A 72,089-nucleotide genomic window follows, 5' to 3' on the forward strand; every position below is an offset into this window, starting at 1 on the left:
TCGGAATAAAACTGGAGTCTGTTTTCCTTTAGCTTGTTTTTGTTGCCTAGTATGTCTTATTTTTGGTTTAGTTGGAAGAACAACTAGTGCTTGATTAGCAATGATTGTGACTACACATAGATATTATTTTTCATCTTCTTGTTTTTTTAGGTTTATTGGTATTAAATTCTAAAAATATTTGGAGGATGATGGTTTGTAGTATTTAATCTTTACGATTTGTTATATTGCAATTTGTTATGGGATATTGGTGTTTACGTCCGTGAACTATGTTGTCCCATATTTTTTTCAAAAGTAAAGTCGTTCATGATCGGTATTCATGTATTGATTTAAGGATGAATAGACTTTTGACATATACAAAAGTTAAGCCTAAATTGTCAATTCTTTGATGGAAGATAGGTTAAAATCTTTTGTGTACAAGGATTATGTCTATTAAATATCGTTATGCAAATAGTGATGGAAGATATAATGAATCCTTGTGTATTCCAAAGTATTGATCTTCACTGATCCATATTTTATGTAATACTGTGAGGTTCCGTAATGTGTCTTATGTTGAGCACGATACAACCAATTTGATTAATTTTTGATTACCTTTTTTGGTTGTTCCGTAAGGTACTTTATGTTGAGCATTCTTGAACTAAATTAATCATCTTGTTTGGTTATTTAGTTATTACTCAATAAGTCTTTTTATGTTGAGCAAACAATTGACAATTAAATTGATTAATTTTGCAATTAGTTTGGTTGTGTTCTCCAATTAGATTAATTATGGGTTCTCTTGTAATTAATCTAGTTGAGTATTTTCTTACTCCATAAGAATCCTCTTATGTTGAGTATATAAATGACTATCCTATTCATTTTCTAATGGGTATGTTAGTCGTATGTTCCGTAAGTTCTATTATGTCGAGCATAATCAATTAATTTGATCACTTTTGTGTTTAATTTGATTGCGTATTCCGATTAAATTAATCATGGGTTTACTTGTGATTAATTTGATTGAGTTTTTGGATATAGAAAATCATTCTCATGGTTTTTGGTGTCCAATAAAAATCCTTCTTTTCTTTTCGAAATTAAGGTCGCTCTTGTTATTCCCTTGGGAATGACATCAAATAGGGGAGGGTTCTTTTGAACTTGTGCTTAATTGTCATATCTTGAGGGGTGTGCGGCTGTGGAATTTTAAAGGGGTTATCTTGTATCTTTAAACTCCTTGATGAATTCTATTAGCTTCGGCTATATGATTGCATCTAAATTAGATGGTATGTATTTTTTCTTTTAGTCATGAAATGTCTCTTACGGAAATTTCATTATGATCTCGTTCTTGGGCCTTTACCAATTTTATTGACAAAAAGGGGAAGAATTAATATGTAGTTCACACTACAAATACATATGGTTTTCGGATCATTGTGTAAGGGGGAGTGTTTTCCATGTGAGATGGAGTATTGACTAAGGGGGAGTGATAATATCACCATAGTATTATTATTGAAGTTGTGATACAATTGGACTTTGACACTGTGTAATAATACTATGACAATGTACAACAATGATCGAGACCGATGCTTTCTCATTGTTATAGTTACGGATCTTCAATAACGGTGATGCTAAACTTACAACCTTTGGGATCATTGGAGTACTTGGAAGTGACGAATATTTCGAGGAATGTTGAAGATTAGACATGTGGAATAGGAGCTACTAAAGTTTCTTTATCTTTTTTGTATTCCATATGTATTGATAGTTTTGTCACTAAAATTGACAAAGGGGGAGACTGTTAGAGCATTGCTAGGTCTAACTCGCATGCGTTGCTATCTCAAGCATGTTTGTCAATGTTAGTGATCAAAACTATAAGTCTTAATTTCTTGTCTACTATAGATAAGTCTCGGACTAGGATAAAAAGTATAGTTGAGCTGAAGGACTTCATGGCGATTCATCATACAAGAAGAAGAACTACTCAAGGAACCGGTGGAACTTATCGACAAAAAGTTATGTGAAGACTTGAACTTATCTGTCACTCAAAAATCTATCTACTCTATCTCCTACTTCTTGAGACAAAAAGTCGTATGCTATATATAGAATTAGATTATACACATTTGGTATTTCGAGCCGAGTATACCTCGCCTATCTATATCTCGAAATATGTGTTGGTAAGTGTTTCGCTTCGACCATGTTTATCTTTACCTAGTGACGAAAGTCATGATATGTTTCAACCACTTTGAGAATTGCTTTGACGAGAAATGGTGTAACAACTATATAACGTCCTCTAAGAATGTTTCAATGGTTGGAATGAGAATTTAGATTACATAACCAATATGGACATAAGTATTGTTATGGAAACACATATGTGCATAAGTATTATCCCTTGAACCAAAGTTTGCGAACTTTGTTGATCAAGAGAAACCAGAAGAATGGCTTGTTGCCAAGTCCGCAAACTCATTCCGCGAACTGCCGAACTTCTCATCCCGAGAAATTCTGCTGGAGTTGACAAACTAGTTACGTGAGTACCAGTCTACGAACCCAATCCGCGAACCGGCGGAAAGTCTTTGACGAGATTTTCTGCTGGAGTTTGTAAACTCTGCCCGGTTGTTTAAGTACGCGAACCTAGTGTGCGAACTTAAGAAGGTTATATATCTGAAGATGATTTCTGAACTTAAACTTATAAAGACTAATGAATGCAAATTGAAAACCGTGGCTATAAAGTTCATGAACCGATTCAAATGAATCAAATCATCTTTGCTTCAATTGTGTCTTGTGTAGTACATAAGATTTCCTTGCAATTGAACAACTCTCTAACTAGTTCACTTGAGTCATTTGAACTAGTTATGGTGAAGAATAATATGGTTGGTATGAAATGCTCTTATGGCTAACCTTTTGGTTAACTATTGTTGAACCAATAATGTACACGTTTGGGTACGGTTAACAAACCTAGAAGCGTGCATTTCATTTGTGTATAACAAGCTAAGTTTTCGATCTAACGGTTGAGAAATATTAGATTGAATCTAAATCAGGTTTTTATCTAACGGTGGATATTGTTTGCTTTGTGACCAAGGCGAAACCCTGATTTGAAAGGATATATAAGGGGACATCTAGCAACTCTGCAAAACTAATCCCCACACCTCATGTGTAATACTAGTTTGCGTGCTAGAGTCGTTTCTCCTTTAACCTTTGGTTTTCTTCTTCTAAAACCAAGTTAACGACTTAAAGACTTCATTGGGATTGTGAAGCCAGACTGATACTACTTTTATCGTAGTTGTGTGATCTGATCTTGCATCTTCTATCGTACGAGTACAATCAGATTGATTGGCTAGAGATTAATATCCCCGATAGGTAAGAACTTGATTACTATCAAAAGACGGAACAAAAACTTTAGGGTTTTTTTGTGGGAGACAGATTGATCCTTTGATAGATTTGTCTGTGTGAGACATATTTGTTTATTGTCAAAGCCTGCGATTTTGGGTCGTAGAAACTCTTAGTTGTGGGTGAGATCAGCTAAGGGAATTAAGTGCGCAGTATCCTGCTGGGATCAGAGGCGTGGGGAGTACAATTGTACCTTGGATCAGTGGGAGACTGATTGGGGTTCAACTACAGTCCAGTCAGAAGTTAGCTTGGAGTAGGATAGTGTCTGTAGCGTCTTAATATAGTATGTGTTCAATCTGGACTAGGTCCCATGGTTTTTCTGCATTTGCGGTTTCCTCGTTAACAAAACTTCTGGTGTCTGTGTTATTTCAATTTCCCCATTGTATTGTTTTATCTTTATAATTGAAATAATACAGGTTGTGCGTTAGATCATCAATTAGAGTAATCCAACTTTTGGTTGTTGATTGTCATTCATTGATCCTTGGATATTGGTCTTTGGTACCATCCAATTTATTCCTTGTATTTGATTAGTACTCGCAATTTCTGTTTGAGGAAATCAAATCAAGAGAGAGAGATATAAACTCGTTGATATACTTTTAATTGATTGAGTCTTGTTGATTCTCTTAAAAGTATATTCGAGTTTGTCCATACAGATTGCTAAGAAAAATATTGGGTGGTGTTGTTAGACCCCCGCTTTTTCAGGAATGAATATTAGTTGCATCGCATGTAACTCCGGTCTTTTAGAGCCGTCAAAGCAGAAAATTATGCAGCAGGATAACAAGATTTGACTGAGAAAATTCTTAACATAGAACGTGCAACATGCAAATTGAAGGATCTTTACCTTCCTATTTTACCAAATTATTTACGATATACACTTAAATATTTTTCCAAATTATTTATTAGTAAAAATATTTCCAAATTTCCATTTCCCTTCTGTGTTCATCTCTCTCGTCTTAAATCATTTCATGTTTCTACTCTTAAGTATTCTAACCTCTCCCTAGAAAACAAAACAAGTGGTTTACTTTGATCATCTGATTCATCTCCTGGATAAACCATATATTCCCCTGTCAGTTTTGCTTTGCGGAATAATCGGATCGACCGTGTAAGTAATTCTTTTAAGTAGTGCTTTGGTAACTGAGATTGTAACTCTAATGGTCATAGTAGGGTAAATATTGTCTTCACATGCAACTGTATGTAGGTAGCTAACCTCTGATTTTTTGTATGATTCATATATGATAACTGAACTCACATTGTGATTTGTGATTACTCTTTGTGTATGTATTACTCTTTGCAATGATAATTCGTAGTTTTATTCGGACCACAATAACATTTTCACAAGATGTTTACAAGTTTTTTCTCCGTCCAGGTACCTGAGAATTCATAATGGATCCTAGAGTAATGGATTAATATTGGATGTATACAGATGGAACCCAATGGCGTTATCAAGACGGAGTCGATTCATTTATAAAGTTTGCTACGCATACATACCAACAGGATATTACGAATGGGAAACAGAAACCATACGACAAGGGCAAAGTTAAGTTTCTATGTCCATGTGTGAAATGTCTCAACTTCTACGTGCACAAGGAAACTAAAGTTAAGTTTCATTTATATTCTAATGGATTCATTCAAAATTATGCCGTATGGACAAAGCACGGAGAAGGAGATGAGTCATCAAGGTGGACACTTCTGGATGGTAATGGCAGCGACTGTCCCCACTATGATGAACCAGCACATGCTGCAGAGACTATAGAAATGGTTAGTGCTTTATTAGGAGATAACTTTTCAAAGGATTCTGAAACGATGCAACGGATACTCGAAGATGATGGAAAACCCCTATACGAAGGATGTGCGGATTTTACAAAGATATCTGCAATGTGTGAACTGTTTAACTTGAAGAGCAAGCACGGATCTTCCGACAAGTTCTTTAATGAACTTATACCACTGTTAAAATCCATGCTCCCTCCAGGAAATGAGACGATGAAAAGTACATATGAAGCTAAGAAGGTGATGAGAGATTTGGGTTCAGGTTACGAAAAGATACATGTATGCATCAATGACTGCATTCTCTATAGGAAGAATTACAAGGACGACATCAAGTGTCCCACCTGTGGGTAATCAAGATGGAAAGTTGAAGACACCACCCAAGAGGTGCATGAAAAAATTCCGACAAAGGTCTTGTGGTATTTCCCAATTATCCCAAGACTGAAACGACTGTTTCAATCAAAGAGAATTGTCGAATATTTATTGTGGCATGACACCAGAAAGAAAGAAGAGGGTGTTTTAAAGCATCCGTCGGACTCGCCAGCATGGAAAAATATATATGAAAGATATCCCGTAATTCGTGATGATCCTCAAAATCTGCGGCTAGGCATTTTGGCAGACGGGGTTGACGTAAACAAAGGCATGCAAAAACAGCACAGTGTGTGGCCAATTCTGACAGTGATTTACAACCTTCCTCCAAAGTTGTGTATGAAGAGAAAGTTCACCATGATGTCATTAATTATCGATGGGGGGCCTTGTAAGGACATTGATGTTATGTTACAACCGTTTGTCGAGGATCTCAAGGAATTGTTTGAGGGAGTCCAATGTTTTTATGCGCTGAAACAGGAGATGTTTACTCTACATGTGGTTGTTTTATGGACAATAAATGATTACCCGGCTCTCGGTACATTGTGTGGTTGCCTCTACCAGGGACGAGACGCCTGTAAGGTGTGTGGGATAAATACTTACTATGTCATGCTAAAATATTGTAAAAAGGAGGTTTATACCGAGCATAGAAGATACCTACCATACGATCATCCATTCAGACGTCAGAAGGGGTTCAACGGAAAAGAAGAAAATGAAAAGGCTCCGGAACTTATGACCCCGTTAGAAATATACAATGAGGTAAAGTCTATAAAGAATAAATGGGGAAAGGGACGGAAGAACATTGTGGTGGAATTCTGATGCGTGTCGTAAACGCAACAAATTAATTAAGATAATTCCCACTAATTAACTGGTAATATAGCTGTAGTAAAAGATCGTTCCCACAGGGAGCTGTGTAATTGAAAGGTTATTTGATCAGCAAAATAAAGTAAAACACAAGGGGGTTGGTTTGATTAAAGTAAAATAAAAAGATAATAAGAAAGCAAGGATGATTAATGAATCATTCGCCGCCACTGAAAAGAAACTTAATAAAATTACTTGTTTATTTCTTGTAGAATTTCCTTTGTCACCAACCGTAGAATAACAATAAGCTCGCCTATCCCCGGAATTCCTGTTGTCACTGGATACGGAAGCGCTCGACTACCAGATTCTATCCATCTGAGCCACCATGAATAAGCTATCAAGGTGTAACCCATCGAATGCATTACGTTTTGTGAATTAGGTTGATCCTAGCATCAGACGCATAAGCTCGGTCTGCTTACTAGTGTCATCTCTATACACAATTGTTTAACAGAATCCCTCTGTCAGCTTTTGCGATGTACTACTTGTGTATGAAATTGAGTGACTGTTACACGTATCACCAATCCCAATACTAGTAGAAGAATTATCATCGGGTATATTCAAATGGCCAATTGAATAACCCAATAATAATCTTAGACACTAAAAATAATAGAGACAATCGACAAGTAAATTAAACTCAAAATAAAATTGTGAAAAGAATTAAAGTTCCATAAATCAAGACTTTGAAATCATCCATATTCAATAAAAATTAGGTACACATGGATTTACTAAAACCCATAAAAATATATATAGAAGAAGAAAACTTGGTTTCCCCCTAAAGGGGTAAACCCTAGATATGGAATAAAACCTTTCCACTCTATTCTTTTATGTATAAATTTACATTTAATCCAATTTTATTTGGGCTTTGGATGCTCTAGTCCACCCCTCTCAAGCCTGATACTCGGAGGTCCTAATTTACCAAATATTGAACGGGTTAGTCCTTTCTTTAACGATTCAATCCAAATTAAATTATTTTGATGACCGAAATGACCCTTTTACGAAAACAGGAGTACTATTTCATTTCTTTGTTCGTCTTTGGCGGCACATCGTCGGTGAAACTTATGGAGAAAAAACAGAGGCATCTTTCGTTTCTTTTCGATCGGGAATCAAGATGATTGATACATAGTGAATTTTTCATCAGTTTTCTATAACGATTTATACCGTTACCTTTTGTTTTCTTCTCTTCTAATTCATCTCCATCTCGATCTGAGCTCAAAATAATTTCAAAACTTCAATCTAGGATTTTATTTTCATTTTGTTTTTGATTTGTAGCCATCGAAATGGAGAAGATGATGATGATGTTGTCCATTTGAAGAACTTCCACAAGCGTATCAAACGACAAAAGGAACTTATTTAAGACATTAAGGTAAGGAAATTAAGCAATTGATTAATTTAGATTTTTGTCAGTTTGAGTTGATGATTTTTGTACTGAAATTGGTATATTTTTAAAAATGCTCACTTGATGAGAATGTTAATTTGTTTTAGAACACAGTGGAGAATTTTTAATTTGAGATCAACAAATTAAGCATTACAAAATTAGTAAATTAAAGAAATATATAATGTTAATAACCATATGAATATAGGAGAATGTTGAGATACAGAGAGTGACCCACTTTATATGAGATTTTTACGTAGTCATATGACAAAAAAAAAGGAACCAAAAATGTAGCAATCCATGAATTTTGGTCTCAAATAATGGAAGTAAGTTCTATTCTTATGTTTTTATTAGTACCAAAGTGGAAGGAATTTAGTGCCATCGGTCATTAGCTTGTGAGCTTGCCTGTAGGCTACCCCGAGAGGTGACCGTTTCTATCAAGATGATGTTCTATTAGGATCTCCTTTTGTCTTCCTTGTTTCTTGTTACATTTCCAGTTTAGCTCGTTGATAAGCTGACTAATAGTGTCATTTCTAGTAACTCTTGCACACAATTTTATTTCCTATATTCTACTTTCAGATACAGTGTATGATTTGTATCCGCTCAATCAATGAATTTTGGTAGCTGGAGATTGACTAATATGCTGACCTTGTAAAGAATGAAAGAAGAGAAATAAATATCATATTTAGATTATATTTTTGCTTGAGATGTCAGAAGGTTGGTTTGTTTGTGCTAGGTTTAGGATTTTGATTCTTCAAGATACTGTTTAATACATTCTAAAACAATAGGATCCACTTGCTACTTACAGGTGCAAACATAGAAAATCACAAGTGGGTTTTTGGTAGCTACTAAAACCTAGGTACAAAACTATATTATACCCTGATGCACTTTGACATTAATCTTTCTTGGTTTTATGGATTTCGTAGCTATTTTATGGATTTTTAAGTGAATCAATTCTAGCTATTTTCTGTATTTTGTAGATGTGAAAATAGTTGTACACCGTTGTCGTGCCTCATTTTTTAGGTATTAACATTTTACAATTGCAAGGATTCAGGCACTGTTAACGTCTTAGCTGCTCAAATTTGTTGACATGTTAGACAAGAAAATTAATAAAAATGGATGAGTCAGTTCTAGCTATTTTCAATATTTTGTAGATGTGTACGTAGTTGTACACCATTGTCCTGTATCACTTATTCACACTTTTTACATCGAGTCCATGTCTTATGTAGCTTATAGACAAAGCTATGTTTTACAGGTGATGAAGTTGCAACAAAGAAATGTGGCATAATATTTGATCTAAACTCTGGAATTGTATACCCAATTAGTGTCTTCACTCCTGGGAAGAAAAAGTTAATGATTTCGTACCAGGTTATGGAATAGACTTCTCATCCACTATGCTCCCTCATTTGCGAATGTAGTAAATTTCTTATGGTTCTATGAGTTTCTCGGTGATTGCAAAGGGATCTGATACGTTTTCAAAAGGATGGATAGTATCTATGATGAATGTGGTCGGTGCACACATAGGTTATACGTTTATCGGATGGATAGAATCTATGATGAATGTGGTCGGTGCATATGAAGGGTGTAGGTTTTGTTTTTCCTTGTTGATAATCATGACTTAAATATACAACAATTTTGTAGTTTGGTTAATGTGCATTCTAATTATTTTTTTGTTGTGTTTGTTTTGTGCAATGTCGGCTTGGCATATCAAGGCTGTACATACTGGATGTGTTCATTATGAAAGATAATATATTTTGTACAAATGTCAAAGATACTTTCGGCGTGTCATATACGAGCAAAGTTTGATTGTCATTGATATCCAGAAATGCTCAACTACTGAGGTACATACTCTCTTTTTGATTTTTTTTATAGACTTCCCTCACATAATTTTTGTATACTTGGAATAAGTAAGTGCCGGCAGCAAAAGTAGTAACAATATAGATGCTATGAAGTTTTCTTTTGGATTTTGGTAAGCCAGCGTGGACATAATGACTTTGGATTTTGGTAAGCCTGATAAGAACCAAAAGTCATGGAATATTAGGAGTTAATGTTAATTTGTTAATGTGTACACAACTGTACACATGATTCTTAATGTGTACATAAATGTACACATGTTGATTTTCAATATGCACGTAATTGTACACCTGCTGATCAGTTTGACAAATAATTCCTTGGATGAGTATTTGCTAATATATAGTTTTGTTTCTACAGAAGCTATTATTGTAGTCTTCCTTTGTAAGGTGGACATTTTAACCGTTTAAGAATTCAAAGAGAAAACACAGTTGTACTTTCCTAATAGAGCCTTGAATAATTTTACATTGCGTATAGTTTAAGCTATATGTACCTTTGTTCTTTTATTTCCTAGCTGCGGATTTTGCATCTTTTCAAAATGAGCTTATTCACCTCTATCCTTTGACATACGACTGAATCAGGGTTTCTTTATGTATTAGCTATTTCTTCAAGTTCTACTTAAGTCTGAAAACCCTTCTTCTTTATAGTCTTCCCAAACGTGCTATTTTGTTTTAGTGGTTGTTTGTTTTATTGATGTATACATAATTCTACACCTTTGCTTTCTAGTCATTTATTTTTGTTATTTGTTTATTTTGTAACCTCATACGCTTCCTTGGCACTTGATGCTTATTTAAATTACATCATTGTTCCAATAAGAAATTGATGCTTCATCTGAGTATTTAATGTTTAAGATTCATTGTATGTTAATGTGTACATAGTTGTAAACATGTTGATTCTTGATGTGTATGTAATTGTACACCTGTTGATTAATGTGCACACAGTTGTACACATGCACGTTGATTTTTGATGTGTACATAATTGTACACATGTTGATTTTCAATGTGCACCTAGTTGTACACTTATTGATTGTTACTGAGTGCACATGTTGATTCTCAGTTTGGATACCAGTCAAAGGTCATGTATCATTTTCATTAGGTTTCGACTTTATTGATAAATTCTTCAAATGATCAGTTTAGCTCTTGAGATTCATTTTGGTTTCACCTTTATCGATAACTGGGATGTATGTTCCCTACTTTCATGTCACTGAGATTGTGCAGTTTGCAACTTTTTTGTAGGTGCGTACATAGTTGTATACCATTGTGCTATTTCAATAATATATGGTCAGTTTTGTGGGGATGGATGTTGGATTTTTGTTATTGTGTGCATAATTTTACAACATTTTGCTCTCTCAATAATAAGGAACCTTAATTGTTGATGAATCCTTAAGTTGTTTCTTGATATTTTGAGGTGATTTTAATAGCATTCTTGAAATGTTTTTAGGTACTTTTCAAGTAAGCTTAAGAAACTGAAAAAAGAGCAATGGATAGGTTTTGGATATTAATGAGGTATCAAATTCTCTTTTTACTTGATGATTTAGTTGATTTGTATCTGTCTCTGACTTCATTTTTTGCGATGACTAATAATATGGTTCAAAAATAAACGAAACCAATTTTTGAGTTGGAACCTTATCTTACTTATGTTTCATGTGATATCTAGCAAGATTATATGTATTGTCCGCCATAGTTTTTCTTGGTGATTGTTAATGTACCTAGTTATACATAACTGTCCCGTTTCATGAATATATTGCATGTTTTATGAGTGTAGATGTTGTATCTTTTGGATTTTGGTAGATGTGTACATAATTTACACATTATTATCCCGTCTCATGAATATATTGCATGTTTTGTGTGTATGTATGTTAGTTTTTTTGGATTTTTGTAGAGGTGTACATAGTTGTACACCATTGTGCTATCTCAATAATATAAGGTATGTTTTGTGGGTATGGATATTAGACTTTTGTAGGTGTATACATAGTTGTACAGGATTGTGCTCTCTCAAAAATATGAAAAAACTAATTCTTGATGAAACCCTAAGTTGTTTTTTGATATCATGAGATGATCTTAATAGCATGCTTACTATGTGTTTAGGTACTTTTCGAGAGAGCTTAACAAAGTGGGGGAGAACAAAGGACGGGTTTCGTAGATGGACGATTTTTTGGATTTTCGGATTTTAATACCATGCTTGCTATTTGTATAGGTACTTGCTATGTGTTAGATTTTAATAGCATTAGTGGTGCTTAGGTGGACGTTTCAAGTTGTACGTGATGTACAAACTGGTGCATCTTTTCTTGTTTCTGGATTTTTGTAGATGTTGAATGGTTGAGGTGTTGTAGTTGTTTGCATCAGCAGGGTTAAGAGTGCTTGGGCGTTGGAGCTGGTGTAGCTAATGAGTTTGGGTTGTAAACAGGTTGTATTTTTATAGATGTGTACATGTTTTTACACCAATGTAAACAAAGCTTTTTAAAAATGAGAATTATATAGTCATATGGGTACTCTTTTTGTAGTTCTTGGAACGAGCTTTCCGAATATATAAAGTTTGCGAATTTTGGACAAACGGTTCGAAAGATAAATTGATTTTTTTTATATATTATTTAAAATTACTGGCATCATCATAAATCACTTTGGACTAAACTACATATATTTGGACTACATTGTAAATAAGGAAGGTTATTTATGTACTTTCTATAAAAAGGACTAATTTATACCTAATTGAATGGGTTAAAACTAACTAATATATTTGGATGGGATCCTGGACGAAACCTTATTTTTCCCGTTTCTCTCTGCCAAAAGTTGTCTCTCTTCTGCTCGTGCTGTTGGCCTTATATAGGTTCCAAGGGAAGCCTATGGTTGCGACAAATCCTCATTTGATAAGGATGTAAAGAAGGTCTACAGTCTTTTGGATTGTTTGGAAGACATGTGCTGCTGATTTGGTGTAACATGGATCATTGTAATATGATAAACACGACTTTTGATTGGTTTGAACTTCAGTGGGGACTTGTTTGAGCCAATGACCTGCTCTAACCTCAGCTATACATGCAGCTTCGATGCTTCTCGTTTTACCAAATTCCTACTTCCCCTGCTCAGAAATCTTCTTTGTAAAGTTTGTATCTATCCTCAACTAAATTCTCCTCCAAGTCTTAGAGTCCAAAATCGACAACATACCTCCCTGACTTCTCGTTCACACAACAGAAACCTAAACCGCGTACAAATCTTTTCACTGCTCGGAAATCTTTTCTGTTCATTATCTCTGCGCCAAGCTAGGTTCTCCCATGGTTTCTCGGACGAAACTGGTTCCTTGTTCCTCTAAAACTCCTCACTAAAACTTCAGTCGACGGAAGCAATCCCATGTTCTCCATACCGTCCATGTTCACTGCCAGCATCACCACCAGTAGTCACCATCGTCAATGGCAGCAGCGGCCTATTTTGCTTCTCGAGTTTTACAGCCATGACATACTCAAGCTCCATCAATATCGGCAGCATCATTATTTCCAACTTCATCATTTCCTGTTCTCATCTCGAGCATCTCTTCGACCTTCACCATTAGCAGCAAAGAATGTTCACTGTCTAACTAAAGCTCTTCTTTCTTCATCACACACGGACTAACTCGTCATCTTCCATTCTCGAGCTTCTCTGCCAACTGCATTTCAAACACCAGCACCAACCTCTATTACCGTCGAGTCATCTTCATTCCCTGTTAGGTTAATATCTCTCCACCAGTCATAGCCTAACCCGAGCTCCAACTATTCTCTATCCAACTCCATTGACCGCAAACCACTAGCATGTCTTCATCACTGATGATGATTACCAGCAGCATCAACTACTGCTCCACTTTCCCTTCCTGCTCGCGTCCTTCTCACCATTCGTGATCATCATGATCAACATCATCGATCATCACCAACGACAGCAACCACTTTCTCCCTTGCTATTGTCGTGCTCAAACATCCTCCAAAACCTTGTCAATTTCGTACACGAAAGTCGTGTTCTTCCTTGCATTTAAATTAGTTGTAATGCAGCACCACGAGAATGGCCGGAACTGGTCGTGAAACTTGACCAAGTTCTATTCTGTTGAGTATAAATGGTACTTTGTTTTTTTTCAACTCAAAATTTATTAAAAATGAAGCCAAAAGAATTACACAAGAGTTATAATGAAAAATTTCAAAGGAAAAACAAAGGTTAAAGTAGACCACATGTCTCAAGCCTATAACTCAAACAACATAATCAAAATCTGTAGTAGGGTATATCAGGGAATTCCATTCTGTGCATAGATGGTAGTCTATCATTGAACTTTACTATTTGGCCCTTCCTCAAGTAGACTCCTTTTTTGGCAAAGAAGTCAGCAGAGAAGTTCACTTCTCTGTAGACATGATTGAAGTGGATTGCTTTTATCTTCCTGCAAATATGTTCCCATCTGGTCCAAACATACCATGGTAGTTCCTGCTTTGTAAAAGCTATGATTGAAGCTGTGGATCAGAGTTTATAATTACTTTATCCTTAGTCTTGAGAACAGCCCATTCCAAAGATGTAATAACACTCATAATTTCTGCAACAACGTTTGTAGCAATGCCCAGGCCACCACTCTCAGCTGTAACAGAGTTGCCTTCACTGTCCCTGGCAATAAAACCCACCAGCATAACCAGGTTTCCTCTTGAAGCCCCATCACATCACAATAGTATTGTATCTGAATCAGGTAAAGTGAATTCACATTCAATGACTCTAAAAGATTTCACCTTTCTGCATCTTATATTGAAATATTTTAGGATTTGAAGATCATAAGCAGAATTGTGCATATAACCTGTGAGTCTTGCTTGACATTCACAGATCTTTCTAATTATTATTTTAATAGCTTTGACACTGTCAGGCTTGATATTCTCAAAATTAGAGTAATTCCTAGAGAACCAGATATCAACCATAATATTGAAAGCAGCAGTGATCCATAATTCTTGAATGACAGGACTTTTACCTTTGCAAGCTTGAATAACTTCTTCAAATGATTTTGGGTTTTTAAATGCAAAAACTCCACCTATCCAGCTCCATAGAATTTGACCATAGTTACAGTCCCACAATATATGGTAAGTAGAGTCTTGATTTTTATAACAAAGAAAGCATCTTGAGGCTAGTTTCATACCTCTTTTCTACGCATTTTCATCCGTGTTACAAGCCCCTCTAGTAATTTTCCATATGTTGCCAGCTGTATATGGATGCACACATGCTTTCCATATCTTCTTGTACCAATTTAATTTGGGTTGCTTCTTCCTGACTAGATTAACAGCACTGTGTGCTGAGAAGTCACCATTTTGAGTTGCAGTCCATATGAGTTTATCTGGACCAGAGGAAAGTAGAGGCAATTCTTCAACAGAAAAATATTTTAAGAATTCTTCTGAAATGACCCATTTATTCTCTTGGATTAAAGCTTCCACTTTCATATGAGGGTGTTGATGAATAAAATGATCTTCACGAAAATATTTGATGATACTATTGTCTAGGATCCATGCATCATGCCACAACAGAGTGTCTCTTCCATTTCCAATAATCCATCTGGTATTCTCTTCAAATTCAGGAATAATCCACTTAATACCAGGCCAGATAGTTGATTTTTTGTAATAAGTGATCCATCTACCATGTTTGTCTTTAAACTTGGATAGAATTTTTTTTGCCCAATCTTCATTAGAAGTAAGTATTCTCCACAGAAGTTTCATCAGTAGAGATTTGCTGATGTCTTCAAGTCTTCTAATTCCCAGGCCACCTTCTTCAGTTGGGTGCAGACTTTATCCCATGAAATGGTTATATATTTTTGCTCCTCTCCCTGACCACTCCATAGAAAATTTCTTAAAATTCTTTCACAAGTATCAATAACTTTCCTTGGCCATTTGTATATTGACATATTATACAAAGGAATACTACTCAAGACAAATTTTATGAGAGTTACCCTAGCTTGGAAATTTAGAAATTTGCTTATCCATGTAGCTAATCTCTTATACAGCATTTCAAAAAAAGACCATAGGTGCTCAGATTTAATTTTTCCTTGAATTAAAGTTATCCCCAAGTATTTATCAGGGAAGACAGATAAAGGCATACCCATGAATTCTGGAATCTGTATTTGTCTATTAGAAGGAGTACCATCCACAAAGCATTTGCTCTTAGCAGCGCTAACAAATTGACCAGAAGCAGCTTGGTATTCCTGCAGTAATAGTTTGAGCTGTCTTAGTGTTGATTTACATATATTACTGAATATAAATATATCATCTGCAAAGAATAAGTGAGAAGGATAAATCCCATTTCTGATAACCATTGGCTGTATCTTCTTTTGTTGAATGAATTGTAAGATTTTTCTACTTAGTACATCAGCAACAAGTATATATAGAATAGGAGATAGGGGATCTCCTTGCTTGACACCTCTGCTAACACCAAAATAGCCAATTGGTCCAACATTAAGAAGTGTTGATATTTTAGTTGTTTTTAGAAGTATCCAAATACAATTACAAAATCTTCCAGAAAAACCATACTTCTTCAGGACAACTAACAAGAAATCCCAGCTGAGAGTGTCATAAGCTTGAGATATATCCAATTTTAAACCAACATTACCCCCCCTTCTTGTGATATTCATCTCATTAACTAGTTCAGATGCCAACAGTATTTGTTCATGTATATTTCTACCTTTAATAAAAGCACATTGTTGTGGAGATATTATCTTATGCATTAAATTATGCATTCTAGTAGTAATAATCTTGGTAATTATCTTGAAACAGAAATTGCTCAGCCCTATAGGTCTGAATTGATTTACTTTTAGGGGGAAGAACTAAAAAATTAGAATTTAAACCAGATGGGATTTCTTGGTTAAACCAACAAAACTGAATAGCAGCTATGAGGTCTACACAGATAATATCCCAAGCCATTCTATAAAAAAATACCTGTAAATCCAACAGGGCCAGGTGCTCCATCTTGATTTAATTCAAAAACAACCATTTTTATTTCATCTGCTGTAGGAATCAATTCCAGATTTTTATTATCTTCATTTGATAGTAGATGAAGAGTGTCTTCCAGAATGGAATTAGAAATATGAACTGGTTGATCTGAAAATTTACACTGGAAGTAATTGATGAGTAATGAAGCTATATCAGACTGTTTAGTGATAATATTCCCATAGTCATCTTCAAGTTCCACAATAGAATTTCTTGTTTGCCTGAGCTTGATAGTAGTATGAAAGAATTTGGTATTAGCATCCCCAAATTTGATCCAATTAGTTCTTGCTTTTTGACTTAGAAGAGTGTGATAATTTTGAGCTGCAACATCTCTAGCACCCCTGGCAGTTACATAATCATTTAATAGCTCTAGATTAGCTGGATCAGCATCTGAAAGAATGTTGGTTTCAGTTACTCTTTTTCAGCTAATTTTAAAGTTGTTTGCACATCACCAAAAACCTCCCAGTTCCATTTCTTCAATATAATTTTTAACCTCTTCAGTTTATTCATAAAGATGTAAATGGCATTTCCTTCCAGATTTTCATTCCAAGATTCCTTAATCACATCCATAAAGTTGGGATGAGTAACCACATTTGTTGAAATCTGAATGGAGAGTTATTTGGTTTAGGGATATCTGCATCAGAACCAAACAGAAAACTATGATATGAAATTCCTCTTGAGGAAACATGATATTTCCATCCATTATATATATTAATCCATTGAGGATTAAAGAAAGTGATATCAAGGTTACAAAGAATCCTTTTCCTACCACATCTGCCATTTGACCAAGAAAATTGCAATCCACTTTTTGGAGCTTGGAGAATACCACATTGATCAATCCAATCATTAAAATCAGTTAAAGCTGTTGAAAGAGGACTATTACCACCCTTCTTCTCATGAACTGGAGTAATAGTGTTGAAATCACCAATAATCATCCATGGTTTATTCAATTTACTTATAGTAATAAGGTCATCCCATAATTCTCTTCTTTTAACAGTTAAGACATCTGCATGAACACCAGTTACTAAAACTCCACCTATTTCCACAGTAATACATTGTCTTGATGAAAAAATGACTAACGGAGGAGAAAGAGAAGAATGCCAATACAACCAAATATTTGCTTTTCTAGCATCACATGTATTATGAATGATTTGCTGATTCATACCAGGGAGTTTTAATCTACTTTTGGAATTGGTATGAGTTTTAGGTTCAACTATCCATACTAAGGAGGGGTTAAAATGGTTAACTAAAGATTTGAGTTTATTTTGAGCTGTGGGTCTTTTAATACCCCTAATATTCCAATATTCAACTCTCATTGGGAGGATGGTTGGGGAGTAGTGGAATTCCCCTTTTGAGACACTGATTTCTGAAATTCCTTACTAGTTTTCCTAGTTAAAGGAGGTTTCTTAGGAGGAAGAGTTTTCTTTTCAACAGCAACAAGCTTATCCTTACTAGGGTTATCACTTCTTGTCTCTCTTCTAAGAATAAAAATAGTTTGTGGAATATTACTACAATGAAGTAGGGAAGATGTACTGACCTCTTTAATTTCACCATCTTCTGAGATGGAAGGAGTACTATGAACTTCACCCACTGAGTCATGGATACTTGAAGTAATTATAGGTACTGAGCCTTATGGAGAATTTACTGTGGAACTAACAGGATGAGCATCATAAAATGGTAATGGAGTTGAAGGAACTGAAACTACTGGTGGCACAATAGTTTTATCCACATATAATGGTGGAAAGTCTTCAGGAGGAAATAGAGCATTGTTTTCTTCCTCATTATTAACTTGAAAAGCATGAAATATCCCTGAAGAAGTTTCACCTAGAATATTACTTAATGTATTAGTATTTTGTTGCTCTAGGATTTTCTCTGCTATTTTTCTCACTCTATGGAAAGAAAATATCAAAACCCCTATTCTGTTGAACAGCTTTAGGCTTCCATTGTCTCTTGGTTTTGATTTGAATAAAATCTTGATCTGAATTTGTGGAGGCCATCTCTTTCTTCTTTGTTCTACATTCTGCAACATAGTGGCCCACTGATTTACAATGATTACAGTATTTTGGTAAATTTGGAATTTGGATAGCCTGATCAAATTTGCCATACTTTGATTCCACCAGTATTTTGCTTGGAATTGATTTGGCTAAGTCAATTTCTACTAAAACACTTGCATAAAAACCATTCTCCTTTTTTTAAGTATTAGAATCAACTTTAATTGTTGTTCCAATCTTATTACCCATTTGAAGAATGATATCTTCTTTCCAGTACTCAATTGACAACCCAGGAAAAAGAACCCAAGAAGAAACTAAAGAGGATTTTTGTTTTTCAGGATTGAAGTTAGGTTCCCATGGTCTTAGTTTAAGATGTTGATTTTCGGCTTCCCAGTGTGTTTTCAAAATAAGGTTTCTATCTTCTTCAATTTCCAATTTAATGATAAAATAATCTTTACCTAAAGGAATTAGTTGAACAGTACCTTTGGTGTTCCATAACTTTCTCAAGGCAGCTGCAGCAATATCAAATTTCAACGTAACCAGATTCAATCTGCCAATCAAGTTAAATCTCCATTCGTTTAAACAATCATCAATAATCTCATCTGGAATGAACAAAGATGGGGAATCCTGATTAACTGGTGATGGAATCTCCATATTACTCAAAGAATTTGACTCAGAAGTTTGGAGTTTAGGTAAACCCAAAAAATATAAAAAGAAATGATTTTGTTTATTTTCATCCATGAATTAGGTAAATTGATTATAGGAAATTCCATAGTGATTACCGCAAATCATCGATCTGAAGAAAAACACCTGAATTAATGAGAAGATGAAGTTCAGAAAATAAAAAAATAAAAAAAATGAGTTGGTCGTCGATCCACTCGCTGTGTTGCAGAGCCTCCTTTGTCAATGTTAGTGATCAATGAGTATAAATGGTAGAAGACGGTAGCCCTGAGTAAATAGGCTAGGTGCCTTAACAACTTTTGAATTCTGGATTCCCCCAAGTAAAAGACCTGACTGCCTTTAGCAGTTCCCTTGTAACAGTCCAGCCCTTAACAGAATGAATGTCACTTAACGTATAATGGGGTACCGATAGCATCTGCCTTGAAAATGACCATTTTTCCTTTTAATCTTTTTAGTTCTTGTCTTGCTCATAACTTCTTCATACGAACTCAGAATGACTTTGTTCTTTCTCCATTGCCTTCGTCTTCTCGTCCTCTAAAAAATAATGACTAGAAATCCTCCATTTGAACGAATTCCACGGGGTCTTTGGCCTTTCTTCACTTGTGACTTCACTTTTGTAGATATTTTCACTTTTTTTGGATGATTCATCTAATAAAAGACATAAACTAGAAAAAAATAATAATACAAGGTAATATGTGATAAACATAGCTAAAACAAGTACGGAATTGACACTCTAAACATGTAAATTAAGCACTTATCAAATTCTTGCAGGATAACCCTGGAAGAGGTAGAAAGATGAAGAGAATCGAAAAGACCATCGACCCAAAAAAGGGGAAGGGGAAGGAGAAGTGGAAGGAGAAGGAGACCGAAAGGCCCTACTGGAAAAAGTTCAATATATGGTTCCGGCTCCTCCCCTACTGGCGGTATCATGTTGTCCACCATTACATAGAATTCATGCACGTTGAAAAGAATGTATGCGAGAGTACCGTTGGAACATTGTTGAACAATGAATTTAAGTCGAAAGACCACCTTGCTGCTCGAATGGACCTGAAGGAGATGGGTTTTAGAGACGAGTTGCAACCTAGGGAAAATGGCAAAGGGGGATATATACTAAAGGCAGCATGTCACTCATTAAGCACGGAGGAAAAGGACAAGTTCTGTGCAACATTATCCGAGATAAAGGTTCCACAAGGGTATTGTTCAAACTTTTCAACCCTGGTGAATCTAAAATATCGAAAGCTTATCGGACTAAAATCGCATGATTATCACATGCTAATGCAGCATTTTTTTCCCATTGCGATTAAATTAATTATGTCGCAGCCAACAAGATATACTATTATCAGGTTTTGTTTCTATTTCAGGGCAATATATAGCAAAGAAATCAAGGTGGCAGAGCTAGAAAAATTGCAGTCGGATCTCGTTGTGACGTTGTACTTGCTCGAGAAATACTTTCCTCCATCCTTTTTAGACATCATGGTTCATCTAACTGTGCATATTACCAGGGAAGTGCAAATTTGTGGTCCTGTATTCTTTCGATGGATGTATCCATTTGAAAGGTGCATCAAGGTTATTAAAGGGCATGTGCGAAATAGAAACAGACCTGGAGGAAGCATTTCTGAAGGGAACCTTGCGGAAGAGACAATTGAGGTTATCAGTGAGCACCAACAAAGCATGAATGATACAATCGGAGTTCCACCAGACAAACTCAACACATCTGACACTGGCGAAAATTCTTATTCTTTCAGGGGAAAACCAATGTCATCTGCTAAGTTTCCTCGTGTTGATAAGGATCTGTTTGATAAAGCGCATTTCTATGTATTACAGAATTCTCCTGAAGTTGATCCTTACGTTGAGATCTAACCAAATAACCTCATTTTTTATTTAGTTTTTGATTCTGTGTCCGAATTTTTGTAAAGATAATAACATTAATCATTGCATTGTCCAGCCGACACCAGAAATTTTTGAAGGAGACATATCTTGGTATGAGTGATAGACAGCTAGATCAAAAACATCGTGAAGAGTTCGCCAAATGGTTACAAAAAGTGGTAAGAGTTTGCAGAAAATGTCACTCTTGCTATATGTAACTTTTGGGTTGAGACGGAGGCTAATCCTTATAATGTATTTCAGATTGAGAGTGGGTGGGCAGACTCTAGGGAAAACTTCAATCAGGACTTAAGGTGGCTATCAATCCCACCGAATGCACAAGTAGATACATACGAATCATATTGAAGATGATTCAGACGCACGAGATGTGTAGGCAGCTAGACACATAGTAGAACCTGAAAAATCAAAAAAAGAGTTTCCAGTAGAAATAGGTAGATTCACTTTTTCTTCCAGACCAGTTGAGATTTGTTCTAAAAGAATATCAAGATTGATGTATGTATTGCTACAATTATAAAAATCAATATTTTCACAAAAAAGTGCAACACTAGGCTTTTCGTCTTCATTGGAATCATAGTTGTCAGACATTTCATCAAGAGTTGCAGCTAGACCTTTGTTCCCAGCGTATTTTTTACGATTTGGATACTCATTTGCAAAATGACCAAAACCTTTACACTTAAAGCACTGAGGCATATCCTCGTCATCAGTTTCATCAATATCCCTGTTTTTAGGAGGAACACGATTATGAGGTTTAACTAATGACCTAGGTTTATCTCTGGATAATCGTTTACTTCTCTTCAAAAGAAGATCCCTAAACTGTGTTGTGGTCAAGGAGACTGACTTGTCAAGATCTTCATCTGATGAATCATCCTCGGAAAGATCATCTTCAAAGATGCAAACACTTTAACTTTTGTCAACTAATTTAGTGTTCTTTTGTGCTTGAAGGCAACATCCTTTCCGGATTTGGATGTATGCTCATGATCGAAGATCTTTAACTTCCCGACCAGAGTATTTATGAAAAGAGTTGCAAGGTTATTACCTTCAGAGATGGCATGCTTCTTAGAATCGTATCTAGATGGCAGGGATCTGAGAATTTTTATCACGATGCCCTTTCCAGGAATAGTCTTACCCAACGCAAAAGATGCATTAACAATTTCAGACACTTTGTGATTAAATTCATCAAATGAATCTTCATCTGATATACAAAGGTTTTACGAATCAGAATTTAGGTTTTGAAGCCTATCTTCCTTTTCACAGGTATTCCCTTCAAAGAAGGTTTATAATATATCCCAAGCATCTTTAGACCGAATGCACGTAGTCACATGGTGCAGAAGATTTGGGGTAATGACATGGATGATAGCATTTAACCCGTCAGAATTTTGCTTTGCAGCGAGAATCTCGACAGGTTCATATGCACCAATATCCTTTGGAACAGTTGCATCGCCTTCTGCAACAACCGGAGGATTATAGCCACTAAAAACATAAACCCATGATTGAAAATCACATGCTTGAATAAAGGCATGCATACCAATTTTCCACCATAAGTAATTTGATCCATCGATGACTGGTGGTACGTTTATGGAGATAACACTTCTGTCCATATTCATATCACTACAAACACAGACTTATAATGCCTTTAACGTGTTTACCTGCTCTGATACCAATTGAAAAGCGGGGGTACAACAACCACACCCAATATTTCGTTTGGAAATCTGAATAGACAAACTCCAATATACTTTCAAGAGAATCAACCAGACTGTCAGACTCAATCTAGAGAAAATTATATCAAAGAGTTTTATATCTCTATCTCTCAATTCAATCTGCAATCAGCAAATAGAAATTTGCGAGCCCGATTGAATATAAGAGAAGTAACTTGAACGGTACCAAAGACCAGTTCAAGGGTCAATCAATTTCAATCAACAAAAGGTTGGATTTACCAATTGATTGATTCAACGCACTACCTGTGATATTTCAATTACATAACAAAATATAATGCCGAAAAGAAATAACACATACACCAGAATTTTGTTAACGAGGAAAATCGCAAATGCAGAAAACCTCAGCACCTAGTCCAGCTTTGAACACCATATTTTATTAAGACTCTACCAAAACTAGCCTACTACCAATGAACTTTGGACTGGAATGTAGTTGAACCCTAATCAATCTCACACTGATTTAAGGTACAGTTGCGCTCCTTACGTCTCTGATCCCAGCAGGATACTACGCACTTGATTCCTTTAGCTGATCTCACCCACAACCAAGAGTCGCCCTGACCCAAAGTCGAAGACTTAATAAACAAATCTGTCTCACACGGAAAAGTCTATTAGAATAGATAAATCTGTCTCCCGCAGAAATACCTAAAAGTTTTGTTCCGTATTTTGATAGATCAAGGGGCACAGGAACAAATTGATAAACCAGACTTATATTCCCGAAGAACATTATAGCCACGGTTTGCAAAGAATGCATTCCTTAATATATAAATGTATTATTTCATGAACAAACCTATTTTAGAACTTTAACCACTCAAGTATGCAAACGGGTACGCATACTTAAGTAGACGGTCTGAGTTTGGGTTCGCCAATATGTGAACAGGTACGCATACCTTAGTACACTTCCAAAACCCAGTAGAAATTCTCGGACCTATAGTATGCGTACCGGTATTTTTTGGTACATGGAATTTTACAACTACAAGTACGCATACGGGTATACATACTATAGTTTCGGTTATGGATCACATACATGCAAGAATGCACATTATGTTCATAATACAATATTTCTAAGCTCTTTATTTCAATCATTGAAACATTATTAGAGGATGACAATAGCCGTTTTCACACACTATTAGCATCAAAGCAATTTTCAAGTTATTGAAATAATCATAACGAAACGTTCCAACTCTACACCAAATGATTGTATCACACAAACCATGTAAGATGTTACTCGGTAATTTTCACATGATCATCTTTTGACTTTCGTCAAGAATAAAAGATGAACTTGGTTGAAGCGAAAGCTTACCAACAGATATTTCGACAAATATGTCAGCGAGTTAATCTCAGCTCGAAATCTCAAATGTGTATAATCGAATACTATTTAGTAATACAACTTTTGTCTCAAAATAGGAGATAGAGTAGAAATAGACTTTCCAAGTGATAAATGAGTTTTAGTCTCCAGATACCTTTTGTTGATGAAGTTCCACAAGATCTCCTCAGTAGTTCTTCTTCTTCAATTGATGAACGCCGTGAAATCTAATGCTCAACTAAACAATCTATCCTAGTCCGAGACATCACTATAAGTATACTAGAAATCAAGACTTATAATTTTGATCACTAACATTGACAAACAAGCTTGAGATAGCAACACTTGTGAGTTCGACCGAGCAATGCTCTAACAATCTCCCCTTTTGTCAATTTTAGTGACAAAACTATCAATACATATGGATTACAAAATAAATAAACTTTGTAGTTTCTCATCCAAATGCTTGATCTCATTGATTCTTCAACATTACTCGAAATCTTCGTCACTTCCAAGTACTCCAATGATTCCAAATGTGTTCAACTTAGCATCATAGTTATCGAAGATCCGTAGCAATAACAATTAAAAAATAGTCTCTCTCAATCATTGTTATACAGTGTCATAGTATCATTACACAACATCAAAGTTCAATTGTATCACAACTTTAAAAATAATACTATGGTGATATGTATCACTCACCCTTAGTCAATACTTCATCTCACAATAAAAACCACTCCCCCTTACATAATGATCTGTAAACCATATGTATTTGTAGTGTGAACTACACATTAATTCTCCCCCTTTTTGTCAATATAAATTGGCAAAGGTACGAAAACTAGTGGGATTTTCATGAAATTTTCATAGAGATACTTCATGACCAAAAAAGAATAACATACCAACTTGTTTCGATGATTTCACATAGTCGAAACTTGGTGTATTAATCAAGGAGTTTATAAAGATACAAGATAACTCCTATAATATTCCACAGCCGCATTCCCCATAAAGATTTGGAAATTAAGCACATGTTCAAATAAGAACTCTTCCCCATAAAATGTCATTCCTGAAAGAACAACAAGAGCGACCTTAGTTTTACACGAAAAGAATGATTTCTTTGGACATTAACAAATCACAACAAACATGAAGTTGTATCCAAAAATATCAATTGAATTAACCACAAGGAAAATGATCAATTAAATTGGGCATGCTCAACATAAGAGAAGTTACGGAGCAACACAGTACATACACAAAGATGTGGATTAGGGAAAGACCAATACTGCGGAATAATCAAAGATTCCTTCTATTTTTCGTCACTATTTGCACAATGACATATAATAGACTAAATCTTTGTAAACAAAAGTTCATCCTATCTTCCAGCAAATAATGACATAATAAGCTTAACTTTTGTAGTCAAAAGTTCATTCTATCTTTTATTAATACTTTCATATCGACATATAATAGAGTTAACTTTTGAACAAATATGGGACAGTCAAGGTTTACGGATGTAAACAACATATCCCATAACAATTTGCCATATATAAAACCATAAAGATTAATACTGTAAAATCATCTTCCAAATCAACTTTAGAATTTAAATGAATAAATCTAAAAACACTACAAGATGAAAACGTTGGCAATATCTATGTGTACTCACAATAATGGCTATTCCAAACCCTAGTTATCCTTCTTAAAAACACAAGAATAAATTCTCATAAGAAGTTTCCTAGACATTGAGACCTATGAAAAATTCTTTATCGTCCACGAACTTTTTGTTATCAACAACCATGGGAACATAAGGTTCATAAAGAAAAGAGTCAATTCCAACAAACCTTTTGAACTGATACCGAACTAGGGCCTTCCGAATTTCAAGAATTCTCAAAGCAATAGCCTTAATTTCCTGAATCTTCTTCCTTGTTTCCTTCAACTCTTCAAGAACACCGGAAAACTTCTGAGAATTTGAAGGAACAACTCTTGGCTTCCTCGCATTCCTTCTTTTTCTTTCCAAAGCTGGAGGTAACGGAGATTATCTTTTTCCTTCATGATTGATGGCTTAACAATCATATTAACATCTTTTCCATCAAAAGACATAATGCTTGGAGTATCCATACGAGCGGAATTGTGAGATGAAATCACAAGAAAATATCAACAAGCAGTCTTATGATAAAAAAGAGTTTCAAGTGAAGGAAAAAGGATTGTAGGGTTACAGAAATTTTAAACACACAAGTTCACGCACGCACAAATCTCAACCCTAAAGAGGGTAGAATTGTCGAGAATAACCCTCTGTTATTGATTAAACAGGAAGTCCCTTCCAATATCAATTAGATATGAAAAGAAGCACGAATTCCAGACTTGCAAAGCTCAATAGAGCAAAAGAAAAAACAAAATTAAACAATCTAAAAAAAAATCTTTTCCCAAAGACTGAGGTGTGGATAATCTTGTCTGATCAGGCACATGACACAATAAGCACTAACCAACACAATTAAGTTGTGAATGGTAGACACATTTTGCGTCTGAATTGTCCTCAATGTCTGTATTGTTAGTACTCAATTTGTACTTATTATGGTGTTTTTGTGTATGTGTAGGTGTTTTGGGAGAAATAAACATGTGTGGAAAATTCGACTCGAAAAGTTGTTAAAGGGACCACCAGAGGACATTTGATAAACGAACACTCATTTTGGATAAAGGGCACCTAAATTGCTAACGGGCACCTTCTTTGCTTTTCTCACCCCAGCTGTTGGATAAGGGGCAACCCTTTCTTCTTCGTTTGAACTCATAGAAGTGAAGGGAAACTGGTTCTTGAACTGGCAGAATTAGGGTTCGAATTTTAATCATGTTCTAGGGAGATTCAAGGGACTAAACTCATCGGGTTTGTTTCTTTTGGATCAACAGAGCTGGTAATGGTCGTCGTTTGGACCACAATTGGCTAGAATGGTGGATTTAATGCTTGAAAAGGTTCTCGAGTTTTCTTCCTGCGGAAACTCTGTTAGGAATTTTGACAAGTTTTAGTGAGCCTCGACCACTGGTTTTGGTTGCTTTGGGCTTGTTTGGACCAAACATGAATGGTATGGTCGATAGTTTCGAATAGAATGGGCTGGATACTCAGATTCGAAGATAACAAGGGAGTACGTTGTATGGTAGGATATTCTCCAATAACCGGAGCAGATTTGGTGAGATTTTCTTGTCGTATTTGTTTGGTATCGAGCTGTCACGGTCAACAGAAGGTGGTAATTGCTTAAGGTTTGATAACTGTGAGATGATTCTTCGGTTGGAACAAAATAGGGAAAGAATATTTGATCGAGATATTTTAGGGAAGTTGGCACAAGTTTGGGCGTTTACTTCTCGTGTTGGAAGACTCAAGCTACCATTTAGAGCGTGACTAAGTTAAAAAGGGAGAATATACTAACTGCAGACGCGTGAGAAATAAATGAATGGAAAGATAATCTCTTAACATGCAACAAAGTAAATAGAGAATATATGGAATTATTACAAGGATTTTTGCGACCTGTTGAGTATAAATAGTGTTCTGGGGAGCAGAGAAAGGTTGTCGAATGATTGGGGAAGCTACAGAGAGGAATAAGAAGCTGTAGAGCAGATTTTTCTGCTGCTGCAGGGAAGAAGAACCTGAAGAACATAAAACCGTAGAAAATTGTCGTTTCAAGGGTCGTATATTTAACAGTTTGTAACGGTCAATTTGTAATGTTATCTTCAATTTGTGACAATTATTGTAACGGTGAGCTCTGTAACGCCGAAGCAGTGTTGAAAATTCCCTGAGTTATATTTCCCTCTTTGTGAATACATTTTGAGCAATGAAAAATCATTTTGAGCGTGTTTCCAACATGAGGAGTTATACCCCTACGCTGGGACGACGGAGGAGGACGAATTTCATACATGGGTAAAATTATTTAATTCTTTTTAAGACTTTTGCATTAATTTTAATTGAAATATGATTTGAATTAATTGGTAGTCATTTAATTTGATGAGGTATACTTAGATTAAATGTTTTGATACATCATGCTTAGGATTTACAACTAATATTTTGAGAATCTACCTTGGCAAAAGCAGAGTCCATGTTAATTTATTTATTGAGCTTTAACTGTTGAGAACAAATAAATTGAACCCTGTGTTATGAATTCAACGAAATCCTAGTCCCAGTAACTTTCTTCATCCTGTGACAATATTTTGTATATATTTTTATTTTGTTTTAGTTTAGTTTATTAATTCTTAAAATCAATCTCATCAAGTCCGAGTGAATGACAAACCTTTCTTACCATTATATAAAATCATATCAGTGAACAATAATATGTCCACTATAACCTTTTTGAAAGGAATTCATAGAGCCATGTTTCTCATAGTGTTTAGACCATAATTTTTTATCTAATGATCTAGTCTTTTCTTTGGAAACTAACTTCTTTGAAGAAGATATGCATTACATACCTCTGATGATTTTTCAACAAGTTTGAGCTTGTTTGCTAATCGATTCGCTCTTCGTTGAAGTTTGTTGACATATATCATTTTGTGTTTGTACTTGAAACACTTTGAAAGTTCATGACATTTGAGAGAGCATGTCAACATGGAAGATGATTCACATGCCCGAGATGTGTAGGCAGCTAGACACATAGTGGAACCTGAAAAATCAGAAAAAGAGTTTTCAGTAGAAACAGGTAGATTCATTTTTTCTTCCAGACCGGTTGAGATTTCTTCTAAAAGAATATCAAGATTAATGTATGTATTGTTATAATTATCAAAATCAATATTTTCACAAATAAGTGCAACACTTGACTTTTCGTCTTCATTAGAATCATAGTTGTCAGACATTTCATCAAGAGTTTTGCAGCTACACCTTTGTTCCCAGTGTATTTTTTATGGTTTGGACACTCATTAGCAAAATGACCAAAACCTTTACACTTAAAGCACTAAGGCATATCCTCGTAATCAGTTTTATCAATATCCCTGTTTTTAGGAGGAATACGATTATGAGGTTTAACTGATGACCTAGGTTTATCTCTGGAGAATCGTTTACTTTTTTTCAAAAGAAGATCCCTAAATTATCTTGTGATCAAGGAGACTGGCTTGTCAAGATCTTCATCTGATAAATCATCCTAGGAAAGATCATCTTCAGAGATGCAAATACTTTTACTTTTGTCAAGTATTTAGTGTTTTTTTGTGCTTTGAAAGCAACATCCTTTCTGGATTTGGATGTATCCTCATGATCAAAGATCTTTAACTTCCCAACCAGAGTGTTTCTGGAAATAATTTCAAGGTTATTACCTTAAACGATGGCATGCTTCTTAGAATCGTATCTAGATGGTAGCGATCTGAGATTTTCATCACAATGTCCTTTTCAGGAATAGTCTTACCCAATGCAAAAGATGCATTAACAATTTCAGACACTTTGTAATTAAACTCATCAAATGAATCTTCATCTTCCATACGAAGGTTTTCCCAATCAGAATTTAGGTTTGGCAGCCTAGCTTCCTTTTCACAGGTATTCCCTTCAAATACGGTTTCTAAGATATCCCAAGCATCTTTAGACCGAGTGGACATAGTCACATGGTGCTGAAGACTTGGGTTAATGGCATGGATGATAGCATTTAACCCGTCAAAATTTTGCTTTGCAGCGAGAATCTCGGTGGGTTCATATGCACAAATATCCTCTGGAACAGTTGCATCGTCTTCTGCAACAACCGGAGGATTATATCCATTAACAACATAAACCCATGATTGAAAATCACGTGCTTGAAGAAAGGAACGCATACCAGTTTTCCATCATAAGTAATTTAATACATCGAAGACTGGTGGTACGTTTACGGAGATAGCACTTCTATCCATATTCAGATCGCTACAAACACATACTTATAAGGTCTTTAACGTGTTTGCCTGCTCTGATACCAATTGAAAAAGCGGGGGTACAACAACCACACCCAATATTTCGTTTGGCAATCTGAATAGACAAACTCTAATATACTTTCAAGAGAATCAACTAGACAGTCAGACTCAATCTAGAGAAAAGTATACCAAAGAGTTTTATATCTCTATCCCTAAATTCAGTCTGCAATCAGAAAATAGAAATTTGTTAGCCCGGTTGAATATAAGAGAAGTAACTTGAACGGTACCAAAGACCAATGTTCAAGGATCAATCAATTTCAATCAACAAAAGGTTGGATTTACCAATTGATTGATTCAACGCACTAGTTGTGATATTTCAATTACATAACAAAATATAATGCTGAAAAAAATAACACATACACCAGAATTTTGTTAACGTGGAAAAACGCAAATGCAGAAAACCTCCGGGACCTAGTCCAGCTTTGAACACCACATTGTATTAAGCCGTTACTGACACTAGCCTATTACCAATGAACTTCGGACTGGAATGTAGTTGAACCCTAATCAATCTCACACTGATTCAAGGTACAGTAGCGCTCCTTACGTCTCTGATCCCAGCAGGATATTACGCACTTGATTCCCTCAGCTGATCTCACCCACAACCAAGAGTTGCTATGACCCAAAGTCGAAGACTTGATAAACAAATCTGTCTCACACAGAAAAGTCTATTGGAATAGATAAATATGTATCCACATAGAAATACCTACGAGTTTTGTTTCTTCTTTTAATAAATCAAGGTGCACGGGAACCAATTGATAAACCAGACTTATATTCCTGAAGAACAACCTAGTATTATCAATCACCTCATAGTAGTCTTAATCGTATGGTAGCGAAACAAGATATTGTGGCATCACAAACGATGAGACGAAGATGTTTGTGACTACTTTTAATCTTACCTATCGGAGATAAATCTCAAGCAAATCTTAGCAAAGATATTACTCAATCACGATAGAAGAAGTAAGATCAGAACACGCAACTATAGAGAAAATAGTTGGGTCTGGCTTCACAATCCCAATGAAGTCTTTAAGTCCTTTACCATGTTGAAATGCTCTTATTGTTCTCTCAAAGGTCATGAACTTTCAAAGTGTTTCAAGTACAAAAACAAAATGAGATATGTCAACAAACTTCAACGAAGTGCGAATCGATTAGCAAACAAGCTCAAACTTGTTCAAAAATCATCAGAGGTATGTAAACGCTTCTCTTCTTCAAGGAAGCTAGTTTACAAAGAAAAGACTAGATCACTATAGAAAAAATTATGGTCTAAACACTTTGAGAAACAAGGCTCTATGAATTTCTTTCAAAAAGGTTATAATGGACAGATTATTGTTCACCCCAGCACAACTTAATTGTGTTGGTTAGCCCATCTTGTCTCATGTGCCTGATCAAAAGAGACAAAATTATGCGCACCTCGGGCTTTAGGAAAAGAAAATTGTTTTAGAGTGTTTTGATTTATTTTTTTCATTTTTTTTTTTTTGCTCTACTGAGCTTTGTGGGTGTTAAAAATCGGTCATCAGAATTCAACTGAAATCAAAAAGATTATCAATATGAATAAGAAACATCAAGTTTTTTTATTCATTTATGTTAAAGAGAAGCATAAAGGTGATCTAATCCGTTTAAGATTTTGACAAATAAGGAAGGGAGGAATGTGCACCCCGGTTAACACGAGGTGCACGTAGTCGCACTCCCAGTCACTTCCAGTAATGTTTCTATTACTATTTATTGAATTATACAAAGATTTTACAGTAAAATTACCTTTTTTTTTTCTTGAATTCCAGTGAGCAACATCTTATATATCAGATACAAGAATAGGAATATTTAGAATTATACTAATTATACTTTCATCAAAACAAATTTTTATTTTTTTTTTATTTGAGGTTTTGTTTATAGATGACATACCCTTTCCAAATTTGCTTTGGTGGTATTTGTTTTTTTTATTGGACCTATGGTGTTTGGAATCCACTGATCTCCCCAAGTATCGATAGATTTACAATTCCCTATTTCTCATGTACAATATTTTCTAACTTGTTCAACCCCGATAAGAATCCCTTTGCATACCCAGCTGTCGCCATCTGTAGGTATTCATATGAAGTATATCATACTTTGGGCAGTGTTTTGCGTTTAGGATTTTTGCCCCAAGAGAGTTTGGTTTTTCTTTCAGCCTCCATCCCATCTTAGGGATCATTGATAAGTTAAACTCTTCTATGTTTGGCAGACCTAGGCCTCCATCTTCCACAAATTTGCGGAATGATTCCCAAGCTTTTGAATAGACACTTTTTGTACCATTTTTATTATTCTCATTCTCATATTTCCCCCACTAGTAGTCTCTTTGAAGATTTGTAAGCGTTTTACATATTTTGTTTGGAATTTTAAAACAGTTCATTTGATACACTACCAGAGAAGAAGTTACATTCTTAACCATTACTGTTCTTCCTGCACTGTTTACTGTGTTACCATTCCATCCTTTTAGCCGTTTAGTCACGTCTTTTTTTATTACATGGCTACCCTTGTTGCATTCATCTGTCCCATATTTGCAATTTCAATCCCATTCGTATGGCCCTACAGCAAATCTCAACTTTGTCCTGTGAAAAACCCAGGTATTCAGTTTGATTCTCTACCAGTCTCACAGTTTCGTTTATGAGAAGTGTCTTTTTTCTGTTCCAAAATGAAGCTACAAGGGCTCCGGATCGTCTGTGCCGTATTTTCTCTGCGTCTTCTGTTCTCGCGAATGAAAAGTTGACAAGTGTTATTAGTTTTCAACTACCAACGATAAGATTTTGGATATCTCACAGCTGGTTAAACTACCATATTTGTAGAGAAAAAACAAGCATAATACATATGTACTCCACAGATACTCCTGATTCAAAACTTACTTCGTGCATTCCAGATTTATTACGGTGACCTTGAAGGCTAAATACAGATTTATCATCGTGATCACCTTGAAGACTGAATTATCTTGTAATGTTTTTTTATTTATGATTAAACTTGTCCACTAATTTGAATGTGATGAGTTTATACGAAGTACTTAATGTTAAACATACTAACAAGTGATTATCAAATTAATAAAAACGCCAAGGCTTGAAAGGGAATAAAATTGTGTTATTGATTCTTTACATTGGAGTGTCTCTTTTCCCTCTCCGCACAATGGATTAAAACTCTAGAATCTATCTAGTTTCCTCTATTACTCTTCTTATTTCATGAAGCATTCAATTGGGGAAAGTAAGATCGAGGAAAATTGATACTTTGCACGGCATTTTGATGAGACTTCCAGTACTAGATGACGGGATCCAAACCATTCTTCAGTAACTCCAACCATATAATTCCCATATTACTATAGATAAATTCAATTTAAGAAAAACAAAAGTCAATCCATAATCCCGTTGCTAAACATGTATCAATATCTACGGAGAAAGAAGTTAGCGTAGGGAGCATGGCGATATGGTAGGCTAAGAAGAGATAATTAAGAAAGGATCTAATATTTTTTCGTTTTTTCTCTACAAATATGATAGCTTAGTGCAACTTTAGTGTTGAGCTTCAACATTCCCAAATTTCTATCCTACATATGGCTTTTTATTTAGAAATTCCGTGTGTGACGCAATGGGAGACGAACTCCTATCCATCAACGTAGTTTAGATTTACGTTTCACATAAACGTGATTAAAAAAATCATCTAATTCAAACGCGTTTTATAAAAGCGTGTGGTATGAAATGCAATTTTCAATTACGTCTGATGTGCCATGTTTTTTTAAGATTCCTTCTTATTGTTGAAAGTTGTTTATAACTCCTTCATATTGTTGAAAGTTGTTTATAACTATTGCTAATAAAAAATTCTTTACTACTAATAAAACGTTGTTTATAACCACTTCTAATAAAACGATGTTATTAATTGCATCCCACGCAAGAAACAGTTTACAATACCGTTCCATCCAGATGTTGTCTAAAAACCCGCCACAGCCAGATGCGTTTATAAAACACGTTACATTTTCAAACGTTATCTAAAATTGCATTTAGTGTTCAACCTTTAAAATTAAGTTTGGTGTCACACGGATTGTATAATAGCGTGATGCTATATTTGAGAATTGCCAAAAAAAAGTTTTCAAATATAGACACTTCATTTAACAATATAGCATTTTGGAAACCAGGACTGCGCCTCGTTTTGTTGCCATATATACGACACTGAAGTTGCTCTTCCGCAGCTGTAGTATACATAAAACAAGGCAGTTGGTCGTTGGAAAAAAATAACACTTGTCAACTGTTTATTCGCCGGAACAGAAGACGCGGAGGAAAATATCCAGCTACCTTGGGTGGGCCATATTATTTTTCCAACTCCGATAGCTCTGCCATGGTGTCATTACTGCTATGGTGTCATTTATTAGGGGTTTAAAATGTTTTAGCTTGCGTGAGTAGCTCGTGCACACTGCACAGTTCATAAAAGTGATCCTTATATTTTGTAAGGGCACCTTTAGTCATTAGTTGGTCTACCGGCGGTGCACCTTGCGTGAGTAGCTCTAGCCGTGCACGTTAGTGAGCTTTTGCGTGAGTAGCTCTAGCTGTGCACGTTAGTGAGCTTTCAACTTTGAAGTACAAACCCTCGTCTGGTCTGAATGAACTAATAAAATCTTCTGTCCCAAATTCCCTCCCAAATTCCTCTCTCTTCTGTCTATTTACTCTCTCAATCTTTCCCTACGTTTCTTCGATAATCTCTGATTCTCTATGCTTAGAGATTAGAGTTGTTCTTGAATTTCACTACGGTTTCTCATTTTTCTGAAGATCTCTAGGATTTGTTCTTGAAAATTCACTACACCTTCTCAATTTTCAAAAAAATGAAACCAGAAAATTACGCAGGATATGAAAATAATGATAAGAGATATGATATGAGAGCTAGGAGCCCTAAGAATTACTTTGCCAAGAAGAGGAAAGAAGAAATTTCTAATTGGATTCAATGTGATCGGTGTGAAGCATGGAGAAGGATTAATAGGAAATTCAATGCTAGAAAACTTCCTGATACCTGGTAATATTCTTTAACCCTAATTTTTATTAATTTCTTCTGTTGCTTTGATTATTGCTGAATTGTTATTACGTTCATGAAGTTGTTTGTTCGTTCTCTAAATTGTTCTCTCATCCTAATTTTGATTCTAGGGTTTTATCACTAAATTATTACTCAATTGTAATTATCAATTGTTATTCCAGTTGAATATCAATTGTTAACTGAAATCTGTTCCAATCGGTTGTTATCCAGTTGTGCAATGAATCTTGCATTCATCATTCATGCACACCTTTTGTGACTTTATATTTGAGCTCTTTAACTTCGTATCATGACAATGAAACTTAATACCGTTTAAATCTTTGTGTTAAGATGAATCAAGTGTTATTAGTTCCAGAAATCGAACACAACTTACTGTCTGTTGCTGGATTCACGTTACTTTAGAGATGATAGATTAGGACATCTATCTAAAAAGATTGTTAATGCAGCTTGTTACATGTATACAAATCTCCTTATATTTATGATGGCTACTATGAATGATTTGAGTGATACTCTTGAGTATCTCATAAATCCTATGTACTCAATACATTTTCTTAATCACCTTTCATCTGTTCCTAATGCATTAATAGTATCTGGCCTGCAGGCAGTGCAGAGAGTTCCTTTATAATGGGAACTGCAGAGAGCCGGGTCACATAATGGAGGGCGGAGAAAGAGTGATCTCTGCCGTTACTGATAGTAGACAGTTGCCAAAAAGGCGTAGGCGTCGTATGCCATCAAAGAAAAGTGCCCGCCAGTTATATAAAGACTATAAAAAACTTTTAGACACTGTCATTGCTTTTGGCTCGAAGCTGCATCGTTTCACCAAGTTCAGAGTAAAACGCGTAAAAACACCAGTTAAGAGGAAAGCTCGGAAGTCTCCAAAAGTTCGCAGACGACTATCCTCACAACAAACGGCTTCTTCCAAGGAAGATAACCTAGAAGGATATAGCAATCAAATGCCTCTCGTCATTCGTCCGTATATCTTGAAGATATGCGATGTCCCAGAAGATGGACACTGTGGTTTCCATGTGGTTCACAGAGCGTTGACAGCTTTGGGTGATAAAATAACTGGTGATCCAGTGAATTTTGTCAGACGGAGGATGGTGGCCACCCTTCAAGGCAATCGTGGTATGTTTGAAGAAATCCTGAAAGTTTGGAATGTTGATGATGTTGATGGTTTGGTACGACGTCTCCAACCCATAAGTAATGAGGCTGCGTGTGGAGTTGGTCGCTGGATGAGAATGCCCGAATGTGGCTTCTTGATAGCAGAGACGTTTAAATGTGCTGTTCACTACTTCAGCCCTGTTGTGAGATATACTTTTGTTCCTAGTCGCTCTGGATTACAGATAGGGTCTTATAGATGTATCACAATGGGGCATGTGAATCATAATAACTTTATAAGTCTCAAACTAAAAGTAGGTAGTCCACTACCTCCCTCTCCAAGTGACTTGCCTTGCTGGAAGTATGTGAGGAGCGATTTTTCATTCGAGTGGTATGCTCCAATACAAAAGCAGATTGATTCATGGGCTATTACAGAGGCAAGCATGGGCTATCACTGTGAGGAAGTGCCACTGGAAAATGAATCCTCATGCACGAGGTCTGGTAATCATGCTAACGACGTGGGTTCAAATGGTGCTGAGTTGGCATCTCATCTTTCTGCTGAGCATGACCAGGAAGAATTGGATTCTGAGAATGATGTCAGTACTAGAGCTGTAAGTGTTTGTTTTCTCTTTTCTGCAGTCCATCTAATTCTATTCTTAGAGTTCTGTTTGATGATAATCATGCATATGGCATCAGTTACCTCTCTTCAATAAAGCCAAACAGCTTTAAGTATCAAATATCAAACAGAGTCTGATATATTTTCTTCATCAAAGAGGACTGATACTTTTGATACAAAATAAGACCTTAAGACAGCTTGTAACATCCCAGAAACATACCTCTTTGGTTTAAGATTATAAACCAATACTGGATCAAGAGAGAAAATATTTAAAACGAGTTCAACAGTTGGTAGTGCATGATAGCTATTTAGCAACTCTTGAATAGCCACAAATAGGTAGTTTTTGAAGACTTTATGAGTAGATGTTGTGCTTCGGTACAGTTGATTTTATGCTGGAGTAGTGTAGTGGGATAACCATCTGCTGGTTAGTTTTAATGTGGCTATTCCTGGTTCATCTGGTCCAAATACATCAAAAGTTTTTGATGGAATAAAGTTGAGTTGGTCCCTTCTGAAAAGAAATAGAAACTTGGCTAGTTTTGTATGTAAAGAATTCGATGTTTGGTTTTACTTGATAATAGGTGATGTATGTAAAGGATGTAAGGCTTTGCCATGCCCGTTGATGAGTTCTGATTTTTGTGCTTAAGGTACATTATGTGGTGTATATAGTACATTTGAGTTATCGTTTGTTCATTCTCCTGGGTCCTTAGGAAAGAAGGAACTGTGTTTCACTCTGCTTTCACACGGTGCTTTTACCAAATAATGGCATACTTTTATTTGAGGTAGTGATTTGTGTAGGTGAGACAGCTCATCACTTCGTTTATTTTTTGTCCAGTGTGAGATGTATAACTTCTGTTTCCAGTGAAGAATCTTTGTGCTGCTGTATTCAGACAGAATGGTAGCAAAAACTTATTGATCCATCCAGATATCTCTTGATTGGCATGTAGTAGCCTCTTGTATTGAGATTTTTAAGTAATACCATATAGAAACCTGGAAGTCCTGAGAAAGCATTAGACATGCAAGCTACATGGATCATTGTAATTCTCTAATTGATTTATTTAGATGTTATGTAATTTATTTTGAGGAGGATAAAGTAGGTTCTGGTGAAAAGATTTATTTCATTTACAACTATATAAACAATGTGGTTTACCTTAAAAGTTGTTTTTCTCAGCTCATTTAAAGATGCTAAATGTGGTGATGAACACTGAGATAAAAAACTCCAAATCACATTCTTTGGTTTCTTTTCAGGTGATTGGTGATGATAATAATGTCAGGAGCGCTGTTACAACTATTTCACCACACTTGAGAGAGAGCCAGCTTCGTGACCGCAGTCAATTTAATGGGCGAGTGCTGGATCAGTTTGTACCTACCGATGATGAGTTTGTTCCTCAGTTGAACCCTGTATCGCGTAGATCATCGATGGATGGCCCCCCTATTGGACAGCGATTTTCTTCTGGACAAAACGATGTTCGGAGCGATGCACATCTCTCACATCAACCTGGCTTTGCATTAGAATCTGGAGCTTCCCTGTTAGATGATCATGTACAGTCCTTACCTCGAGAAGACCTTGTCTTTCAAATATGTTGCCCTAATGACAAGTTGGGCAGAATTATGGGAGAGAATGGGCTTATAGAATTATTACGAGGCGATATTGGTGTAGATGTTGCGGCTAGTGATATCTGATGAAAGGATAATTGTCATTTCGTCAGACGAGGTCTCTCTCTCTCTCTCTCTCTCTCTCTCTCTCTCTCTCTCTCTCTCTCTCTCTCTCTCTCTCTCTCTCTCTCTCTCCCTCTCTCTTGCATAAACGAATTGTGGTTGAGATATTAACAAACTTTGTCGTTTGTTTGTATGCTAGGGTCCTGATCATGTGCTGTTTCCAGCTCAAGAAGCTTTGCTGGATATCCAAAATAAGATTGTGGATTTTACTCCAGACACAGATGATAATATTACGACAAGGTTACTTGTGGCATCCAGCGAAATCGGTTGCTTAAAAGGAGAAGACGGATCTCTATCCGATTTGGAAAAATCGACTGGCGCAAATTTAAAGATCCTCCCGAAAGAGGACCTTCTGTTAGGTACACCTGGGACAGTTGAACTTGTACAGGTTCGTGGTTATCTTTGTTCACAAGACAGCCTTATGTCAACTCTTTGGTTCATTGCATGCATGAATACTTGAAAATAGTTTAAACTGCTTTTGACTAATTTGGTGATAAATGATGTCACCTCCGTACTTGATTATGCATTAGTCATTTGATAGGCTAAGTAATGCTAACCAATTTTTAGCCTTAAAAGTGAAGCTCACATTTTACTATTTTAACTAGTGTATGTATATCTGTATATCATATCCCACTACAAAACTCAAACTGAATTTCTTAACTGATACCATTTATATATGAAGTTACAGATTGTAGGTGAGATAAAAGCAGCTAGAGATGCTCTTGTCGAGATAACATCAAGGTTACGAAATTGCTTCTATCGGGAGACTTCCCTTCCAAAGCCCGTGCCACCACCGCCTATATCCGCGTCTGTTTCTGTGTGGCCCTCAAAGGTGATACACATTGAGAGTTTTATTTTAATTATGTTATGTTTCTGTTCCATGATTCGGTTAAAGCGTTTCTGAAAGTAGCATTAATGTATGTTCTCTAGAATTGATTCAGTGTTTGTTTATCTTTTGATTGGTCTGTCCATCCTATTTTGTATATCCTGATGCTGATATTTATAAGGTGTTCACCGTGACTGTAGGATGCTTTGGCATCTAGCGGAGCAGTAGAAGGGAAGGTAAATGATGCTCAAGAAGAAGCACTGGTTAAATCGAACAGGTATTGAACTCTCCTCTCTCCCTGCTGCTTCATTATAACTTTACGCCTCTTTCATCACTTATGACCGTTACCATGCCTGTGTCCATCAGATTGTCTGTGCAACTTGTCACCAGAAGTACATTGGAAGTAGTCATACCAGAGCACACAGTATCCAAGCTCACTATGAGATCAGGAAACTGGCTTGCTCAGATCGGTGAGGTAATGTTAACTGCTTGAATTTCTTTCCTTTTTCTTTTTGCAAAAGCAAGGTTGAGTTTAAGTATTAGTGCCCATTTTTGTATGAACAGTTGTCAGGAGCTAGTGTTAAACTTGTGGTAGATGAAACCGATACTGAAAAGGTCATTCGAATATCTGGTACACCGGAACAGGCTGAGAGAGCTCAAACCTTGCTCCAAGGGATTATTCTAAGCAGTAAGTCTACCACATCCTGACTCAGTAATTCCTTCCCTTTGTTGATCACTGGGTGTCAAAGTAATGTGAATTTGCTCATCTACTGTTACGGTGGATGAGCATCACCTGGCAATCATAGCAATGAGCTTGGGTGTTAATTGTCAATGAGTGACGAGGTTAACCATCTGACTCAGCATGACTAGGATCGTCTCTTTGTTTTTTTGACACCACCTTACAAGTTGGTGATTACAGTCGCACAATCTCCTGCTAATCATAGTGAATAATGTTTTTGTGTGAATTTTTCAGCGCAAGAAGACGGTCCATCAAGCTAGTGGGAACCGTACAAAAACAAGGTAACAAATGGGTTGTTCAGCAGAAGATGGTCAAACACCTCAGTGCAAAACTTTCATTCTATTCATATTTCTGTGCAAGCTCTTTGTATGGCATTCTCTTGATTTCAGAATCCGTTATCCTTCTTGGATGCGTATGTTACTACAACAGTTGATTAGTCGGGGATGTACATTTTTCACCTTCTTTTCTGAAATAGGTCCCAGCTGATTTGCTTTTTCTTGCTGAAGAGGATCCGTTATCCGTCTTAGGATAATGCATGCTAAAGTTGACTTTGATAATGATATTGTGATGATGGGGATAGTGTGTACTTGCACGGTTCCTGGCCGGGTATAGTTGATATTAGAATTGTCATCTCGGCTGGACAGTTTAGGATTCGAGGCAACACACACACAACCAGCATGTCTTAATCATTTCACTGAAAGCTAATTAGTTTACTTACATGCCTGAACGATACTTATTATGTAGGTCCACTGTCTGAATATCCTTATTGCTTATGATAGCGTGAGATACCCACCCTGCTCATTTGTAACATTAATGGAGCATTTTCTTGGATATGTATGTTAGTATGCGTGTTGATGATAGTCTCATGCAATTTCTGTTTGCTTCCAGGTACTTTAGTTATTCATTTGCTCCCAATTACATTTGGTTGGGGAATTGTTTTTACAGCAACACTTGCACAATAGCCAATAGGGAATCAGATGATTCAGATTCAATCAAGCACATTTTGTCTGTCATGATATCTTAGTTCCCATAAACACGCATTGAGTTTACATTATTCTTCACAAAGACGGCAATTTAATTTCCAGGTTCTTAAATTTTCATCTCAGAGTATGACATGTAATAGATAATTTCCAGGTTCTTTAAGTTGAGCTGGAATGAGATTCAAACATTTAATCACTATATTTATTAATCTCATCTGGATTCTTCCTCCTTCCAGCTAATCATCTTGATACTAAGTACACTTATTGTATCTTAACTTTTAACTTGTTGACATCTTTAGCTACTTCATTTTTTGAGAACAATGCTTAGATGATTATGACTGATTGTTCATAGTGTTGAGGTTAGTTTTGAAACTCCCTTGGCACCTCTTCTAACTTGCCGGTGAAAAATGTGGGGCAGGAACCATCTGACTGAAGCTTTGTCTGCATTATACTGACTTAGACCATCTTTTTTTTACGAGTTCAGTAGGATCTCCCATTCTGATTATTGAGTTTGTAAACCTTTGGACTACCATTAATTTTTGCTTTGATTATTGATCTATGTAGTGGATTAAGTTCATTCTTTTGTTATTGGTATGTTCTGTAAATATGATTTTGTAACCTGTTATAGAGGCGGCATGGTTTATTAGAGGGGCGACATTCTAATAGGACAAAAAGGGTCATTAAATGATCATTCAAGGTGTCCCTTATAAAAAATATACTGGAAATGACAAATTAATCCTCATAATTAATAATCTAGTTTAATGATGATAATCAAGTTTAGTGTTAATGATTAATTTCACTTATATTAACTCAAAATCAAAACCAAAATCAGATTTTTAAGTTAAAAAAAAAAGTTTAGAGGAGAAGGTCAATCTCAATCAATTGAAGAAATTAACAAACAAAATGAAGAACTAGGACTTGAAAATGATCGAGTATACTTCTAAATTAGTCCCAACTAGCTTTTTGTTGCTCAAAGTTATCTAAAATACGTAAAAGATTCATTTTTTTTTACATTTTCAGAGCTAATTATGGTTGGAATTTTGTTCATAACCAACCGTAAATCGAAGTTACGGTTCGTAAAAGATGAACTACCAACCGTAACTGGTTAAATTTGAAGAAAACCCAATCGTAAAACCAGTTACGGTTGGTAACTAAATGCTCGATACCAACCGTAACTGAGTTACGGTTGGTAACCAAATGCTCGATACCAACCGTAACTGAGTTACAGTTCGTAAACTAAAATGGTTACCAAACGTAACTGAAGAAAATTCTCAGATATAAGAACATACAGTTGGTAATTGAACTATTACTAACCGTAACAACATCAAAATATCCAGTTACGGTTCGTAATTGAGTTAAAATCAACTGTAACTCACATAAACCCAGAAATTTCAATTTCAATTTTCATCTAAAACCCTAATTTTTGATAGAAATTAAACTTAAAACGAACAAAATAAACCAAATCGTAACTGGGTTTTCAAAACATACCTCATATAAGTTATTACACTACACTTAATTAATTTTCGAATCGTCGATTAATCGAAGATGATGAAATTTTGAGTTTTAATGGAGGTTACGGTTGATGGGAGGAGGAGAAGAGAAGAAGAAAGAAAACAAATTTTCAATTTAGCTTTGATTTAGGTTAAAAAATGGGGAAGGTAATCTAGTTAATTTACACCCTTTATAAGACATCCCCTAACCAACTAGGGAGACATTACTATCATACCGCCGCCCCTCTAATAAACCATGCCGCCCCTATAACAGGTTACATGATTTTTACCAGTGAAAACTGAAACGAAGCATTATCCATTATTAATTCTCTTTTCAACATGTGTTGTGTTGTAGGAGAAGCTGGTTATTAATTTTAGCTCCTACTGCTGCATGTCTGGCTCCTGTGACTAGTGTGGTTAAGCCTTCTCAAGCTACCCAAGTTTTGAACTGCAAGGATGAGAGTATGCCTGATAAGAAGTGGCATATTGTTTTAGAATCTCCAAAATGACGAGGTCCTAATGTGAATGCTTTTGAGGATCCTTTTGTGCATAGCTAAAGAATCTTCCCTAACAGTAACAACAATGAACTTAGATGATAACAATAATTCAGAAGAAGATGCATTTGTAAGCTGTAAGATTTTTGAAATGAACAGTCACTTCATTTTATCAAGGTTTAGTATTGATTATTAGTTATGATGTTAAAGAAATTTAGGAGAGACAGAAATTCAACACCAAGCACCCCAACAATGACTCATGATAAAATTTATCAGTGTTGGTTTTTGAGAGGAATTTTCCATTATGATAAAAGTGTTACTTTGAAAATTTTCATAATGTACTTCTTGATTTTTTTACTTTGGGTCGGTCTTAGTTGAACTTAATCCTTTATATCCAATTATGATAAAAAAATATTGAGTTTCAATTATTTGAGTTTAATCCTTTTTATTGTTTTATATTAAAATTAAGAAATTTTTTATTATAATTACATAATTCTGATGCGAATTGCAAATCGCCTCAATCCGAAAGGACAAAAATTTCAACTAAAGTCTCGAATCTTGATTATGTAACTGAATTTTGACGCACATTGCCTCAACTCGAAAGGATGAAGTTCCAGTTTCTCCCTCAAATCGAAAGGATGAATTTTGTCGAGTTTCATTATGTAACAGAATTTTGACGCACATTGCCTCAACTCGAAAGGATGAAGTTCAAGTTTCTCCAACTTTACTCTAACTCGTTCCAAATCGATCAAATTTTCAATTGAAGTGTTTGAGTCTTGATTATGTAACTGAATTTTGACGCACATTGCCTCAAATCGAAAGGATGAAGTTCCAGTTTCTCCGATTTTATTCAAACTCATTCCAACTCGATTAAATTTTCAACTGAAGTGTCGAGTCTTGATTATGTAACTGATTTTTGATGCATATTTCCCCAATTCGGAAGGATGAAGTTCCAGTTTTTCCAGTTATACTCGAACTCGTTCCAACCCGATCAAATATTCAAGTGATTCGTAGAGTCTTGATCTGTAACTGAATTTTGACGCACATTGCCTCAAATAGAAAGGATGAAGTTTCAGTTTCCCCGATTTTATTCGAACTCATTTCAACTCGGTCAAATATTCATATGAAGTGTCAAGTCTTGATTATGTAACTGAATTTGGACGCATATTTCCTCAATTCGAAAGGATAAAGTTCAAGTTTCTCCAGTTTTACTCGAACTCATTCCACCTCGATCAAATTTTCAACTGAAGTATCAAGTCTTGATTATGTAACTGAATTTTTACGCACATTGCCTCAACTCGAAAGGATGAAGTTCTAATTTCTCCAATTTTACTCGAACTCGTTGCAACTTGATCAAATTTTCAACTGATTTGTCGAGTCTTGATTATGTAACTATATTTTGACGCAGATAGCCTCAATTCGAAAGGATGAGGTTCTACTTTCTCCAATTTTACTCGAACTCGTCCCTACTCGATCAAATTTTCATTAAAAATTATTCATATTGTTTCAGCTTATTACAATTGCGTTTCGAGTTTTGATTGTGAAATAATCTTTGATACAAATCGCCTCAACTCGAAAGGTTGAAGTTCCAACATTAATCAGATGCATGACAAAAGAATGTGCGAAACTCGACAATTATCCTAACGATTGAAGAATGCCATGTAACTAAATAGGTTGATAGTTAGTTCCGTCAAATCTTGGCGACACGTTAGCAGAAATCGGTTCATGTGAATTCGAATTCATTCTTATAGGTTGGATCGCACCAAACACAGATTGTTAGATCTTTTTCGTGTTTTCCTGCTCTGATACTAATTGAAAAGAATAAGGTATCCAAATACACAACAATCTTTAAAATGTCAACATGTAAGTCATATATCAAGTATGATCGTCTATGGACTAAGTCGAGACAATACAACAACTTGAAATTCACTTGATAATAGTGATGGTCCGAAACCGATTTACTACAGGATCAACATCATATAAAACAATTATAATGCAAAAGTAAAGTAAATAACACAACACAAGATAGTTAGTCCAGTTTTGAATACTCTCAGAATTAAGCCTCTATACAAAATCTAATGCCAACTTCGTATAGCTGAGACCAAGTAGACTACCTCTAGCTACTTAGTTTCCTCAGTATCCCTACATCTTCGACTTCTAGAGTCACGCACGTGAATCCCACTCCTTTTGATCGTATTCCAAACAACAAAGGACTGAAAATGTTTGGTAACCACTATATTCAATCTTTGGTAAAAAAATATGTTTGAGTTGTTGACAAAGGATCTTTTGTTTAATCTAATAAACTCATTTTTCTGGTTACATCAATCAAAAATTTAATTACCGAAATAATCAATTTTCGGATTTGAAATCAATCAATATAGAACTCAAAGAGTAACTATAACACGATCGATCTTAAGCAACAAGATAATCACAAGTATATCAAAGATAAACAAGACTACAAGATATAGTATGGTTCCAGCCGATCAAGATGTGTGCACGAAGTCACGAGATACGAAAACTAATAAGAAAATCTTCTTCGTCTTCAAATCTTCAATTGCCTTCTTAATAGCCTGCACAACACAAACTTTAATCCTCTTGTGATCAATCACACACAGAACGGAGTCTGTTTACAATGGATTATTACAAGGTATCTTTAGATCCAACAATGGTTCTAAATATTCCGATGATACTTTGATCTAGTTTGAGTGACCCTTTTGCAAAAGAGAAGGCTCTCAAGAATAATTAAACTAGGTGCAATCAAAGTTTCAATAACCGTTAGTCAATGATGTGATTTGTAGATAGTGGTAAAAAGTGATTCGATTCTCGAACTTGTGAAGGATAACTTTAGACTTAAATTCAAAACTAAATAGAAAACTCACTAATAATTATAACAAACACTGACAAAGTTGGTATCAATATTAAAAGAGCATTGAGGCTAAGATTCCACTATTTTCCAAGTTTAAGGTGATTTAATCCAATCTTTGTATTCATGCAATTTTCTCGTTCAATTTGATTCTTACTATTGCGACAAGTAGTTTTTCAAAAGCAATAATTGTAAATACCAAGTATGAAGCATAAAAAGTCGTAAACTAAGGATACTCCATCAAAATAGATCACAATTACTCAAATAAAAATCATATTCGATATTAGTTTAAGGCAAATAATCATAATAAAATTGCAATAAATAGATAAAAGAGAATATACCACTTATTGTTGGAAAAATAGCTTCCTCTAGTGCCTCAACAATGGGGTTTAACTCCTCATATTAACAATGTTCTCAAAATATGTTTTTATAGCTCAAAAGTGTACAAGGAGGTGAAAAAGTGATAACACAGCCGATTCGCAACAGTGTGAAGGTGTTGCAGAATCTCTGTTACAGAGAGGAAACAATAGCTAAAGACCTAATGCAACTATTGTTGATAAACGATAGATGGGTTATGCTGTTGAATAACGATAGTGTTCTGCGACAGATACTTGTGCGTCAATGTTCTTCGTGTTCTTCCTCTTCAGCAGCAGCAGCAGAATAAGGTACTTTCCTGCAACTCGATCTCTAGAGCTCTGTGGTGTTCTAAACTTCTCTTAAGGTTTCGTACCCCCTTCTATGAGTTATCCCAACTCCTTTTATAGCCCACAGGTCGATTTAATCTCCAAGAAATCTCCTTTTTCTTTTTGCCAAAGTTACGGGTTTTATCTATTCTTTGCATATCCTCATACGCGGCTTCAAACACTCCCTGTTTTGCTTCTCACGCGTCTTCCAAGTATAATCCAACGTCCCAGACTCTCTCAAAGATAGTCTTAACTTCAACAGAGAATCCTATTTATCTACCTGATAGTTTCCATATATCAACCAAAATCCCGTGAAAAACCTCACCTCCCTGTTTTTAGACAACTCGATGATTTCCTCCTCTATTTTGGAACCTAGAGGGATTACCATCCCTGTTTTGATGAATCTAGTGAATCCCAACAAATATCCACGTCAAACTCCGACTAAATATTCTCCTAGTCATCAACAGAACTTCGATAAACTTCCACCTCCTCTGTTTCACTCCAACACGGTTGTCCAGTCAAAAATACTCGATTCAAACATACACACCAACCCTGTCAGGCTCTAACAGGTCCATTCCAACGAAAATAAGCCATTGAATCTCCATAGAAATCGCTCAAAACTCCAACCCTAAATCTGCCCGCGTTTGCACTATTTTCCCGCCAATTTGAAATTTGAGTTTGGGAAGAAAGGTGGTCGCCCCCTATCCAGAGTGGGGGTGTGAATAACAGCTGCCTTGGGGGTGTCCTGGGTGTGCCACTTATCCAAACCGGGGGTCCGAATATCAAGTGTCCTCCGGGTGCTTTCCGACAACTTTTCGAGCCAATTTTTTCCAAAAATGTTTATTGGCCAAAAATACCTACAAATAAATAAAACACCATAATAAGTACAAAAATGAGCCCTAACAATATATAGAATCGAGACAAATCGGACATAAAAATGTGTCTATCAAATACCCCCAAACCTATTATTTGCTAGTCCTCGAGCAAAAATAAAATAGAAATAAAATCCTAACTCACTGTCGCAGGCATCGTCGATTGCATTTAGCGTATGCAATAAGACTTTAAACCCCTAGGTGTCTCTAGTGGCCGAGTTATAGTCTCGGGAGGGCTTACCAGAGGTATACCCACAAAACCTTTACTCCAGATCCTAGTTATCTACGCAGAACATTGGAAGGCACTAAAGAATCTCCTTGGTTGGCATACTTATTGACTACAGGAGGAAGTACCCTGATGCGAAATTCTAATTGTTGTACACGAGTTCGCACTCAAGCATACTAAAATTCATATGAAGTGATAGAGCTCTACTCAGATAGTCGCACTATGGACATCAATATCCGGAGTCAAAACTAATCACATGGATAGATCAAGAAGATGGATATAGAGAAAAACATAGATGGTTTTGATGTTTACTAGGTGAACGGTGTTTCTCATATCTGTCTGAAGGTCTCCGCCAAAATGAACCTATCCTAATGGACTGAGATACTAGTCTGACTAATATCAACACACTGGCATATACAAGAGTACCAGTGGTCGATAATCCTAACTCTAGGTCAACACAACTGGCATATACAAGGGTTCCAGTGGTCGACTTTATTAAATTTATTCCAGTTGGTCTGATGGTCTGGTCTCAATTTCTCTCTTTTTTTTCTTTTTCTATTTTTCTCTTTTTTTTTTATATCTCAATCACTCTAATTCACCCTAGCATTTGTAACAACTTGAATCGTGAGCCCCACCTAATCACTTAGAGAAACATAGTTTAAAAACAAAACAAAATAAAAACAGAAGTGAAAAGGACTCAACGAGATATGGTGAAACTATCATGTTATTTCTAACACCTGAGCTCTGTGCTTTTATGAATAGACTCTTTAGATGTTGCCATCTAGTCAGATTGGTTCTTCAACTCCTACAACCAAAATTCTTCCATCTACTTAGATTAGTTAGTGCCATCCTTAATAGGGATAAATTTCTAGGCTCTGGAGTTTATTTATTGCAACGAAAAGGTAACAAAAAGTTCTACCCAACCCCCAAACTTAAATCTAACATTGTCATCAATGTTTCTAATTAAATAACAGTACCAAAAATATAAGTACCATGAGGAAATAGTAAAGAGAGAAGTCAGAAAGATAGTACCTGGGTGAAGTGTAACCAAAAACCTACAAAAATATTATACAACATACAAAATCGCCTCGATGGTCAATCAAGGTAAACAGGGTCCTCCAGAGGGACCTCCTCAACATCACCTGTAGGAAAAGGCTCTAAAAGGGCTTCAATCGCTGACCGTTAACCTTCGAAGAACTACTACCATCTGGTGTCTCAATCTCAACAGCGCCATGAGGAAAAACAGTACGGACCACAAAAGGACCGGTCCACCGAGAGCGCAACTTCCCGGGGAATAGATGCAAACGAGTGTCATACAGAAGAACTTTTTGACCTGGAGAAAATGACTTTCGTAAAATATTCCTATCATGCACAAGTTTCATTTTGTTCTTATACTCCTTAGCACTATCGTATGCATCTCTACGAATCTCGTCCAACTCATTGAGCTGGAGCTTTCTTTGAGCTCCTGCCTTGTCAAGTGAAAAGTTTAAGTTCTTAATAGCCCAATAGGCTCGATGCTCTAACTCAACAGGCAGGTGACATGCCTTGCCAAACACTAAACGATAAGGTGACATTCCAATGGGTGTCTTAAACGCAGTACGGTAAGCCCATAAGGCATCAGTAAGCCTCGACGACCAGTCTTTCCTATTTGGATTAACTGTTTTCTCTAGAATACGTTTAATTTCCCTATTGGAAACCTCTACCTGACCACTAGTCTGAGGGTGATATGGGGTTGCTACTTTATGGGTAATACCGTATTGTTTCATTAAAAGAGCAAACGGTCTATTACAAAAGTGTGAACCTCCATCACTAATTATAGCTCGCGGCGTACCAAAACGTGTAAGTATATTCTCTTTCAAAAACTGGACTACGACCCTGTGGTCATTCGTTTTACACGGAACCGCCTCAACCCACTTAGACACATAGTCTACAGCGACAAGTATGTAAAGATAACCAAACGAAATAGGAAATGGACCCATAAAATCAATGCCCCACACATCAAAGACCTCAATCACTAAAATAGGGTTCAAAGGCATCATATTTCTACGGGAAATGGTTCCTAACTTCTGGCAACGCTCACAAGAAACACAATGACTATGGGAATCTTTAAACAACGAAGGCCAGTAAAATCCACACTGCAAAATCTTAGCAGCAGTCTTCTTAGCACTAAAATGACCCCCACATGCATGTTCATGACAAAAGGAGATAATACTAGACTGGTCACTCTCAGATACACATCTCCTAATAATCTGGTCCGGACAATACTTAAACAGATAAGGATCGTCCCAAAAGAAATGCTTAACCTCGGCTAAAAACCTAGAACGATCTTGCTTACCCCAATGTTGAGGCATTCGACCAGTAACAAGATAATTCACTATATTTGCATACCAAGGTGATTGGGAAACAGAGAACAATTGTTCATCAGGAAAACTATCCCTTATAGGAAGGGAATTATTAGGGGAACTAACAACTAGCCTAGACAAGTGGTCTGCTACATTCTCTGCACCCTTTTTGTCTCTAATGTCTGGACAAAATTCTTGTAACAAAAGGATCCATCTAATCAATCTAGGTTTGGTATCCTTCTTAGACAAAAGGTATTTCAAAGCAGCATGATCAGTATAGATTACGATCTTAGAACCTAATAAATAGGATCTAAACTTATCCAAGGCAAACACGATGGCTAGCAATTCCTTCTCGGTAGTTGTATAGTTCATTTGGGCATCATTCAGAGTTTTGCTAGCATAGTAAATCACATGGAGTAATTTGTTTTCTCGCTGACCTAGCACAACGCCTATAGCATAATCTGAAGCATCACACATAATTTCAAAGGGTAGGTTCCAGTTAGGTGCCTGGACTATCGGGGGTAGTGAGTAAAGTTTTAAGCTTATCAAAAGCCTTTAAGCAAGCATCATCAAAGACAAACTTAACATCTTTTGCAAGCAAATTGCAAAGAGGTCTAGAAATCAAGCTAAAATCCTTAATGAATCGACGGTAAAAACCTGCATGCCCTAAGAATGACCTAATATCTTTTACGGTTTTTGGGACCTGTAGAGTCTTAATAAGGTCAATTTTGGCTTTGTCTACCTCTATACCCTTTGAAGAAACGATGTGCCCTAAGACAATTCCTGATTCAACCATGAAATGGCATTTTTCCCAATTAAGCACTAAATTCTTTTCCTTACACCTAGTCAACACTAATGTCAAATGATGCAAGCACTCAAAAGATGAACCAAACACTGAAAAATCATCCATAAAGACCTCTAAAAACCGTTCTACCATATCAGAAAATATGCTCATCATACAACGCTGAAAAGTCGCAGGGGCATTACATAACCCGAAAGGCATGCGTCTATACGCAAAGGTACCAAAGGGACAGGTAAAAGTGGTTTTCTCTTGGTCTTCTGGGGCAATAACGATCTGATTATAACCGGAGTAGCCATCTAAGAAGCAATAGTGACTATGTCCAGCTAATCTCTAGCATTTGGTCGATAAAAGGAAGGGGAAAGTGATCCTTCCTTGTGACCTTGTTCAATTTCCTATAGTCAATACACACACGCCATCCCGTGGTCACTCGGGTTGGGATTAATTCATTATTATCATTCTGGACTACAGTGATACCTGATTTCTTGGGGACAACCTGAACAGGGCTGACCCACTTACTGTCTGAAATTGGGTAAATAATACCCGCATCTAACAACTTAAGCACCTCTTTTCGAACTACCTCTTTCATGTTAGGGTTCAGTCGACGTTGCATCTCCCTAGAAGGTTTGGAGTCTTCCTCTAAATGAATCTGATGCATACACACAGTAGGACTTATACCCTTAATGTCTGCTATAGTCCACCCTAAAGCTTCCTTATTGTCTTGAAGTACTTTTACTAGCCTACTTTCCTGATCACTATCCAAATCGGAAGCTACAATCACAGGTAAAGTCTCAGATGGGCCTAAAAACACATACTGTAGAGTATCGGGTAGTGGTTTAAGGTCCAACTTTGGGGGCTCTTCTAAAGAAGGAATTAGGGTAGTCTCAGAAACTGGTAACGGTTCGAACCTAGCTTTCCATCTATCAGTGTCTAACACAGGGGTAGAATCTAATAGATCATTCACTTGTTCAATAGTGCTATCGTCATTAAAATCTAAACCAAAATGGGATAGACAACTTTCTAATGGGTCTTCAAATAAAATGTTAGGTAATGACTTCTGAACTAAGGCTTCTATCATGTTCACCTCTTCAACATATGTGTCATCTAGATCATAAGGTAGCTTACTGACATTAAAAATGTTCATCTCTATAATCATATTACCAAAAGATAAATTCATCACACCATTTCGACAGTTAATGATCGCATTAGACGTAACTAAAAATGGGAGACCCAAAATCACAGGAATCCGGTTCTATGGGTCAGGTTGGGTATCTAGGACCACGAAATCCACTGGATAAATAAACTTGTCGACCTCAATAAGAACATCCTCGATAACACCTCGAGGGATTTTAACAGACCTATCAGCTAACTGCAGTGTCATCTGAGTAGGTTTCATTTCACCAAGTCCTAGCTGTAAGTGTACATGGAATGGCAGTAATTTCACACTGGCTCCTAAGTCAAGTAAAGCTTTTTTTACCCGGAAGTTACCTATTGTGCAAGCAATGGTAGGAGAACCTGGGTCTTTGTACTTTGGAGTTGTGGTGTTCTGAATGATTGAACTTACGTGACTAGCTAAAAAGGCTTTCTTATGGACGCTAAGTTTTCGCTTTCGCGTACACATATCCTTAAGGAACTTGGCATAAGCAGGAATTTGCCTAATTGCATCTAATAAAGGAAGGTTTATGGTAACTTGCTTAAAAACCTCCATATGTCATTAAAGTTCGATTCCTTCTTTGTTGGTACTAATAGCTGAGGAAATGGGGCTCTAGGCACAGAATCAGACCTCTCAGGAACTGAGTTGGCATCATCAGAAATTTTATCAGTTTCCTTAGCTAGTGGTCCTGAGGGGTGAACTACAGTATGTTCACTATCGGGCATGGTTACCTGATTGTCTACTATTCTACCACTCCTAAGGGTTCTAATAGCATTCAATTGATTCGATGGTTTTGTACCTACTTCATGAACTCCTCTAGGATTGGGATTAGTCTGACTAGGGAACCTACCATTCTCTCTCTCACTTAAGGTCTTAGCTATTTGGCCGACTTGAAGTTCTAACTTAGCAAGGCTCTGAGCATTAGTTTGAAAATTCTGCTTGGTTTCCTGTTGAAAACTAACATGGCTCTGTGCTAACATTTCCTGAGTTTTTGCTAACATCTTAATAGATTCCTCTAAGCTAGTCGTTTTATTTTCTGGGCCTGATGTATTCCTAGTGTAGCCAAAACCTGGGGAGCATTAGAATTATTAGACTGACCCTGACTCTGGCCCTTAGACCATGAAAAGTTCGGATGGTTCCTCCAACCAGGATTATAGGTTTCTGAATATGGGTCAAACTTCTGACGATTATCAAACCTAGTGTTATTATATAGAGCATTGGCTTGCTCTTCATTATTGGCCTTCCCAAAAAGGCTCCAATCTACCACTAGTGTTACCCACTTCTAAAGCTTCTAACCTTTTCGCTATAGCAGCAATTTTGGCATCTGATTCATAGCCTCCTTCTACCCTATTAACGTTTCCTCTGCCGAGAAGAATTGTTTTCTGGGGTCCCCTACTACTTTCCCATTGTTGGGTCTTTTCGGCGACTTCATGCAAATATGTCATCGCGTCATCAACTGTTTGGTTCTCAAATCCACCAGTACACATAGATTCTACTGGTTGGGTGGGATAATCTAAACCCTCATAAAGGATCTGAACTAACCTAACCTTCTCTAAACCATGATGAGGACATTGGGCTAATAAATCATTGAACCTTTCCAAATACCTAATACAAAGTTTCTCCCTTCTCCCCCCTGTTGAGAAAACGTGCTGATTTGCGTCCTAATAGACGATGTTTTGTGCCTAGGGAAAAACTTGTTCAAAAAGGCAGATGTAAGTTGTTCATACGTTTCGATTGACCCGGAAGCCAAACTATATAGCCACGATTTACTTTATCTTTCAGGGAAAAGGGGAATAACCTAAGTTTCAAAGCATCATCATCTAAGTTTCTAATCCTGAGGGTACTAAAATTTCCTCAAAGTCCCTAACATGGAAATATGGGTTTTCATTTTCTTTTACAAAAAAGATTGGGAGCAGCTGTAAGGTCCCAGGTTTAAGTTCATAAGTTGCTTCCGTCTCAGCTAACCTGATACATGAGGGACGAGTAGTCCTAGTTGGATTCAAAAAATCTTTCAAAGTTGCCATTTCTGGCGCTATCGGAGCAACAAGGATTCTCTCCTCAGTCAAAGGACGTTCAAAAACAGACTCTTCAAAAGTCGGACTCTCTAGATTAAGGTAATCAAGACGCTTAGAACTACTAGGTTTCTCTTTAACAAATCTACCTAGTGCGTCTCTTTTACGTTCAGGCATACAATAGAATTTTCTAAATTGGAAGGGTAAGAAAACACAGATCAAGGCCGACTCAACCAAATCAAACCTATTGATTTCTAGCAAACAAAAAGCATGATGGCTCCACTTAGATTATTTCTAGACCAGGTTCTAATCCTTCGAACGGGAACTCGTTACAATTTAAGCAAACCCCTCTGGAATCAATCCGAGTTAACGTAAGTTGAATAGAAGCGAGGGCAGCTCGGTGGAGCTTTGATACCCAAGGCCTCACCGGTATTACAAGGCGGAGCAGTCACGCATTTAAGTTACAGAAACCGTCAAGAACTTCAAAGTATGCTTAAAAGAGTAACCAATATTTTTCAAATGACTTTCCTGTTAAGCTCGTTACCCTATCGGTCTCGTTCTAGTCAAAATTTTAGGCTTAAGTTCGTGTAGGTTACGTGTTCCTAAAGCGGGCAAGAAGAGAACGGTGATGAAATCCGAACCCTTATCTTGTATGGCTAGGCCTTTCCCTTTACTAGAAAAATAAATGTCCGTATTCAGTCCTCAACATATATGCATACGAAGGAGTCCAGTAACTCGCTGACAGGGGATTCATAGTGTTTAAAATCTTACCTCCCGTTCCAGATGGGGGATGAATCGGTTGTAGTCGACTCAGGCCACTGACCCCGATGTCAAGTGTACGAACCCAAGGTGCAGAGACAATATCGTAATTGTCCTCCTTCTCTGCAAAAATTTAATATTTAAAGTACCCTTCCGTAAGGTAATAAAAAAAATAATGTCCCAAAGTCCATAAGTCCAAAAGTCCAAAAAGTAAAGAAAAATTACAAAAATAATAAACCTTAATACAGTTTTTTTTTAAAAGAAAATAAACAAACCCTAAAATAAAATTGTCTTCTTTTCTGTTCTTTTTGCTTTAGTCTTTAGCTCCAAGTCTTTATGAAATCACCAAACTCTTTGGCTCAATTTTCTTTATGATCCAGGACCTCTAGACACAAGATAAATACCCAAAAACATAAAAAAGAACAAAAATAATAAAAATAAATAAAAATAATAAAAATAAAACAAATCTAAAACCCTAAAAACAAGTCCCCGGCAGCGGCGCCAAAAATTGATGTGATTTGTTGATAGTGGTAAAAAGTGATTCGATTCTCGAACTTGTGAAGGATAACTTTAGACTTGAATTCAAAACTAAATTGAAAACTCACTAATAATTATAACAAACAATGACAAAGTTGGTATCAATATTAAAAGAACACTGAGGCTAAGATTCCACTATTTTCCAAGTTTAAGGTGATTTAATCCAATCTTTGTATTCATGCAATTTTCTCGTTCAATTTGATTCTTACTATTGCGACAAGTAGATTTTCAAAAGCAATAATTGTAAATACCAAGTATGAAGCATCAAAAGTTTTAAACTAAGCATACTCCATCAAAATAGATCACAATTACTCAAATAAAAATCATATTCGATATTAGTTCAAGGAAAATAATCATAATAAAATTGCAATAAATATATAAAAGAGAATATACCACTTCTTGTTGGAAAAATAGCTTCCTATAGTGCCTCAGCAATGGGGTTTAGCTCCTCATATTAACCAGGTTCTCAAAATATGTTTTTATAGCTCAAATTGTACAAGGAGGTGAAAAAGTGATAACACAACCGATTCGCAACAGTGTGAAGGTGTTGCAGAATCTCTGTTACACAGAGGAAACAGTAGCTAAAGACCTAATGCAATTACTGTTGATAAACGATAGATGGGTTCTGCTGTTGAATATCGATAGTGTTCTGTGACAGATATTTGTGCGTCAATGTTCTTCGTGTTCTTCCTCTTCAGCAGCAGCAGCAGAATAAAGTATTTTCCTGCAACTCGATCTCTAGAGCTCTGTGATGTTCTAAAATTTTCTTAAGGTTTCGTACCCCCTTCTATGAGTTATCCCAACTCCTTTTATAGCCCACAGGTCGATTTAATCTCCAAGAAATCTCTTTTTTCTTTTTGCCAAAGTTACGGGTTTTATCTATTCTTTCCATATCCTCATACGCGGCTTCAAACACTCCCTGTTTTTATTTTCACGCGTCTTCCAAGTATAATCCAACGTCCCAGACTCTCTCAAAGATAGTCTTAACTTCAACAGAGAATCATATTTCCTTATCTACCTGATAGTTTCCATATATCAACCAAAATCCCGTGAAAAACTTCACCTCCCTGTTTTTAGACAACTCGATGATTTCCTCCTCTATTTTCGAATCTAGAGGGATTACCATCCCTGTTTTGATGAATCTAGTGAATCCCAACAAATATCCACGTCAAACTCCGACTAAATATGCTCCTAGTCATCAACAGAACTTCGATAAACTTCCACCTCCTCTGTTTCACTCCAACACGGTTGTCCAGCCCAAAGTACTCGATCCAAACATACACACCAACCCTGTCAGGCTCTAACAGGTCCATTCCAACGAAAATAAGCCATTGAATCTCCATAGAAATCGCTCAAAACTCCAACCCTAAATCTGCCTGCGTTTGCACTATTTTCCCGCCAATTTGAAATTTGAGTTTGGGAAGTAAGGTGGTTTCCCCCTATCCAGAGTGGGGGTGTGAATAAAAGCTGCCTTGGGGTGTCCTGGGAGTGCTCCTTATCCAAACCGGGGGTCCGATCTCTGGGTGCTTTCCGACAACTTTTCTAGCCAATTTTTTCCAAAAATGTTTATTGGCCAAAAATTCCTACAAATAAATAAATCACCATAATAAGTACAAAAATGAGCCCTAACAATATATAGAATCGAGACAAATCGGACACAAAAATGTGTCTATCAGTCAATCAAATCAATAATAGAAAACTAAAATAACAATTCAATTATCTAGTTTCCCACCAACGGTACTCGTATAGCTGCTTCACCCCACATAAGCCTTTAAACAAGCGGTCGTAGGATATTTCTCTTGATTAATGTACTTTCCTCTCCGGATACACGGCTCCACCAGAGATAACACGGATGAATTTTTCCTGGCTCTTAGGATAGTTTGCAAGAAATGCAAACTCAAGTATTTATAGACCAAGGTTGTTTGGACAACAAGGAAATTCCAAAACCAAAAATATTCTCAAGATATGCATTAAAGTACCTAAGTTCAGTACCTTATCTTTCTTAGAAAACTTCCATTATTAGTTTAGCACATTAACTAATAAACCTTTTCCATATGATATGCTTTAATTGCTGGTAATTAAAATATATATCTTGAAAATCATGATTAAATGATTTTCAATAGTTCGGTTGGGATCACCTTGAGCATCAAGGGATATCTTTGAACAATTAATGATAAGATTTATGCACATGTTCAAATAATGTCGATACCTAGAACTTTCCTATCTTAGCAAACCCTAATTCCAAAATCACACAAAACATAAAGAAATATGTGAATATTGGAAACTCGGTTTTTCTCCTGGGACCGATTATACCATGACTCACAATAAAGGTTGTGAACGGTTATACCATGCTTACCAATGTAGGTTGTGACCGGTTAAACCTTGCTTCCCAAAGTAGGTTGTGATCGATTACACCTTGCTTCCCAATTTAGGTTGTGATTGCTTAAACCTTGCTTCCAAAATCTAGTTAGGATCGGTTACACCTTGTCACACAGTATAGGATGTGACCGTTACACCTTGATTCTCAACATAAGTTAAGATCGTTTCTACCTTGTCATCTTGCATTGGTCATCCAAATGTTATTCAATGAAGAACCGTACCAACACACTTATGATTTCCCTTTCAATTATGAAACAAGTTCATCCATCTACTTCCTTAAACCAACGTAATAATACATAGATTCCTAGGATGAAATCACACCTATATCCTACACATAATCAAGTAACTAAATATATAGATTATGTTGATGTTGTATTTACGGAGTTCAAAAGTTAAGCGTTATACTTCATAATTGTTGATGGTGGATTTTTAACAAAGAGTAAAATCGTAACGTTACATATCCTTGATCCAGCAGTCAGACGAATATTGAGAATTATCTCTCATTAAAGCGTGAAAGCTCATGCCACACCTCTGATCTAGCGTATTGCCTCTCAGAATATCTTCAAAAGTCTCTGGTCGAGTATATTACTTCTCAGAGCATACATATGCAGTCTCTCAGCTGAGACCACGACATATTCCATTAACTGAGCAATTTCTGTAATCACTTCTGTAAAGAATCGAAATGATTGGACGGCTCTTAGATGTATTACTCACTAGTATAGAGCACTAACGTCTTCAGGACGTCGCAATGTTCCCTGACTTTACAGAATAAAAATTCAAATTGAGCAATCTGCTTCAACTAGCTCATACCTCGATTTTTGAATAATTATAACGCTCCTAGGCAGCATCCCTGCTAGTATAGATCCATCAATTAATGATTTCTAGTCACAAGATTCATCATTTGAATTCTTAGAAAATACTCTGCATTCTGCATAATATTTCATTACTTCAATTTATGGTTATTTTCAGAAGAATTCCATGGGTTAGTAATAAATATTCGACTCATGGGCATCTGAGCCATCATCGAGTAAGCCCCAAAGAAACGGTGCAAGTGTATTTATCAATAAATGCACTAAGGAGCATCTAAATGTACGAACGAGCGTTAGATAACACGAAGGAACGATCAAACCATGGAGAAAATAATAATAGTAAAATATTTAAAGGAGGCGTCTAAGGGGACCAAGCCCACCGGCCGGCCGGTCATGTCGCCATGGTCGGTCCCACGCTTCTTCCTTTATTTTATCATATTTTATTATTTTCCTTGAGCCATGAAAATCCCTTCAATTGATGGAACTCCTTCGTCTCATGGTATTTCCTTCACATTAAGGAAAGTATATAAAATTACATAAATATTAGGAAAGGTGTCACGGGACTGTGGTCATTAGCCGGCTGGTCATGCCCTAGCCGTGACCGGTCCATACCTTGTAATTCCTTATTTTTATTAATTATTTCCATCGTCTCATGAAAATTCCCTAATCCTATGAAACTCCTTTGTTTCATGGTATTTCCTTCACATCAAGGAAATTATACAAAAATTATATAAAATTAGGAAAGGTGTCACGGGAGCATGGTCACTTGCCGGCCGGCCATGCCCTAGCCATGACCGGTCCCACACCTTGTAATTCCTTATTTTGTTAATTATTTCCGTCGTCTCATGGAAATCTCTTAATTTCATGATATTTCCTTCAAATCATGAAAATAATATAAAATTAGGGAAGACTCACGGGACCGGGCCACTAGCCAACCGACCATGCCCTAGCCATGGCCGGTCCCACAAGCTATATTTTATTATTATCAATTATTATTGTTTCCCTCATCTCATGGAAACTCCTTCACTTCAAGTAAACTCCTTAGTTTCAACAAACTCCTTGATTTCATGGTATTTTCATTAAATCATGAAAAATAATATAAAATTATGGAAAGTGTCACGAACTGGGATTATTGGCCGGACGGGCATGCCTTGGCCATATCCGGTCCCACACTCCATGATCCCTTATTTTATTATTATTTCCTTCATCCTATGAAGTTTCCCAGTTTCAGCAAGGACTGAGACACGGACACCATGGTGACACGGACACCATGGTGACACGGACACCATGGTGACACGGACACCATGGTGACACGTGCATACCTCCACGACCGAACATGGCCGGACATAAGGCTTGCAAGAACTATCAATCACCTACTTCTCTAAGGCCAACTGAAAGTCAAAAACCCCTCATCTCTGAGTGCTACATTCTTCAGAAGCCTTCAAACTGTACTCCTAATCAAAGAGTACACCTTCTATAATAATGCCTCTAGCTTCAACACAATATCTCTACAATGACGTCCTGATTTTACACCGACACGATCAAATTTCTACAATCGATAAGTCTTCACTATCCCATGATAATACTTCCGGAGAAGATGCAACATCATTCGTCGATGGAAAAAACTCCTTCAACACACTGGGGACTTGATCTTATTGAATGAAGACCGCTGCTGCTATCTGGCGCAACAACATTAATTCCCTGACAAAGCCACTTCGCGGCTCACTAGATGGAGGAGCAAGACTATGTCGACAATCATGGTTCTATCCTTTTAGGTCTCTGGAGCAACTCTGACCATAATATCAGTATCAACAAGGATATTTGGAGGAACTATGTCCATGGTCTCAACATCAACAAGAATGTCTAGAGAAAATTCAATCGAGATCTCAGCATTAATAACGGTCTCAAGAGCAACATCCTCATGACAAGGCTTCATAAACTAACCATTATCTGAAGTATTTATCGATGAAGCGGACTTCTCCAAGCACTAATGATTCATATCAAGGTGTGTATACATGAAATATGTTCACGTGAAAGTCTTTCCGAAGCTTGCACGACGGGCGGGAACAATCCCAAGTCTTTTACAAGATGTTCTCATCACCTCTACAAATGAGATACAACATACTTCATCACATAGGTTTAAAAAAACGTACCAAGGAGTGAAGAATGGGACAATACGAGCTGAAAGATGTGGCCTTTACCGTCAGGTCTACGAAATCTGAAAAACTTGTACGGGATTACAAATTACAAATGTGCATGCTTCGTTGGCTGACCTCGACAACTCCAAATTGAGTGATTCTTTTCTCATGTGATAACTCAGCCTCTTATCTTCAAAAGTTTGGGTCAAGCATCGAATTCCGACGTTGTATGAGGTTCCTACAGCTTCCAGAGCGTACAACATGCAAACAAAAATTCTTAGACAGGATTCATAACTTCCACAGTCGATCGGTGTCCACTAGGTCTTTCCACCAAGTCCTTCATCAAGGTACCTCCAACTTTGACCACCTAGGTCTTTGCATCAATTTTTCTACCTGGGTCCTCTATCTAGATCTTGTCGGAAGAAAGGAAAACGAAAGGGAGAGATTTAACTACATACTGGTCATGACGATCAACTTCACCGTCCAAGACTCGTGGCGCCGGGATCTCCAGTTCTATTCATTTATCATAAAAGGGATTCTACCACCGCGACATGAAACCGTGGTCATTACATCATCCTCTCTTGAGACCAACCTCAGTTATGGTCCCGTGACCAGGGTTTCAAAAGTGATGTTTCTACGACTAACAAAAACAAGATGGCACTGCAAACACCATGCTAATGTACCAATCAAGATGTCCTGATCTCAAATGAATCAATGACATTAAAATCCTTCACCAACCATTTAAGACACAAGCGAATGGTTTAAAGACACAACATGAGTGTTTTACAACAAGCTCGTCTGAGATGATTTTACACTGCCCCGCATAAAGCAGCGACCTGGGAGAAATAGGTGAAAAATCAAGGGATGGTTCATATGCCATTCTCTTCGTATGGATGTCCACTACAACATATCCAGAATTCACAGAAATTGGAGAAACGAGCAAAAGGATGTGCCCAAAATTTTGGACTGCATGACAGCTGAAAATTTCCTGAAAACCTTCTGGAAGTTTACTGTTTCGTCAATTTCGGCCCTTAAACATGATCAAAAGCAGAAAAGATTCTGTGTTAAATCTAGGAAATTTCCTGGGCATAAGGATACATGGGTACATCACGAAAATCCGACATCGAACGAAGATTCTACAACAATTTCAATGAAGACTTAACTTCTGAATTTTCTGATGACGAATTATGACGAAATTCTTCCTTCGTCCACATCTGAATCAGGAGCTACACCATCAACACGAAGCCGAACTTCATACTCAGCCGATAATCTCACTTGCTGAAGTCGGCGGTGCTTCTGCTGATGGGATATGAGCTTTTCATCTTCAGCTTTTTTCTTCTGCGATACTTCATCACGTCCCTGCTTTCCTTCTGCATCTGCTAATACCAATAAAGCATATATCTTAGTGCGGACGACTCCCAGATGATAGCGAGACATACAATGTGTTATCCTTCCGGTGTCTCTGAAAGGTTGATTCACCTAGGCATGAGCATCTGCAGAAGTCTTCATCTTTGACTTCATAGAGCGTTCCCCAGAAGAGCCAGAAGAGTGGTTGTAACCAGAAGTCAGCACTATCTGAGGCGAAAGACATGGAGTCATGGATATACCCATAGCAAACGCGTAAGAAAATGGTAACAATCCAACTCTTACCTATTTACAATTTCATCAGCTGTAGTGATTATAACGTCAGAATTTCGAAAACTTTTTCGTTCCTTCAAACCTGCAAAGACGAGCAAGATTCATTATTCAAAATCATGACTTGATTTTCATAAAACCATGAACAACTCACGTGAATTTTAACATCCACTGGTTTTTCAAAATTTGGACAGACGTCCATTCTACAATTGTGAAAACTCACAAACATTATTTCACCATGTATAATTGTCACTTTCAACAGTTGTTCAAAATCAAAACATTGGTTTTACAAAAATATATATATTTAACGTGAAACTCACGTAAGTTTGAAAAATAACATATATATATATATATATATATATATATATATATTTGCTCCCTCGCGAGAGCATCTGTCTTTGAAGCGAGAGTATATTTTCAAAGAAAAGCTCGGAAATAAAAAATTTCATGAAAGCTCATAAACAAAATTTTATTACTAACAGACGCACGTCTGTTCAAAAAATTCTCTCGTACGAGCATCCATCTTTGAAACGAGAGTTTATGCCACTTTGTGAAATCTCACATATTTAAAATTTTGTTTTTCGTGAAAGCTGATAGACAAAAATTTCATCATTAGACTCAGGTCTATTTTGTTTGTTTCTTAAACTAACGAACGAACGTCCGCGCTAAAACGGATTCCTTTCTTGGGCCCGGTTCCGTGAATCCTAAACCGTCCAAGGTTCCATCACCAAATCAGCGGTTCTACACCATTTTTTGCTCGTCAAAGGGTGCTCTATTATGCTGCTGGAGTCTTTGTTCAAATCATGGCTCGCTCATACAGTCGAAAATCCGGTAACATTCTATCTTAAGTTCAATTACTTATTTCGTACGTAATTAAAAATCACCATTCTATGCTGACTGAGGAACATGAATGTCCTCACTAAGAAGGGGACTTAATGTTGATGGAGGATTTTTAACAAAGGGTAAAATCGTAACCTTACATATCCTTGATCCAGCAGTCAGACGAATATTGAGAATTATCTCTCATTAAAGCGTGAAAGCTCATGCCACACCTCTGATCGAGCGTATTTTCTCTCAGAATATCTTCAAAAGTCTTTTGTCGAGTATATTACTTCTCAAAGCATACATATGCAGTCTCTCAGCTGAGACCACGACATATTCCATTAACTGAGCAATTTCAGTAATCACTTCTGTAAAGAATCGAAATGATTGGAAGGCTCCTAGATGTATTACTCACTAGTATAGAGTACTAACATCTTCTGGACGTCGCAGTGTTCCCTGAATTTACAGAATAAACATTCAAATTGAGCGTTCTGCTTCAACTAGCTCATACCTTGATTTTTGAATAATTATAATGCTCCTAGACAGCATGCCTGCTAGTATAGAGCCATCAATTAATTATTTCTAGTCGCAAGATTCATCAATTAAATTCCTAGAAAATACTCTGCATTCTGCATGATATTTCATTACTTCAATTTATGGTTATTCCCAATAGAATTCCATGGGTTAGTAATAAATATTCGACGCATGGGCATCTGAGCCATCATCGAGTAAGCCTCAAAAAAAAACGGTGCAAATATATTCATCAATAAATGCACTAAGGAGCATCTAAATGTACGAACGAGCGTTCGATAACACGAAGGAACGATCAAACCATGATGAAAATAATAATAGTAAAATATTTAAAGGAGGCGTCTAAGGGGACCAAGCCCACCGGTCGGCCGGTCATGTCGCTGTGGTCGGTCCCACGCTTCTCCCTTTATTTTATCGTATTTTATTATTTTCCTTGATCCATGAAAATCCCTTCAATTGATGGAACTCCTTCGTCTCATCGTATTTCGTTCACATTAAGGAAAGTATATAAAATTACATAAAAATTAGGAAAGGTGTCACGGGACCGTGGTCACTAGCCATTCGGTCATGCCCTAGGCGTGACCGGTCCACACCTTGTAATTCCTTATTTTTATTAATTATTTCTATCGTCTCATGGAAATTCCCTAATCCTATGAAACTCCTTTGTTTCATGGTATTTCCTTCACATCAAGGAAGTTATATAAAATTAGGAAATGTGTCACGGGACCATGGTCACTTTCCGGCCGGCCATGCCCTAGCCGTGACCGGTCCCACACCTTATAATTCCTTATTTTATTAATTATTTCCATCGTCTCATGGAAATCCCTTAATTTCATGATATTTCCTTCAAATCATGAAAATAATATAAAATTAGGGAAGACTCACGGGACCGGACCACTAGCCAACCGACCACGCCTTAGCCATGGCCGGTCCCACACTCCCCTTATTTTTCCATCAATTGGTCATTGGGTCCAAACTCTCTTCAATTAACTTGAGACTTGCTCGAGCGACCAGCAACTGGTCCCACGGTCACCAAGGGACGGTCTCATGACCCCTTGGTCGGCCCTTCATCTATTCATAATTAATTAGGTTTTATCAACTAAGGTTCAGAAGAGCATTAATTTAATAAATGATTAAACCAGCATTTAATCATCCTTTCACCCACTGATCTTCAAGAGACTTTGGTATTTTGCTCACTCGAGAATCTGGGCACTACATGGTCGATCCATCATCCCATGTAGCCGGTCCCTCCTTCACTCCGTGGTTGATTTTCAATAAATCATCAATTAATCAACAATTGATCAAAAATTAGGGTTTCGAATCCAAGGCTCTGCAAAGCATAATTCTGAGCAGATTCAAACACTAATAATTTTTACGTTGATCCCATGATCAATATTTTAATTATCATACTCGGTCCAGTTGCCAGTATTTTAAATTAATGTTTCATTTGGTCCCGCTACCAATAATTCATCAAACGAGCAACATTTGCTCAGACTAAGGAATATTGGTTCAACTATCAATATTCAACAATTCATCAAATGAGCAATACTTGCTCACCTTAACTATCAACATTCATTCGAAAATTATACCTCTGTCTCAACAGACATGTTCAATTCATGAATCCTAAGACATTTGCAAATCATGTTCGACTCAGCAATACAAAGACTCATCGTCTCATCAAGTCAGAAACTGACTAATTAAAACACGTCTTCCTTGCAGACTCCACAAACCACGAGACATCAATCGTGTCACATGGGGGATATTAACTAGGGTTTTGGTCTGGAGGCCTACGGCACGTGTGTTCATCCACCATGAGAATGTGACTAAGTCGTGCAAGCAGTTGAAGGAGTTGACGAAGTAGTGGGTGGACAATCAACCAAATCATCTCCGCACGATGAGAAACTGGTTTTACACGATTTCCCACTTTTCCACTCTTTGACTTCAACAATTTTCACACTTATTGAGATCATGGTGTCTTCCACTTTTGCAGTATAAATAGTTCTCTGAGCCGATGATTGAAAAAGAGAACAATTCTTGTCCACAAGACAACGTTCATATGGTAGACATTTTTGATAGACAGTCTTTCGTCTATTCATCGTCTTAGCAATTACTCTCAACTGAGTAAATTCAATCATTCAGAAACTATTTTCACGCAAAATACACAACACACCAACAATTCTTGATCACCATTGATCTCACGCATTTCTCACCTTCCCTCCTACAGATCAACCCATCCTCTCTTGTGACCGAATTGACTCTGGAACGACCATTGTATTTGTATAGTCCGGAGTCCTACAGATTGATCTCTCGAATTCAAAACACTCTCTTCTTGCAGTGCATCTGTGTGAGGTTTAGCAATTTGCTCGGTTCAGGGAGTCTCCTCTGCACGGTTGTCTCCTCAATTCCGTAAAAACCAACAAATCGTTTTTCCCCATCTACAATAATGTATTTCCTTTATACTTTGATCATAATTCTACGACCAAGTCTAATCACTAGATTGTCATAATATATCTTCACATGTTATGTTTTCAATATAAAGCGACTTGAAATATACGTTAAGAATTGAAACGGGTCAAGTCAGTATTACTGACCTCAAGTGGAAGGATGATGTCTTCGTTGCAGTCGTTACTTCTTCACATTTTTCAGGTCTTCAAAGTAATACTTTGTAAGTCTCAACATTCCTATACTTTCTAGTCTAACCTAAAAAAAGTTGACTCTAGTAATTAATCAAGCGACTCTAGATGAGTTTCGATACTAAAGTAGGACAACCAAACTTGACATACCAATGCTTGGTGGGTTCAACCGAGCTATGCTCTAACAACCAACTATACATATAAGACTCAGCCATCAGACAAACCTTTACTTGAATTCCCAGTGTTGAACCATCATTTCAAACCACTACCAGCGTCGTTCTGTTCTCTGACCTAGTTTCATGTGATCAAAACTATTATGAGATCATGATGGAATTTCAGTTGTTGATCTCCATCTTTTCCGCTTAATTTCCCAATGGAGAACTTCATGCCTTATTCTTAGACTCCAAGTGGCATATCAATCCTGTTACATCGCAACCACCAAATCAACCATAAATCTCGAGATTTGTATTTTCCCTGTTGTGATGAGACAAATACGGTATCTTCTTTATCTTCGGTGGATAAATCATATATCTTCCATGTTTAGTAATCCAACCCAAAATCTCGTCAATAATTACCCCATAAGTCTTCGATGTTTTTAAACTAACTTTCCCCCCTTATTGGATTTTCAAAAGCCAGGAAATGGAGTGCCCTTATCCGTATAGAGTGTCCCTTTAGCACTGGGTATAAATAGTATCCCTTAGTAAAAAGCATGGATGCCATTATAAATTCTTCGGGTGCCTTTATAACTTCTTCTTGGGTGCCCAAAACACATTCCCGGGGTGCAAATACCACCTTTCAAGCCAATTTCTCCGCACATGTTTATTTCTCCAAAAATACCTACAAAGACATAAAATACCAAAATAAGTAAAAAAATGGGTACTAACAATAAAGAAATTCGATATCAAAATGGACACATAAATACGTCTATCAAATACCCCAAACTTATAATTTGCTAGTCTCAAGCAAATCAAATCTACAAAATAAAATCCTAACTCATTGTCGCAGGCATCACGATTGCACTTAGCGTGTGCAACAATCCTTGAAACCCCTTGTTGGCCCTAGTGGCCAATTTATAGTCTCGGGAGGGTTTACCAGAGGTGTACCCACCAAACCTTTACTCTAAACCCTAGATACCTATGGAAAACCTTGGAACGACACTAAAGAATCTCCTTGGTTGGCATACTCTCATTGACTACAAGAGGCGATACCTTTATGCGAATCCAATTCATATATAAGTCACAGAGCTCTACTCAGATAGTCACATCCATATTCAGAATCACTTGGATAGATTAATAAGATGGATATAGAGAAAAAAAAAAGATATTTTTTGATATTGACTAAGGTGAACGGTGTGTCCTATATCTGTCTGAAGGTCACTGCCAGGATGAATCTATCCTTATGGACTGAGATACTGGTCTGAACTAATATCAATGCAACATGCATATACAAGTGAACCAGTGGTTGATAATCCTAATTCTTGATCAACTCAGCTGGCATATACAAGGGAACCAGCGATCGATTTTATTGAACAATAATAATAAACTTTTTGTTTAATAACTCAATCATTATATTTCATCCCAGCGGTGGGAATAATTCGATGCGCGTGCCCCACCAAATCACTTAGAGAAACATATGGTATTTTAAAAATAAATAAAATAAAAATAGAAAGAAAGTAATAAGGACTCAACGAGATATGGCGAAACTACCATGTTATTTCTAAAACCTGAGCTTTGTGCTTTTATGAATAGACTCTAAGTTGGGTTCCTAAACTCCTACAACTAAGATGCTTCCATTCACTTAGATTGGTTAGTGTTGTCCTTACTTGACATAAATTTCTAGGCTCTAGAGTTTAATAATGCAACTAAAAAGTTTCTCCTATACCCCCAAACTTAAATATAACATTGTCCTCAATGTTCTAAAAATAAAATTTAAAGCATGAACAATGAGAAACTGTTACCACTTGAAGAAAAAGAGTGATGGAAGGATATTATCGTGTTGCATGAGCATCGGCTACCTCCCAAGAAGTGCTAAGTTTAAAGTCTTCAGCCAGACTAATAAATGGTTAGTCACCTCATAGAATCATAAAGTAATAGCTGGAACAATTGTGGATCATCAAAACCAAATAGAACTATCACAAGTAAAAGGAATCTGCAAAATGCCAAGAAAATTAAGAATTAAATCTCACCCTTATCTAGTTTCATGTTTAAGTCAACTACATCTAGTTGTGGTTCAGGTTCTATAAACGGGTTCACATAAAATATTTTCATGGGTTGCATTTCCTCATAGGCAAGATCCAAGTTCTAGAATCTGGAAAAACTCAACTAAAAACTTAGAAGCACACAATAATAACCTGAATAATTACAGATCCTCTAAGTCAATCATATTTGACTCACAAAGTTGACCACGATGAAAGTGATGGTCATTCTTAAGCAATTGTGTCGATTATAATATCCTAAAGTACTTAGGCTTAGTCTCAAAACTTAATAGCTGACACATTTGAAACTTATAGGTTCCCACATGTGGAAGAAAAATATTTGGTGGGAAAACAAAGTCAATCTGGGTATCATAGCATGGGTCAACAACATCAACCATAGGATGGGTTCTAACAAGTGAACTTCTTTTTGGACACCATTAAGTTCGGTACAGCTAGTATGAAGGTAATCTTGTAAAATGGTAGAGGCACATATGTCTGTACGAGTCAAAGGTAATGCATATAGAGAATAATAATCACCTCCAAACTTAAAGTTTGGCTGTCTCTAGATAGACTAGCAACAATTTCCATAATTTATAGATCATAAGAATCCTGAAAATGGTCAATTGCTTCTTGTAGGTTATATTCAGGTGGTGCAACCTCACTAATATTTAAAAGCTCTACGAGTTCATCTTCTTCGTCTAAGACTATTATTTCTAAATTGATAGACACTAAAATAGTATTCTCAGAATAAACTCGTTCCTCTAAACCATTATTGGCTTCGTAATCGAAAGGAAATACTACATCGTTTAAAACAGGGGTATCTATAGTCAAATCCTCGTCTTTTTGAATAGGTGAATATTAAACTTATTAGGATTTGAACTATAAATAACATTATCATTATAAATCTCAATTGGAGTAAGAAATCCTTGATCAATATGCCTACATATTTCATAATCTTCATCAACACTATCCTCATCATAATTATCATTATAATAACTTAAAAATGGTTGAACCTCATCTAAACCAGTGTTACCAATTCTAACCTCGTCATCCTGATTATGGGAATCACTCCTCATTTTCAATGGTATTATTGGAAACACTGTATTGGAAATTAAGATTATTTCGAGCGATACTTTCGTTCGTCTCAGCTATCTGTTTGAGAGATTCTTCTAAAGAAAATTCACTCGTTGTTACAGTATTTTCATTCATAACTAAGTCACCCATATGTGACATCTCAGTTGTTTTATAAATTTCATTCACAAATAAGTCAAATATATGTGTTGACTCAGTTAACTGCTTAAGAGACTCTTTTAGATAAATAGAAAGGTTTTCTTGCTCGTATGACCGGTGAGCATGCGAATAGTAATTGGGCTCACCATGGTATGAGCCATAACCTTCAAAAGGTTGATTTTCCCAACTATCATTCATACTATGGTCAAATTTGTAATGCCTATTTTTCTCAGTCCGATATTCATTATATTGTCTATTATAATACCAGTTCAACATTTTTCTATGCACATGCAAATGCAGGGTCGACTAAAATGGGTAATCTCAGGTTACCTTTAGAAAAATATACCTACAATGATCAAATACTGATCAAAGGTACAAGGCTAAGGTTTGTGGTATTTCAGATGATAACCCCCAGAGGGTTCACCGTACCAAACCAAGTGTTTTCCTAAAGATCGGCATCTGACGATGCAATTGGTTTGTGCACGTGTGTGCGTTGTCATATTTTCAACACAAAAGAAAAACCACTGACAGAGAATTCATGGGTGGATATAGTCTTACCTCCCGTACCAGAGGGGCGACGAATCAGTTGTAGTCGACTCAGGCCACCGACTCTTATGTAAGTGTACGAACCCGTGGGGCCGAGACAGTACGTGACTGTCGTCCTTCCCAACAGCAGTTTATAATTATTTTTCACCCTTCTTTAGGGTTTAAAAATAATAAAGACCAAAATTCCCAAAAAAAATAAAGTCCAAGTGTACAAAAATAAAAAGAAAAATTACAACAAATACAACAACCGTAATACAATTTTCTAAAAAGTAAAAAGATAATAAAAAAAAAAAATCTTTTTCACTCCTTTAGGACTCCTCTTTTATTTCATTCTTTGGCTTCGCTTTCCTTTTATAGTGCTTTTTCATTCCTTGTAGCTTCACTCAAAATATGAAAAGAATCGAAAAATACCAAAGGTGTAAAAGAGAACAAAATAATCTAAAAAAATAAAATAAAAATAAATCTAAAACCTAAAACCTAAATACAAGTCCACGTCGGCGGCGCCAAAATTGATGCAGTTTTTACAGTGGTAATAAAAGTTCGTTCAAAGACCTGTAGATATTTGGTTTCAGAATATAATTTCTAACACTAAAATAGCAAATAAAGAAAAGGTTGTAACAATATTGAGAGATTATCCAGGCTCGGGATTCCACCATTAATCACAATCAATTGGTTCAAATAATGATTCATAAAATTTTTAACTCTTTTATAGGCTTTTATTCTTTGTCAAGGTGGATTTTATAAATTATTAGATGTAAATCATAAGCATAGCGCATCAAAAGTTCTTAGACTAAGCATACACTACCAAACAAAATCACAAATAATCAAAGGAAATCATAAATCAATTTAGGCAATGCAAAAAGTCATAAAGAGTCAATTATAATTACCAAACGATGGTGAAAAATGGCCTCCTCTGTCTTCCCAGTGTTAGAGTTTAGCTCATCATGTCAAAAACTCACTCAAAATATTTATTCATGGCTCAAAAGGTGTTTTTATCGAAGAAATGTATGAAAAAGAAGAAAACAGTTCAATTGCAACAGATATAAGTGTTGCACATTGACTACTAAAGAGGGAATTGTTAGAAAAGATTAGATCCAATCGCTAAAGACCTATTGAAAGTAAAACCAGAACTGTTCAAACAACGACAGTCTTCTGCGACTGTCTTAATGCGTCAATTGTTCTTCTTCTTCTTTTCTTCCATGAAAGTGCAGAACGACTCTGCAACCTTCTTATCTTTTTTGTGGCCTCTCTCGTACCTCTGTCTTCACCCTAAACTCCCGACATCACTCCCTCTACCGTTTTTAGGTATTCTCGACTCCTATTTATACGCAACAACCAACTATATTCGAGAATATCTTTTTTTTCACCTAAAGTTTCGGAGATTTTATTCTTTGCCCCCACACATCTTCTCCTTAAATCCATACTCTTCGGGATAAAATTTCCCTACTCAAACCCATCTCTGTGGGTACCCGCCCCTATTAGGTAGGGTTTTCCCCGCACAAACAGGGATGAGGTCGGATACGGGTAATCCCCGAAATTAGTTATGCGGGGATGAAGTGGGGATGGGATTTAAGGTTCCCAGCCCATACAACCACGTTATCTTTCATATATAGAGTTTTTAATTATATTAAAAATTATTTATCATAATTTATTTATTATTTCGTTCAATGTTCATTGAAATTTACGAACAATACGATATTTCTTTAACTCACTCATACAAATTATACTATAGATGATTGATCTTAGAATTTTAACTATATTTTATTTTAGTCCACTTATATAATCAATCTTATTGGATTATAACGAAGATTGAGAAGAAAAAAAACTTTGTACTTGATAGCTTTATTATCGACATGATTTATTTTTTTGCACTTTTAGCTTTACTTTGAATATGCTCGATCACACATGATGGATTGTGATAGAGTTATAAATATTTTTCGTCAACTATAGGTAACCCGTCCACTATGGGTATTTCCCATACCC

General features: G+C 36.4%; 1 pseudogene; it reads left to right on the top strand.

Annotated features, from left to right (window-relative positions):
• The first annotated feature begins 34,450 nt into the window (after positions 1-34,450).
• On the top strand, positions 34,451-40,866 carry LOC113275768 (annotated as a pseudogene).
• The last annotated feature ends 31,223 nt before the right edge of the window (positions 40,867-72,089 follow it).

This window comes from Papaver somniferum, chromosome 4 (genome assembly GCF_003573695.1).
Source record: "Papaver somniferum cultivar HN1 chromosome 4, ASM357369v1, whole genome shotgun sequence".
Classification (NCBI taxonomy): domain Eukaryota; kingdom Viridiplantae; phylum Streptophyta; class Magnoliopsida; order Ranunculales; family Papaveraceae; genus Papaver; species Papaver somniferum.